This window comes from Microtus pennsylvanicus, chromosome 10 (assembly GCF_037038515.1).
Source record: "Microtus pennsylvanicus isolate mMicPen1 chromosome 10, mMicPen1.hap1, whole genome shotgun sequence".
NCBI lineage: Eukaryota > Metazoa > Chordata > Mammalia > Rodentia > Cricetidae > Microtus > Microtus pennsylvanicus.
In genome coordinates, this window is record NC_134588.1 from 31,538,984 (window position 1) to 31,596,069 (window position 57,086).

Below are 57,086 nucleotides of genomic sequence, written 5' to 3' on the forward strand. Positions count from 1 at the left end.
TCCTACCATAGTCAACTGTCTTCTGGAATCCAGGGCTACCATTTCTGAGTCTCAGGGTGATGTTGTTTACTAGTTTGAGACCATGCTAGCTTATCTTGCAAAATGGCTGTGTCCTTTTACATGGCACGCAGCAGTGTGTGACAATTCTAGTTCTCTGTAACTTATCAACACTTGTTATTACCTGCGGAGGGGAAGTGGAGAGAAAGTCTATCCCAGTGCAACTGAAGTAGCATCTCATTTTGGTTTTGATTTGCATTTCCCTACTGACTAGACATGTTGAGCGCTTTTTCCTGTGTTCGTTAGTCACCTGCAAGTCTCCTAGGGAGAAATGTTTACTCTCATTCTTTGCCCTTTTAAAATTTAGGTCATGGCTGGGCGGTGGTGGCGCACACCTTTAATCCCAGCACTCGGGAGGCAGAGGCAGGTGGATCTCTGTGAGTTCGAGACCAGCCTGGTCTACAGAGCTAGTTCCAGGACAGGCTCCAAAGCCACAGAGAAACTCGAAAACCAAATATATATATATATATATATATATATAAATAAATAAAATAAAATAAAATTTAGGTCATATTTTTTTGTTGTTGGGCTTTTTTATATTATGGGTACAATTTTTTTTTGCACAAATATGAATAGCAAATTATCTCCCTTATTCTGAGTCATCATTCTCTGTCTCGGTGGTGGAACTCACGGCACAAGTGTCTCGAGTCTGCTGCAGTCCATGCATCTGTTTTTACTGCTGCTCCATCCTTTCCATGAGGTCTTTGAGTAGGTGTTGCCTAACCCAAGGTAGTGGAGATTAATCTCCTCTTTCCTCCTAGGGGGGTTTGTCATCCATTCTGAATTTATTTTGTACATTAGGGATTGTGGTATTCTTTTTCAGGTGAGTACCCAGTCACTCTAGTATTTTGTGCTTTTTAAACACATTATTTACCCCACTGAACTATTTTGGCACCTTTGTAGGAAACCAACAGACTATAAATATGAGCTTATTTCTGGACTTCACATTTTATCCTTCTCATCTCCGTCTAGTCTTCTGTAACTACGGTTAACAAAATTCATCAATAAAAGAAATGAGTAGCTTTATTATGACATTTTCATATATGAACATAAAATACATTCACCTCCCATTACCCTCTCTTGTCTCATCTCTCACTGATGTCTTACCTCTTCTCAAATAGTCCCCTTTCCTTCTTTCTTGCAATTCTTCTTTCTTAAATCTAGGGTACAGTAAGAGAGAAAACAGGCAATACTTGTCTTCTTGATCTGACTTATTTTCGCTTAGCATGATGACCAATTGTCATGGCTTACATTGTATTCCTCTATGGAGATGTTTAACGACCACTTTAATCCCCTATTGTGGAATATTTAAGCTGTGTTAGAATACCATTACTTTCAAGTAATATAAAAGACAGCCCTCCATTACCTCTATTCGCAGCAATAGCCATCTCCAAGGCTGGTGAGATGGCTCAGCACCATCTGATGGCACCACCAAGCCTGATGACCTGAGTCCTATCCTTGGAGCCCACATGGTAGAAGGAAAGAGCTGACTCCCACAGATTGCCCTGGTCCTTCACACAATAGATTTTAATGATGCTAAGAATTAAGCCCAAACCCTTATCACATGATAGGCACAGCACGCTCCTGCTGAGCTATATTCCCAGCCCGTATCTTCATCCTTTGAGGGAGTTGGTACAGACTCCATCATACTTCTAGTCTAGCCAAGTTCAAAAGTTCTCACAGTCTTACTTAAACTGAGTATTTACCAGGTTCCTCATGATGTCGTGAGATATGATGATTAGAGAGTACCCGATGAAGGTCGGCCGGTATTATTGCTGTTTTGTCATCGTTGTTATTATTAGCATTGTGGAATTCAGTGATTATTAGTTGGTTCTTTTCTTTGTTGAGAAGGTAATCTTTTAAAGAATTTATTTGTTGGCGGGGGAGGGGGGAAGGGGAGTGCAGATGTGTGTGTGCCGACCACACTGTGGGTTCCAAACGTGGAACTCAGGTCCTCAGGCAGATGGCACTTGACCCACTGAGTCATCTTGGGTCCCATGATCTTACTTTTTTAAGTGACTCTGACTCTGGGGGTCAGAACCCCTAGCTGAGACTCTGATGTACTCTGTAGGCGCCCTTGGCAGGAGCAGGGTTTTCCATACGTATGGAGACTGTTGGAGGCCAAGAACTGCTCTTCTGCTCCTTGTGGACACCCAGTCTTCCACCTTCCAGAGAGAAAACGCTGACTTGCGTGCTCCTGGGTTAAGAGTAGAACGTGCTCAGAGTTCATGATCAAACTTTCATGCCAAGGACCGGCCTGGTGGAAACCCTCTTAGCTCTCCTTTCTCTTGCACGTTGTGGCCATCTTCTCTTTTGAAAATACTCTCCCCTCAGAAATTGGAATCTAAAACTCAGGCTTCTCCTAAGGGATGGTGCACATGGTCCCCGGGCCCTCTGACACGCGGCTTCCCTTCTCTTAGCTCACCCTTCCTCCCTCTTTCTTCCTTCCGTGTTCATGGAGCTAGTCTACCTGACATCCTGACCTCTCAGAACCTTGCTTCCCCATGGGAATCTAACTCTACATACTACCAAGGCCATGCTCATATTTTCAGCTTTGTCCTGAAAATCACTAAACACTTCTGAGGTTCCGACTTGACTTCCTAGATCTCACTCGGACCGCTGCCCCCCACCCTCCGGTGCCCCTTCTTCAGAATTCCTGGTCCATTAGTTCCCGACTTCTGAAGAATGTCTTTTGGGACCTGGGGAGACGCCTCAGCAGTTAAGAGCACATGCTGCTCTTCCACAAGATGGGAGTTCAGTTTCAAGTACCCAGTCTGAGACAGTCATAGCTAACTGCCTGTAACTTCAGTTCCGGGGGATGCAGTGCACTCTTCTAGCCACCAAGGGCACTTCACACACATGGCACACATACACACACACACACACACACACACACACACACACACACACACACAAATAAAATTTAAAATAAAATAATAAATTAAGTACTGGAGGAAGGGTTTAGCCGTTGAGAGTGTGTACTACTCTTACAGAGGACTTCGAGTTAGGTTCCCAGAAGCCCCTTAGAGAGGTTTACAACAGCCTGTGTCTGACACCTCTAGTCTCCTTGGGCACCGGCTCTCACTTGTACTGGCACAGATAGACATGTGTGCACACACACATGCAAATTTAAAATAAACTAAATTATTAAAACATTATTTTAGAGCAAAATAAAGAAAAAAGAATGCCTGTCCACAGACTAGACCTTGTTCCTAATTACAGTCCTTGACCCATGTCCTCATCCCCCAGTTTTCTCAGCTAGAAGTCCAGGGAAGTGTTTGAACTATTCCCTTGCAAACACCGGAACCTAGTTGTTCTCTCTCTCCCTGAGCGTCCCTGCAGCACGCGTGGCTGGCAGATAGGTGAGGCTCCAGCCGTGGCCGCTCTGCCCACTCAGGCCTGAGATAGAGTTGCTGAATCTTGCTCAGCCACTCTTACCCAATCTCAAGCGAGAGCCTAGCACATTTGGCAATCTTAGTAGATTTCTTTGAGTATTCTTGTTCCTGTGCCTAAATGAAAATTATTTCATGTCTTTTATCTCTCCAAACCATTTGGTTATACCACCCAACCCCAGTTTACAGTCCCACACTTGCCTACTGTTTTTTGACCCCATAAACTGAAAACTAAAAGCAAAGGCCACCCAAACTACAATCTACCTTTGTGTGCACCCTTTAGGAGCTGCCTAGCTCTGTAGATCAAATAAATACCCTGTCATTCGGAAGGCCAGTGTTGCTGCCTATGTCTGAGACAATGAGACACGAGGCAGATCTTACATCTTTAAGACTGTGCATCTTGATGGCTTTATAGTGGCGTATCGCCACTGGTAAACAATGTCTTAAGAGCGCTTATCTTAAGAGAGAGAGAAAAGGCACCTTGTTTGCTTCGGTCTCTGCAGCCTCAGTCAGCGTCTCTGCCCCCCTCACTAACAAAACTTCTTGAGTTGTCCACAATAGCTAACTTCACCTTTGACCTGTTTTCTCCTTGGTCTGTGTCCCCTGAGTCTCTTCAGGTCCAAGTTGCTGACAGCTTCCATGTTGCAGATTTCCGCCCGTCTGAGACAGTCTTTCATCTTCCAGTGCTTTCTTCCCTTGATTCACTGGGAAGAAGAATCTCTGGGTTTTCCATGTTCCATGAAAACTATTCTCAAACCCTTTGCCGACTCCTCTTCTTGTCTGTCTCTTATGCTAGAGTGCAGAGGTCCCCCAGATTCCCTCTTCTTTCTACATATGCCCTCTCAATCAGATTTGGAGCTCTTTTTAAGAGTTTTTAAATGTGCCTGTCTATGTGTCTAAGTGAGTGTCTGTCATCTTTGAGGGGAAAAAGGCCTGCATTCCTCTGTAGTTAGAGTTACAGGTAGTTGTGGGCCACCCAGTGTGGGTGCTGGGATCCAAACTCAGATTCTCTGGAAGAGCCGCAAGTGTTCTTACCTGCTGAGCCAACTCTCCAGCTTTATAGGTCCCTATTGTCTTTAATAGTTCCCATATTGTCCAAATGTGTAAGTAAAGAATCTTTCAAAGACTTTAAAAACCACTTCTGGACAGCCAGTGGCGGCACATGCCTTTAATCCCAGCACTTGGGTGGGAGGCAGAGGCAAGCGGATCTCTGTGAGTTCAAAGCCAGTCTGGTCTACAAAGCAAGATCCAGGACAGCCAGAACTGTTACATAGAGAAAGCCTGTGTCGGAAAACAATATATGTATACAACACACACACACGCACATGCCCACACACACAAACCCAGCAACAACAACAACAAAGCTGGTAAAAGTGCCTAGGGAAAGAGCAGCTGAGGTAAAGGCCAACGAGGGCAGTCTGTACCGTTTAATTTTGCTACAATGACAAAGTAAAATGTAAAGAGTTGTACAAGAGAAAAAGGCTACAGTGAATTGGGGTTCTTCTTATTGAGGCCAAGCTACCCTACCTGACAGAGAAGGGCAGAGCTGATCAGTGCTAGTGTGAGGGTTCTAGAACAGTAGGAAGAACTGAATCCCAAACCCCGTGGAGCAATCAGCCCTAGCAGGCAGACAGAAAGGACCTGTCTTTCCTTAGTGTGTTTGGTCAGGGTGGCAGGGGGAGGGGTAGTGCCACAGCAGAGGGAGATCTGTGTGTGGCCAGGTGTGTAAGCATGGTGGGGGTCACAGCAGAGGGGGATCTGTGTGTGACCAGGTGTGTAAGCATGGTGGGGGTCACAGCAGAGGGGGATCTGTGTGTGACCAGGTGTGTAAGCATGGTGGGGGCCACAGCAGAGGGGGATCTGTGTGTGACCAGGTGTGTAAGCATGGTGGGGGCCACAGCAGGGGGGATCTGTGTGTGGCCAGGTGTGTGAGCGTGGTGGGGAGCCACAGCAGGGGGGATCTGTGTGTGACCAGGTGTGTAAGCATGGTGGGGGTCACAGCAGAGGGGGATCTGTGTGTGACCAGGTGTGTAAGCATGGTGGGGGTCACAGCAGAGGGGGATCTGTGTGTGACCAGGTGTGTAAGCATGGTGGGGGCCACAGCAGAGGGGGATCTGTGTGTGACCAGGTGTGTAAGCATGGTGGGGGCCACAGCAGGGGGAGATCTGTGTGTGACCAGGTGTGTGAGTGTGGTGGGGGCCACAGCAGGGGGGGGGATCTGTGTGTGACCAGGTGTGTAAGCATGGTGGGGGCCACAGCAGGGGGGGATCTGTGTGTGGCCAGGTGTGTAAGCATGGTGGGGGTCACAGCAGAGGGGGATCTGTGTGTGGCCAGGTGTGTGAGTGTGGTGGGGAGCCACAGCAGGGGGGATCTGTGTGTGGCCAGGTGTGTGAGTGTGGTGGGAGCCAAAGCAGGGGGGGATCTGTGTGTGACCAGGTGTGTAAGCATGGTGGGGGCCACAGCAGGGGGGGATCTGTGTGTGGCCAGGTGTGTGAGTGTGGTGGGGAGCCACAGCAGGGGGGATCTGTGTGTGACCAGGTGTGTAAGCATGGTGGGGGCCACAGCAGGGGGGGATCTGTGTGTGACCAGGTGTGTAAGCATGGTGGGGGCCACAGCAGAGGGGGATCTGTGTGTGGCCAGGTGTGTGAGTGTGGTGGGGAGCCACAGCAGGGGGGATCTGTGTGTGGCCAGGTGTGTAAGCATGGTGGGGGCCACAGCAGAGGGGGATCTGTGTGTGGCCAGGTGTGTGAGTGTGGTGGGGGCCACAGCAGGGGGGATCTGTGTGTGGCCAGGTGTGTGAGTGTGGTGGGGGTCACAGCAGGGGGGGATCTGTGTGTGGCCAGGTGTGTGAGTGTGGTGGGGGCCACAGCAGAGGGGGATCTGTGTGTGGCCAGGTGTGTAAGCATGGTGGGGGCCACAGCAGGGGGGGGATCTGTGTGTGATCAGGTGTGTAAGCATGGTGGGGGCCACAGCAAAGGGGGATCTGTGTGTGGCCAGGTGTGTAAGCATGGTGGGGGCCACAGCAAAGGGGGATCTGTGTGGCTAAGCTGAGATGGTGCCTGTGAGGTGGCATCCTGCTGGAGTCGTGAGACTAGCTTCTCTGTGGAGTGAGGGAGTTGGGGAAGAGACCTGTGTTAGAATGCAGTAAGGGCAAGTGGGAATACAGTTGTCCTGAGAACAGCAATGGGCTTGTTGAGGGTGTTTTCAGCAAATGGTTCTGAATGTGTGGTGTGGAGGGTAGCAGCGATTTCCTGGTTCAAATCCAGGCTCTGCCAGTAATGATTGTCTACCCTCAGGCAAGTTTGTTAAACTTCAAACTTCAGAATTTATTTAACAAATATTTATTTAAGTGCCAGGGACTGAGGGTGGGACCAAAAGAAGAAAAAGTCCCCTCTTTCATGTTTTACCTTTCTCTTGGGCTTTTATGGTTTTAGAAGGGATTCTAATGTCTTCAATTTTAAAAGGTTAGCTTAAGCAGAAACGTTTTCAGTCTCTGACTTGGGATTTGTCTTACAATCAGCGTCAGCTCAGTTGACTGCCAGGGTGATTTTGTTTCTAAGTGTTACATAGAATGATGGCTCCTGTTAGGTAATGGATTTAGTAAAATTTGCTCGTGCTGTGAAAGCTTGCTGGATGTCTCCACACTGCAGCTCTGCAGTAGCCAAAAATCAGCTAATTCGGGAGAAAAGACCAGGGCTGTGTGGCAGACATCTAACAGATGCGGAAGAAGAATGGAAAATAATTCTATACCCTGCTGTGATAACCAGAATGTGCTGCTAACTGAAAAAAGGTGGAGGGAAAATGGCAGTCAAGTGCTCCCGTGTATATGCAAGATGGGGACATATATATTTATACATACACATAAATATTCTTATATATTTGAAATCAAAATGAGACAAAAAGGTTTAATTGTATTAAAAAGGTTGTCAACAATCTGTGGAAAGGGAAAGAATAAAGAAGAAGGAACAAGAATAAAAGTAAACTTTTCAGAACATACATTGTTTTTGTAGATTTTATTTCACATCTTGTTAAAATAAAATAGAAAAGAGTAATCCTAAAATATAAAAAAACTATAGGAAACAAATGAGGAGATTGTAAAGAAAATAGAGGAAGCCGTGACTCGTCCTCCATGTGCTGCAAAGAACACGATGCTCCAGTTAGACAAGGAAGGCCAGATGAAGAATTTGTTTCCAGATAAAAGATTATTTGAGAGCCAGGACTGTGGCTCAGTGGTAGAATGGTTTCCTAGGATATGCAGGGCTATGGGATGATCCCGAGAACTTTACAGAGAATATGAATTGGTTCTCTCTATTCACTGCTGAAGAACTTAGAGCCACGATAGATCTAAGATCCTCTCTTTTCATTTTTAAATATAATAGTTCTTTGAGTTTTTAAAAATTTTTAAAAAGTTTAGTGCCCCAGCCATGTGCTTATATTGAGAATAAAAATCTGACATAGAGTCTTTATCTATGGAAAATCAACATATTTTAGCAGTAGGGTTCTAAGTGTGCAGATGGCAATGGTGCCTTCAGGGGTCAATGGCCTTGCTGTGTAAAATCTAGTAGACCCAGCCTGTGGCCTCCCTTTTGCTAAAGTTTACAAAAGTAGACTTTATAGCTCATTACCAGTCCATTTCTCCTAACCATCAAATGACATCTTTGCAAAATCTATGATGCTGGCTGGAAGTGGAGCTATAAAATAGACCTAAGCTTAATTGGGCATTTCCTGATTTGTCATCTCAGAAATCTCTGCTGTCAAAGGGGGCATGAATAGACCTGCAACCTGGAGGATGCTGGGGAGTTAACTCCTCAGACCTGTTGGAGTAAAGTCGAGGTTGTAAAGAATAATATTGACCAGTGAGACCAGTGAGATTCATATGAAGACAAATCTGTTATTATATTTAATATCAGTCATGCCATTGTAAGTATTAAGTTTATCTGTGTAAGTTTTTTTAATCAAGTTGGGCATAGTGATGCATACTTTTAATTCTAGTACTCATGAGGCAAAGCCTGGGGGGACTCTGGGTTGGAGGCCAGCCTGGTTTACATAGTGAGTTCCAGTTACACAGAGCGATCCTTTGTCAAAAACAACAACGAAAAAGAGAGAGCTTTAATCACCATGTTATGCTTTGCGGTTTTCATAAATATGAGTATAGGCAGAGAGAGATTCTGTTTTCTTTCTATCTCTTGATTCTGCCCCCTTCTCTGGGATTTGACTGGGGTCTGAACTACTTTGGTTCAGTCCATCTTCTCTAGACTGCCTTGACTTCCGGCCTAGATTCCCTACCTCTGATTTACTCCTCAATAACTTCTTATGTTTAACATCCCTCATACTCCTTTCTTCGTATTGTGGCGTGAACAGCAAATAAATGTTTCCTGTTACCTGTCACTGACATTTCCAATCATTTGTTAATGAAACATACCTTGAACTAGACGACTGAAACCTGCTTCTATTCGATCCTTGGATATGCCATCTGCCACTCTCTCTTTTCTGTTTTGTTTACATCTACATCCAGTCTTTCGATGCCATTTTCTCTGAAAGCTTTCCATGATCTCTCATGTCCATCATATGTACCATCCTATGTGTCCATGGCATCCTGTATCCCCTCTAGCATCCCCCTTGCTGTGTGATTGTATCTCCTCTCCTCTGCTCCAAGGTTGATGAGGTCAGAGATTGTTATGACTTGCTTTTTCATTATTATATATATATAATAACTTCATTATTATTATATATAATAACTTCATTATTATATATATAATAATTTCATTATTATATGTACCAGGTCTGGTTCATGGTAGATGCCATGAATCTACTGAATGAGTCTATAATTCAACTTATAACATCTGAAATCTATGTATCAGAAACAAGTCTTAAAGACTATAACTCATACAGACCGCCAATTCCTGGTCTGATTCATCATGAAGAAACAAGTGGGAGAAATTCAGACAGGTCCAAGGCCATCAATCACGCTTTCCTGCCTGGCTTGTTGTAACTTCATATGGGCGTTCCAAGCTTGCATAGGGAAGGAGTACGGAGTAGCTCTCAGCGAATAGGTATGAGACGGAAGATCCCTGACATGAAAGAATGCTAATCATTGTTATTTCTGCACATGTCTTTGCAGAACACGAGAGTAACACACAGGTCAGCTCGGATTAGTGTAGCATTTCCTGTTCTAAGATTCAGCTTAAGGCAAACTCTGAGGCTGGGTGCAGAGGCGGTCCATAACTCCTGTCTGATTGAGTCATTCCTGAGTATTTTCCTGTCCCTCCTTGCCATAAAGCATAATGCATACGAAGACAGCATTAGTAATACTATCTGTGATTTCCACGTGGTCTATTACAAGTAACGTCTCGCACAACCCGACAATTAAATGACCACCATTAACCATTTCAGTAAAGACTTTCTGTGAAGAAAACAAAAATTGACACTTAGCTGAATCAGACTGCTCTCTGGTGAGATCTGTGAGGAAATTCCAACAGGAGCCTCCTATTAAAGAGAATTAAAGGAGTAGACACAGAGTCTCAGACTGGAGTGGTCCCGAGGTTTGACGTAGTAGTCCTGAAAAGTGGGTTGTATATTAAATATTAACCTGGCTTTGCCCAGCTTACATGCAGAAATGAGTTGCTGCTCACCAGACAGCACATTATAATAAATCACCCCACCCTTGCCTCTGAGATCACATTACAAATATGAACACTCGGGGCACAGGCTAAAAGCTTCCGTGGGAAAACCAAGGGAAGGGGAGGGCGGGGGAACACGTAGGCATGAGTGTTTCTGAGGTTGGGTTTGGATGTTTGCAAGGTTTCAAAGGGGTTGGGATATGCTAGGAACCCTAAGAATGGTGGTTAGAACCATGTCCTTTGATTGACAGTCATGGGATGTGCTTGTGGAGCCATAACAGGAGGAACTCGCAGGGGGGTTCCTAGCTTGCCCTCTGTCGCTGTCATAAAACCATGACCAAACCAGGCTGGGGAGGAAAGGGTTTGCTTGACTTATACTTCTATGCTCCGTCCATCACTGATAGCCAGAGAAAAACTGAAGCAGGAACCTGGAGAAGGGACGGAAGCACAGACCATTGTTCTCTCGCTTGCTTCCAGGCGAGGACCACCCACAGTAGACTAGGCCCCCCACCCACATCAATCACTAACAAGGACAGTGCCTCCACAGACAGCCTACAAGCCAATCTGGCGTGGGCAGTTTCTCAGTTGAGGCTCGCTTTTCCCTAATGACTCTAGTTTGTGTCAAGGTAACAAAAGCTAATATGTGTAACATTGTAGTCTGAAGAATTTAGGATGCAAATCTGGGATTAAAATCTTGAGATGTCACCACCTGCGTGACCATGGAAAAGTTGTGTAAGTACCTTCACCTGTTTCTTTATTGGTACCATGGGGATAAAATTTCTACTTTATGGTATTATTCTAAAAATGAAACATGACAATGTATGTAAAATTTCCCGATTCCTGGGTAGGAAGAGTGCTTCAGTGAGGAACTGAACTGCCCTGGAAGGTGAGCTTCTGCTTTATAAAGTCAGCCAGGCATGCAGCAGAGTGATAAAAATCCTTTCTCCTGCTTGGGTATGGAACATGGCAGGAGGTATGATGAATGGACTCTGGTGAATGAATGCATTCAAATCTAAAGTCCTAAAATATATGAAAGTTTACAAATATTGATCTAAAACAAATGGCCTTCAAGTTTATAGAACTAAAAGGCTAGGACAAATCTACCATTTTTATGATGCGTGACTGGTCTATTTTTGACTACTGATGGACTTGAGGCAAACCAATGAACCAATCTGAAGCTGGATACTCAAAAAGATGTAAGAGATTTGTCCAATTAAGGTCTGCTTCTCCCTCCTCCTCCACAGATTGGCCTCAAATTCTCCACTCTACCCTCCCGAGTGCTAGGATTATAGGAGTGGGCCATCGTGTCCAGCTATGAATTCTTCTACATTCATCATTATGTAGAAATGATGTTTCCAAACATCATCGTATCAAGACATTGAAAAAAGACAAGCTGGTTCTAACGTCTTTACTGAAGAACAATTATGGATAATTAAGACACTTTTAGAGAGTGCCGAAGTGGGGTAACGTGTTCCACCAGCCAGCAAAACCTGTAATGCTATAATAATAAGGCAGGGTAGCACTGGCGATAGGAGAGATGGCTTGGAGGAGAATAATGAGCCCTGAAACATACCCGTGCATTTTGAAGCATTGATTGATACATCCCAGATGCAATGACAATCATTTGAGAAAGGATACTAGTCAGTTAATTCTATCCAGACAACTAGTTGGCCATTTGGAAAACCAAGAATATATTCTTACTTCATAGCAAACACAAACTAATTCCAACGTGGACCCACAATTTAAATATAAGAGAGAAAACTAAAACTTTCCCAAAATTACTATGAAAAAAACCTCTCTAGCTTTAGGTTCCTCAAGGCATTTTGGACATCAAAGTTGCTAGCTGTAGAAGAGATTGGCCAACATAATTATATTAAACTTGATAGCTTGTATTCATCAAAAGACCCCATAAAGAGAGTAAGAAGAGAGCCTGGTGTGGGGGCACAGGCTGGAATCCCAGAGCTTGGAGTTTCAGGCCAGTCTGAGCGAGGAAATGAGATCCTGCCTTGAACTTCAAGTGGAAATTTTAAAGTAAAGACTGGATAATAGTCATAGGGTTATTTTAATGTTAGATTATCTAACTCATGAAAGAATGGCTCTGCCCTCATTTGTGCATGCTATAATTCACTCTCTAATTGTTCAACAGAAAAGTCCTTGCTCCAAATACACAAGCTGTGAAGAGCACATACTGAGTGCACACGAATGCTGTAGTAGCCAAAGCTTTTCATGAGTCCGATTCTTTTTGAAGTCAACTTTAAAAGTTGAAAACATAGGGGCGGGAGAGATGGCTCAGTAATTAAGAGCACAGGCTGCTCTTCCAGAGGACCCAGGTTCTATTCCCAGCACCCACATGGCAGCTCACAGCCATCTCTAACTCCAGTTCTATGGGGATCCAAAATCTCCTTCAGACCTCTGTGGACACTGCACACATGTGGTATACAGACACATATGTAAGTAAAACACCTATAAACAAATGTAAAATAAGCCTTTTATTTTATTTTTGTTGAAAATATTTTTTCATACAACATATTGTGATCATGGTTTCTTCTCTCTCAATTCTTCCAGGTCCTCCTCACCTCACCACCCATTCAACTCCATGCCTTCTCTCTCTCTCTCTCTCTCTCTAGAAAACAAACTGGCAAACAAGAAACCAGAATTAAAAAAAGAAAGGAAGAAAGAAAAAGAAAAAAACACAAGAAACACACACAAACAAACAAAACCCATAACACAAAATCAGAAACTGTAATATACAAGCAAAAGACCAGTAAGAAAAAAAAGCAGAAACAAAGAAATATGAGAAAACATGTCTCCAAAAATATCATTGAGTTTGCTTTTTGAGTTGGCCATCTGCTGCCAGACATGAGACATACCCATAAGTATGGTTTATATACCCTGTTAGACTCCATTGGAGAAAATTATTTTTTCTTTGCAAGCAGATGTCAGTTGGAGATAACGCCTTAGTGAGGGGTGGGAGCTCATACCTATATGTGCTTCTCTCAGTGCTGGGGCCCACCTAGCTTCCTCTGCAGGCCCTGAGCACGCTGCCACAGTCTCTAAGAGTTTGTCTGTCTGTGTGTGTGTGTGTGTGTGTGTGTGTGTGTGTATCCGTGTGCATGTATGCATGCAAGAGAGAGACAGAGAGAGTGAGTGAGAGAGAGAGAGAGAGAGAGAGAGAGAGAGAGAGAGAGAGAGAGAGAGAGAGATGTAGTAATAAAGAGCGGCGGTGGGGCTGCGTCCCTAACACCCCAGCCGCCTGCCCGGCTAGCTTATGCCCCGAAATAATTACACAGACACTGTATTCTTTTAATCACTGCTTGGCCCTTAGCTCTAGCCCTTACTGGCTAATTCTGATATCCCAATCAACCCATCTCTAACAATCTGTGAGCACCGGTCTTACCGGGAAGATTCTAGTTCAGAGCTTCATCGCGTGTGTCTGCCCAGGAGCCGGGCATGGCGTCTCTCTCTGAGGCGTCAGCTCCCGAGAGGAGAGCTGTCGAGTCTGACCTCACTTCCTCTTCCTCCCAGCTTTTTGTTCTGTTTACTCCTCCCACCTATCTCCTAACCAATGAGAGCCAAGCAGCTTCTTTTTATTTAACCAATGACCTTCCTCCATCAGAGAGAGAGAGAGAGAGAGAGAGAGAGAGAGAGAGAGAGAGAGAGAGAGAGAAGAGAATGAGTCATGCTGCTTTCTTGTTGTCATCTCTGGCTCTTACAATCTTTTTGCCTCCTTTTCCCCCAGCTCCCTGAGCCCCCAAGAGAAGAGCTTTTATGAAGATACCCTATTATGTAGGACTGAGTGTTCCAAAATCTCTCTCTCTTCACATGGTCCAGTTGGGAGTCTGTGTGTTAGTTCCCCTCTACTGCAAGAGCAAGCGTCTCTGATGCTGGCTGAGTGGAGCACTGCTCTATGGCTATAGCAGAGTGTCATTAGGAGTCATTTCGTTGCTATGCTCCTCTAGCAGGATAGCATTTGGTTTCCACTAGACCCATGGCCTAGCTAGCCTCAGCTTCTCGGCCACCTGAGCAGTGTCAGCTAGGAGTTCCATCTCATGGAGTGGGTCTTAAATCCAACCAGTGGTTGGTCACTCCCACGTTTGTGTCACTATTGCACCAGCATGCCATGCAGACAGGTCACCATGGTAAAAGCGCAGGGTTTGTAGCTGGGTTGATGGCTACCTTTCTCCCCTGACAGTGGCAGAGTACCTTCCAGAACCAGGAACACTAGTCGGTAGGAGTGAAAGCTCTGGTTAGGCACCAAGTTGACTTCTCTGTGTTCAGTGAGGAATGTTAACACTGTCTTCAGCAATAGGGCCTTTCCATCAGTTTGTGGGGAACAACTAACAGCCTCAGCAACAGCCTGAGATGTTTGGGGGTTCCCATGGGGCTTCTTTGGCCAATGACTCAACTAGATGTAGCCCATCCCTGGCACTTGAGGTTTCACTTGGTGGCAAAAGACATTGAGTTGAGGCATTGTCAACCCAGTTTCTGGTGACTTCATTTAGATTTCTTTTATATATGTATATTTTTTTAAAAAAATGAAAACAGTATCCCATATATATGTAGAATTTTTTAAAGATTTATTTACTTATTTATTATGTATACAGTGTTCTGCCTGCACACAGAAAAGGGGCACCAGATCTCATTCATCATAGATAGTTGTGAGCCACTATGTGGTTGCTGGGAATTGAACTCAGGACCCCTGGAAGAGCAGCCAGTGTTCTTAACTTCTGAGCCCTAAATTTCTGTTTTTATATACCTGTTGAAATAAACTTAAATTTTAAAAGGCACATGTAAAACTCCGTCAGCATGCATATTTCAAAATGCACACAACAAAACAGACAACTGCAAAACGAAAACAAAATGATTCATTTCTAATGAAAACCACGGTTGCTTTTTTTGATGGGTGATCTTACAGAAATCTATATAGACACATGTAGATGTATTTTTATATAGTTAAATGTTCATATAAGCCAGATTTAACATAAAGTGAAATGCTAGTATAAAACAGAAAACACATGATACAAACAGAACAAACATATTTGCGATGTATATAATTGACGAAAGATTGGTATAAATAATATATGTGTCAAGTTGTAAATGCTGAGATGAAGAACTATGAATGAAAAAACAGTATTTATAAAAGTTCAACCTTATCGATAATTACGGAGTGCATATTAAAATGATGTGGTAGTTATTTATTTTTGGTAGGCTATCAAAAGGAATGTAAGAGTAATAGAGACTGGTGCAACCACTTTGGAAATATTGCAGAACCGTCTTGTGAAACTGAGCACCTCCCAGCCCAGGCGATAGTTCAGAGGGCGAAAATCACTTGCTCCATAAATCTGACCCCTGAGTGCAGAATGCACTTAAAAAACTGGGTGTAGCATTCGTCTGTAATCCTAGGATTCCTACAGCGGGATGGAGACATGGAGACGCAGGAGACCTGCCTAGCTCACTGGTCGGCTAGCCTGGACTACCCAGTGTGGCAGAAACAAGAGATACCACCTCCCCAAGGTGGAGAGAGAATGGGCTTCCTAAAGCTGTCCTCTGACCTCCATCTACAAGTAACAAATACACTTTTAAAAATTAAAAATTGAAAGCCGAACACCTCTAAATCCTCCCACCCTGCAATGCACCTCTAAGAGCAAATGGACTTCTCTCTTGGAGGTAAACAACAGTATTTTGGGGCATCTTGTTTATGATTTCCAGGGCAAAGCCTGGCTTTGTGGGGCAAGGGTTTATATGATTGGAGAAGGAGGAAGCTTTTTTTAAAAGTTTTTTTAATTGTTTTTTTTTTTTTGGTTTTTCGAGACAGGGTTTCTCTGTGGTTTTGGAGCCTGTCCTGGAACTAGCTCTTGTAGACCAGGCTGGTCTCGAACTCACAGAGATCCGCCTGCCTCTGAAGGAGGAAGCTTTTAAGGACAAAGACGCAAGCTGGCAACAGTGGCACAAGCCAGTAAGCCCAGCACTTGGAAGGTGGAGGCAGGAAGATCATGTCTGACGTCAGACATGAGACCCTGTCTTAAGAGACCAAAGTAAGAAAAAAATGAAATTATGAACAAACATTAAGTTCAAAAGTGAGTATTTATAATGGGGAAAGGCAAATTACAAGTCACGTAACTCAAGTAAGAGTTACTGTAAGTTTGTAACCCTCAAACACAGAAAAACACACACGTTTAGTGTGTTCTTATAGACAAAGGATGTAAAGTGTTTTCATATTCACATCTGCTATGGAACCGAATACATTCCTGACAGGAATGATAGCCCATTTGTCTGGTCAGTAAAGTAAACTGTTACTAGCACACTTAGCAACTTCAGCAAATCATAGAAAAAAAGTTAATAAAAGCAAATATTGGAAGGCTATATACATATATATGGCATATGTTATTTTTAGAAATCTCTAAATGGAAATGAAACATTGTCAGCCAAAATATATCTAAAGAAAAAACAAGCTGCACACATACACACACACACACAAAATCAGGCCAAAGCAAGCAGCAGACTCCCAGAGAGACAGAAACAAACGTTTTAGCATTTAATTTACTAACGGCAACGTAAAGTAGGATTTTTGTTTTGTTAGTATGTTCACACTTAACTGCTAAATTTAGTTTTTGTATGCATCAAATATTAGATCAAAATATATTTTAAAAAACGAACAAAACCTAACTTGACACCCATTACCTCAATTTCCCTCCCCACCCCAAGAGAAGCGCAAGCGTCCTGGGACTTGTCCGGCTGTTTCAGAAGTTGGCAGCGTTGGCAGCGCAAAGGCCACCACCCGCTGGAACTAGGAACAGACTTTGAGGGTTTTACTTTTTTCTTCCTTTTTGGTTTAGTTTTGCACAGGGCGGGGCGGAGTGCTGTGGCGGTGAATATTTGGCATATCAACTACGCCATATCACGTTGCTCGGATTCTGGAGTTATTTTCAGCCGCTAACGGGAGAAGAGGGTTTTCTGGCCCACTCAAACTTCCCACTTTCTGAGCGTGGCGGCCCACGCCCTTCCTGGCAGTTCTGCTTTCCCACCAGCCTACTCCCTGGCGTTCACTCTTCCAAAAGGATTCCCCCGCCCTCCCCTCCGCCCGCCCGCAGTCGCGTCACGGCGAGGGCGTGGCCCGCCGGAGCCCCGCCTCCCGCCGCGCGCACGCGTCGGGCCCTCAGATCACCCCCCCCCCCTCTCCGGCCGGGGACGCGGAGCTGCGCGGGCCAGTCGGCCGGAAGTTCGGTTCAGCGCCTGGAAAGGAGCGGCCTGAGCGAGAACGGACGCGGCCGGGTCCGCGCGGGTGAGCGTGCGCCGACCTGGCAACTCGGGCCTCCGGCTCCCGCTCCTGTGCTCTGTAACCCCGGCGCGAGGCGGCAGCCGGCTCAACCGCGCCGCTCCCCGGGGTCCTCCTACGTGCGCGCGCCCAGAGCGCGGGCCCGCGGGCGGATGGGGAGGGCGGGAACGCGCCGGGTGCAGGCGTTGCCGAGAGCGGGAGGAGGGGGCTCCCGGCTCTCGGCGGCCCCACCCCTTCCTGGTGGCCCGGCCAGAGTCTCTAGTCTAGGCGGTTTGGGGGCCATGTTTTTTGTTTTTTAATAGAAAATGGGATCTAGCTATTTCTTAAGTTTGTTTTTTTTCTTTTGAGAAAATTATCAGCATATTTCTTCCCAAAATAAGGCTAAACATTCTTTCCCCACTGAATAATTTGTAAAAACATTTTTAATGTTCTTCAGAGTAGGAATACTTGGTTTCTAACACTTAGAAATAGTTTTTTTTTTTTAATAAATATACTTAATCCTTAGGTGCCTGAGAGTCTTCATCTGTGTGTGTGTGTGTGTGTGTGTGTGTGTGTGTGTGTGTGTGAATATTAGTGTTTTCTTTGGAATGTGAAACTCAGGCCCTCATGTGCTAACAGAGCGCTCTACTACTAAAGTACATCTCCAATCATATACATGTATGTGTGTATACATGTATTTATTCTGCTTATATATGTAATATAAACTACATGTATGTATATATGTGTGTGTGAAGTTAAGGTTGCATTGGCTTACTTTCCTTGGTTGGGAAGATTAGAAAAAGCAGCAATACACAGAATGAGCACTCTGTTACTTAGATAAACATAATAGCCTTTTTTCCCTCTTTGGTCCGTAGTTTTGATTTTTAAGATTCTAATCTAATTTAAGATTCTAATTTTCCATTGTGAAAATGCTGTAGAATGGCTATGATGTCCGATTCTTGAAAGCACAATTGATCAGTAAACAGAAATAGGTGTTATGCACAGCAGGGTCGTGTGTGTGTGTGTGTGCGTGTAGAAGGACCGTATCCCCGATCCCAGAGGAAATTGCTAAGTGGGAAAAAAGTTGGCATAAGTAGTGACATGATGTCTTCACTATTGCTTGTAGTAAAACTCGCCGGCACATCGTGAAGTACTAACGTGAACTTAACTGAGGGTAAAATATATCTCTTGCTGTAATTTCCTCAGCAGACTATTAAAGAATGTTTGTTCCAAGATCACTGAAAATCAAGAGGAATTCTAATGATGACCTCAAAGGCTGTGTAGGTAAGAAAAGTAAGCCAGAAGCGGAAGACGTTCAGCTGGACAGCGCCGGAGCCATTCCAGTTCACGCTTCAGTTACCAAAGAAGCTGTTGCTGCCGACAGGCCCGGCAGTGCCTCAAGCCCCTCACCCAGGCCCTCTGGCCAGTTGGCTGAGGCTTGTTTGGTAGGACCTGAACAAGGTGCGAAGGACAGCGTTCCTTCCGAAGAGCCTGTGAAGTCATTTTCCAAAAGCCAGCGCTGGCCGGAGCCTGGGGAGCCCGTGTGCGTTGTCTGTGGTCGCTACGGGGAGTACATCTGTGATAAGACTGACGAGGATGTGTGCAGCTTGGAGTGCAAAGCGAAACATCTGCTGCAGGTTAAGGGAGAGGAGCAGTCGCCGAAGGCCAGCAGCCCGCAGAGAGCTGCCTCCGAGCCCGAGACCCCACTGGGTGCCTTTTATGTCTATAGAGAGCACCCATTTATTGGGACCCTGAGAGAGGACCAGATTGAAACACTCAAACAGCAGCTGGGAATCTCGGTTCAAGGACAAGAAGTTGCCAGACCCATTATTGACTTTGAGCACTGTGGCTTTCCTGAGACCTTAAATCAGAACTTGAAGCAGTCCGGCTACGAGGTGCCAACTCCCATCCAGATGCAGATGATCCCTATGGGGCTTCTGGGAAGAGACATTCTGGCCAGCGCAGACACCGGCTCAGGAAAAACAGCTGCTTTCCTCCTTCCCGTTATCATGCGAGCTTTATTCGAGGTAATGTACAGACCTGACATGTATTCTCACAAACAGACACGGTATTTACCAAGTTTCATCATAATTAATAAATTTGCAAGCTGCATCTCAGCGCCTATATAAGTCATTGATGCGCTGAGATGGTGGTTTTGCTTCTGTTTCATATGTGAGGCATAATTTCAAAAAATATTCTTTTTATTGTGTTGAACCAAAGCTCTCTTCCTGGAAGGCCTAAAAATTAATTTCCTTACAAAACATTTTTATTTTTAGCAGGTTTTCTATAAAAGAACAAAGTTTTGATCTGGAGGGAAAACCCTGCTTACCAGATGGATGAGCTGCGGTTTATGTCAGCTAAGCCGCTTGGGTTTCAGAGGAACTGGCATTGTATGTTATAGTTAAAGTGCTGGTACACTCTTAGTTGTGACCATGGCTCATCTTTAACTAGTACTGCTGGGCCTGGTGGCACAAGCCTGTATCCCAGCGCTGAGGCAGGAGAACTGGGTTCCTGACAGCCTAGGCTTTGGAGTAAGACCATGTCTCAAGCAAAATAGACCAAGAAATACTAGCTTCTTTGTTAGTTTGTAGTGCATAAAGCATTCTCACGCAATTTCACAAGCTCCGCAGATTTGTTTTCCTAGTCCTTGCCAAGTGTCATCTGAAATGGTTTGGAACCAGAGATACTTAAGATTTGGGAGTTCTTCCAGCTTTAGAATATTTGCATAGACTTTACTGGTTGAGCATCTCTAGTTCAGAAATCCAAAATACAAAGTGCTCCAGAATCTGAAACATTTGTTTTTAAATTATAATTTTGTTTAAGTGTCTGGGTGCTTTCCTCTCTATGTGACAGAGGATCACGTCTGTGTCCTTGCCAGAAGAGGATGTTGGCGCTCCCATAACTGGAGTTGCAGTGGTAGTGAGCTGCCCTGGGAGTGCTGGGCACCAAACCTGGGTCCTTTGCAGGGTCAGCCAGTGCTCTTAACCACTGAGCCATCCCCACTGCTCCCAGGATCTGAAACTTTGAACCGTGCCGTGTCAATGCTCCAAAGTCTTGGTATTTAAAATGCATTTTGGTTTCAGACTTCTGGGCTGAGGATGCTTAGCCTGTCCTGGGGGCTTGTGGGCTGTGCATGGGGCAAAAAGAGTGAGGAGGGTAGACGGAGAGGAAAGAGAAGAAAGCAGTAGAGGATGGCGCAAGGGGAGGTACCAGAGGCCTAACGTGCACCTCAAACATGGGTGATGAAGAGAGCTAAGGGAGAGGATAGGGCGTGGATGCCCCTCACGCGTCCATACATAGACTCAAGTTCTTTGGCAAAGAAAAAAAGAAAAAAGATGTAAAGATGTAAATGCACGAGAGTGGAGAATCAAAATACGGTGCCAAGTGTGGGTGGGTCTTCATGTGACTGTGGGATTCCTCCTTGAAAGAGGAGACCTTTCCTGCCTTGCCCACTTTTGAGTTTCGATTATTTATCTCAGTAAGAAATGGGTTCAATTTCTGATCAATTTTGGAGGCAAACTGTGCATGGGGTGAGCAAAAGGCTCATATCCGGGGCTGGTGGTGTCACTGAAGGGCGTAGTTCACAGCAGCAGGGATTCGTCACCTGGCTTTCCAAGTTGTTGTTCTCTTTCAGGACAAAACTCCATCGGCACTCATTCTTACACCAACGAGAGAACTGGCCATCCAGATAGAGAAGCAAGCCAAGGAACTCATGAGTGGTCTGCCACGCATGAAGACGGTACTTCTCGTGGGAGGCCTGCCTTTACCCCCACAGCTCCATCGCTTACGCCAGCAGGTGAAGGTAAGCACCTGTTGGGAGAAGGCCTCTGACAGTTTTGTAAGCAATCGAGGAACGTGTGTGTGTGTGTGTGTGTGTGTGTGTGTGTGTGTGCATGATTCTCCTTGAGGATGGGATTTTGGGTAGCTTTTAGGTTTTTGCCAACTAGGTCTTTTTTTCCTCAAGTTAATTTTATAGCCAGCTGTAGTGATTCATCTGTAATACCAGCCCTGGAGGTTGAAGCAGGAGTATTGCTGAGAGTTTGTAGTCAGCCTGAGCAACATAGTGAGTTCTAGGCCAGCACATAGCTGCAGAGTGAGGCTTTGTCTCAAAAAAATTTAAATAAAAGGTTCATTTCATGTGGGAAGAGAGTGGACTGCAGCTTCCTGAGTGCTCGAATACTAAGCTCTTTTGTGTAGACTCATATACTTCATCTTGTAACCATGTTTGCTCAGAAGGTAGGTCTGTTTATCCCATCTTACATGATTGGGAAGGCAGATCTCAGAAGGTGGGATTTAATTAAATATTCCTAGCTAATAAATAATAATTTCCCAAACTGGGACCTTAGTTTATCTGACTCTGCTACCCTCTTCACCGTGCTGCTGTGTGGGAGCTGTTTTCTGATAGGGGAAGTAATGTGATCTAGCAGCTGGGAGCTTGCTGACAGTGTCACAGAGGCGGGCTTGGTGAGCTCTGGTCTTCTTGAGTTAGAATGGCTGTACATCCTTGTCGATTCAGCTTAAGGCAAAGTTGGCAAAGAGTGGACTATAGCCTAGGTGCAGACATTGTCCCAGGGTCCCCTACTGTTCTGAACATCCCAAGGGAGAAACTGTAGTGAGGAGGCGAGCAGGCCTGCTTTTCGTCCTGCTTGGCTCCTGCACGGCTAGCTTTACACCCAAAATAACAACACACAAATTGTATTCTTTTAAACACTGCTTTGCCCATTAGCTCTAGCCTCTTACTGGCTAACTCTCACATTTGATTAAACCATTTCTATTAATGTGAGTAGCACCACGAGGTGGTGGCTTACCGGGAAGATTCTAGCCTACATCCATCTTGGGCTGGAGCTTCATCTCATCTGACCTGGCAACTTGCTTCATGTCATCTACCTCATTGTCTTCTTCCTCCCAGCATTCTGTTCTGTTTACTTCGCCTACTTAATTTTCTGTCCTATCAAAGGGCCAAGGCAGTTTCTTTATTAACAATGAAAGTAACACATAGACAGATGACCCTCCTCCATCATTAAACAGTTGTCAGAGAGCCCTGTGTGGAGAAGGGACAAGGGGTACTTACCAACAGGTTTGAAAATGCTGCAATATTAAAAAACCTCTGTATTAATACCTGTTATGCTTTTCAGACATCTCATCAGATATGTCTGAGAGATTTAAAGCATGTCAAATACACTTGTAAGACATTTTTGATTGGCAGTTAGTGGAGAATGATGGAGGAAGGTCATTGGTTAAAAAATAAAGAAACTGCTTGGCTGGCCCTCACAGGTTAAAACATAGGTGGGAGGAGTAAACAGAACTGAATGCTGGGGGGAAGAGGAAGTGAGCTGAGAGGCCATGCTCCCCTCTCCCGGGCAGACGCAATCGATTCAGCTCTGACCCAGGATGGACGTAGGCTAGAATCTTCCCGGGAAGTGCACCTTGGGTGCTATACACATTATTAGAAATGGGCTAGTACAGGTGCGAGAGTTAGCCAAGAAGAGGCTAGATATAATGGGCCAAGCAGTGTTTAAAAGAATACAGTGTCCGTGTAATTATATTGGGGCATAAGCTAGCAGGTGGCCGGAGCTGGGTGGCGGAATGCAGCCCCGCAGCTCCTACTACAGGACAATTGGGTCATTGATTTTCTTCATAAACCTCCACTATATATACAGAGAAAGGTGATATTTTGCTAGTGAAAAATTGTAAGTTCAGCAGCAGTATTTGTTTATAAGGCAAACCATTAACATAAGAACACTTTATGAACACCACATTGGGTTAGTAGAACTTGCTAGAGTCTCATATAAGCATCCAACCTATTTTTATTGCACAGCTTTGAAACATTATGATGCATGTAAACATGTGTGCAATTTGAGACAGGGTTTCTCTATAGCTTTGGAGCCTGTCCTGGAACTCTCTCTGTAGACCAGGTTAGCCTCGAACTTGCTGAGATCTACCTGTCTCTGCCTCTCGAGTGCTGGGACTAAAGGCATGCACCATCACCGCCTGGCCTTCTTTTGGCTTTCCAAGACAAGTTGTTGTATGCTTGCTGGCCTCCAGCTTAAGCTCATCCACCCCAGCCTTCTGAGTTTGAGCTTGCTCCATCATGCTGCCTGCAGTTCATTCTCAGAAAGAAAAATAGTTATACATTGGGGGTAAACTACATTTCGCAATATTCAGTCATTTAGACGGCTGGATGCAGTGTTTTCACACATTTTTAAAAAACCAACTTGAACAAAAGAAACCAGTACAATATAAGAAAGTTCTTTCTCCCAGGATTCTTGGAAGTGCACTTCTGACTTGGTGTTTTGTCAGTTTTATATATTTCAGAATGTCATTCCTCTAACCAAGGACATTACTCTGCATGTCCATAGTGCAATTACAGATTCAGGAAGTTAACACTGACATATTAGAATAGATCAGAAATTAACATGTCATCTACACTGTGGAGCCCACTCACGTTTTTATAATTCTGTCACTTACACACACACACACACACACACACGTGCACACACATACACACATGCACACATGCGTGCACACACACACACCATATCCTATACCTGGTCCCCTAGCATAAGAATCCACTCAAGCTGACGTAATGACAGCACCTCTAATTCTAGCACTATGGCTTTGGAGTCAAGAAGATTGAACGTTCACGGCTAGCCTGGGCTACAGAGTAAAAGCCTGTCCCAAAAAATAAGCATTAAAAAATAAATAGAGCCGGGAGGTGGTGGTGCACACCTTTAATCCCAGCACTCAGGAGGCAGAGGCAGGTGGGTCTCTATGAGTTCGAGGCCAGCCTGGTCTACAAGAGCTAGTTCCAGGACAGGAACCAAAAGCTACGGAGAAACCCTGTCTCGAAAAATCCATAAATAAATAAATAAATAAATAGGTACAGGATTGTATGATATATTTGGATGGTGTGTGTCATGGTAGGTGTTGTCAACTTGACAGGATCTTGGGCCACCTGAAAGATGGCCTTTGGACATGCCCCTGGGGGACTATGTCAATTACAGTGACCAGTGTGGGAAGACCCATCTCAATTGTAGTTCAGCGTTCCCTGGTAGGGGCTCCTGGACTGTAGAAAACTGAAAATGAAGCTTTGCACGAGCACGCAGTTATTGTTCCCTGCTCTCTGATTGTGAGTGTCCTTGCCACAAGTGGATTGCACCTTTGCACTGTGACCCAGAACAAACCTTTACCCTTAAGCTGCTCTGTTAGGGTATTTATTACAGCAATGGGGGAAGACACTAAGACAGCATATATCTGTCCTCTTCAGTTTGCTGCGGTCTTTACATTTGGTTTTTCTTTTCATGATTTTGACACTTCTAAGATTTACAAGTCACTTGTTTTTGTTGTTGTTGCTCTGATTTTTCTTACTGTACTTTAGTTTTTTATGTATATGCATGTTTTACCTCCTTGTATGTATTTGCACCGTGTGAGTACCTAGTGTAGAGGAGCTGGAGTCACAGATGGTTGTGAGCCACCAGGTGGGTGCTGGGAACAGCTAGTGCTTCTAGCCATTGAGCCATCCTTTCAGTTTGTTCTTTTTACATTTTTCTATGTGTATGGTGTGTATTGTGATGTATGTGCACGCGTGTGTGCAGGTATGTACTCCTGTGCACTTGTACAGGCCAGAGGACGACACTGGTTCTCATGCTCTTTCACTTCCTGAGTCATTCCCTTGAGACAGGCTCTCTTACTGAAGCTGAGATTCCGGAGTGCTGGGCGCACAGGCACACGCGCAGCTGTGTCCTACTTGTGTGGGTGCTGAGGCCTTTCACTCACGTCCTTGTGCTTGTCCAGCAAGTGCTCTTGCCTGCTGAGCCAGCCCCGCCCCGCATCTGTCTCCCAGTCTCAGACTTACAGCAGTCCTCCTGCATCTGAAGGGCTGAGGTTACAGGTGTGCTCCACCGTGCCCAGCTGACAAACCACTTCAGAGAGAAATATACGTTGTTCTTTTCATTGCACCCTTTTTTTCCTTTTTTTTACCCAATGTTGTTTTATTTATTTATTTTTTTTAATTTATTTATTAAGGATTTCTGCCTCCTCCCCGCCACTGCCTCCCATTTCCCTCCCCCTCCCCCGATCAAGTCACCCTCCCTCATCAGCCCAAAGAGCAATCAGGGTTCCCTGACCTGTGGGAAGCCCACCTCTATCCAGGTTTCATAAAGTGAGCATCCAAACTGCCTAGGCTCCCCCAAAGCCAGTAGGATCAAAAACCCACTGCCATTGTTCTTGAGTTCCCATTCTTCCTCATTGTCCGCTATGTTCAGCTAGTCCAAATTTATCCCATGCTTTTTCAGACCCAGGCCAGCTGGCCTTGGTGAGTTCCCGATAGAACATCCCCATTGTCTCAGTGTGTGGGTGCACCCCTCGCGGTCCTGAGTTCCTTGCTCGTGCTTCGTCTCCTTCTGCTCCTGATTTGGACCTTGAGATTTCTGTCCGGTGCTCCAATGTGGGTCTCTGTCTCCTTTCATCGCCTGATGAAGGTTAATATTCAGGAGGATGCCTATGTGTTTGTCTTTGGATTCACCTTCTTATTTAGCTTCTCTAGGAACATGAATTAAAAGCTCAATGTCCTTTATTTATGGCTAGAAACCAAATATGAGTGAGTACATCCCATGTTCCTCTTTTTGGGTCTGGCTTACCTCACTCAGGATAGTGTTTTCTATTTCCATCCATTTGTATGCAAAATTCAAGAAGTCCTTGTTTTTTACTGCTGAGTAATACTCTAATATGTATATATTCCATACTTTCTTCATCCATTCTTCCATTGAAGGGCATCTAGGTTGTTTCCAGGTTTTGGCTATTACAAACAATGCTGCTATGAACATAGTTGAACATATACTTTTGTTGTATGATAGGGCCTCTCTTGGGTATATTCCCAAGAGTGGTATTGCTGGATCCAGGGGTAGGTTGATCCCGAATTTCCTGAGAAACCGAAACACTGCTTTCCAGAGTGGTTCATTGCACCCTTTTTGACAGCTTTTACTTCTTTTTCTTCCTTGAGGAACTGGGGTGGAACTTCAGGTCTCATGCATGCTAGGTGTCTTAGTTAGGGTTTTTATTGCTGTGAAGAGACACCATGACCATGGCAGCTCTTATGTAAGGAAAGCCTTTAATGGGGGGTGGCTTGCTTTTTCAGACATTCAATCCATTATCATCAAGGTGGGACATGGCGGTGTGCAGGCAGACATGGTGCTGGAGAAGGAGCTGAGAGTCCCACAACTTGCAGGCAACAGGAAGTAAACGGAGACACTGGACGATATCTCGAGTACATATGAGACCTCAAACCCTGCCTCCACAGTAACACACTTTCACCAATGAGACCATACCTGAGCCAACAAGGCCTTGCCATTTTCTTTCAGATCACCTCACTAGGGAAACACTTCACGTGCCACTACCTTGCAGAAGATTAACTTGTCTTTAAACTGTAAAGTTTATTTTTTCCTTTTGTATTTAGTAAATATTTTGGGAGAAGTGCTTTGAGATACATGATGTCTAGTATTCATTGATATGGTATCAGGATTCCTGTTTTGTCTAAAGGTGTAGTCTCTTATTGTGATTTGGTTTGGCCCTAATTTGAATGGTAGAAGTACCTGGAGCTGGTTTTTGTGGCTTTAGGTCATTTTTCCATTATCTCTGAGTACTTACTGTCTACTTAAGGAGGTCCCTGGCTGCCTTATTTTTTCCCTGGCCAGTGCTGGAATCTTGCCTTTCTCCAAGGAGCCCTTTGTAGACACCCACTTCAGGAACTATGTAGGTGTACTTTGGTTGTTGTTTTTGAAGTACTCACCTTCCTCCCATTGGTCCTTTAGACTCATCTTTATGTTTTATGACCTGGACAGACTTCTCCATTTATTGTCTATGTATCACAATAGCATTTTTATTTGTTTCTTCCTGTAGATGACTATTTTCTGAGAGCAGAAACAGTGTATGACTTATTCATTGTGGTACTTTACGCAGTGTCTTGAATAAAGTAGCTACCCAGTAAAAAATAGAATGAAAGGCCAGGTGTGGTAGTGTGTGCCTGTAACCCCACTACTCAGAAGGTGGAGGCAAGCCGGGAGTACATAGTGAGACCCTGTTTCAAAAGAAAGCAACAAAGATTGAGGGAATGAATGAATATTATCTAATTTTAAATTTGCCTCTGCTCTTTTATTCAGGTTATCATAGCAACCCCCGGACGACTTCTGGATATAATAAAACAGAACTCCGTATCACTTGGTGCCATAAAAATTGTGGTAGTAGACGAAGTAAGTAGTAATGTTTAAAACCTATTGATGAGGTTGGAGCATTGGCTCTGTGGTTAGGGTGTGCTGTGTCAGCGTGAGGACCTGAGTTCAAGTCCTCAGCACTCACGTGAAGTCTGGGCATGGAGGTGCGTGTGTGAAACAGCAGCGTGAGGAGGGCAGACAGGGGTCCTGACCTTTGGGCTCACTGAGGGACTCTGTCTCCAAGACTAAGGTGAGGGTCTGGGAAGATGGCCCAGGGGATAAGGGCATTTGCCAGTCAAGCCTGATGACGAGTTCAGATCTCTAGAAGCCCTGGAAGAGCCGTGTGCACTATCAGTAACAAATAGCAAGAGAGACCTCGGCTCAAGCAAGGTGGAAGTGAGGACCTGGCACAAGGCTGTTCTCTAACCTCCAGACGTGCACTCTGTCACACAATCATGCCAATACACATACATAGAAAAGTAACTCTGTGTGTGTGTGTGTGTGTGTGTAAGATGAGGTGGGAAGTGATTGAGAAAGACATGACTATTGATCTCTAAACCTTCACATGCATATATGGTCATGTTTGTGTGTGCGCCTGCAAGCATACATACACTACACATACATGTTTAAAACAATCATTTGGTTTTATATAATTTATTTTAAAAGTATATTGTAGCTATGTAATGTCATTGTATATTCAGAGCATTCTCTGAGTGAAAAAAAAATTAGGAACTTGTAAAAATTTATTCTACTGGGTCTTATGCTGACTCTTATGTACATTGCAACTAAACTAAGGCATGACTCAGTTAAACCAAAGCTACCTTTTCCTAGTGCTGGACACTCAAACTCAGTGGGTACTATGATCTCCATGATAAGGTTTTGGGCTTTTTGTATTTTGTTTTATTTTGCTGTACTGGACATTGACCCTAGAACCTTCTGCATGCTATGCAACCACTCAACCACTGAATTACCACTCCAGTCTCACAGTGACAGGTTTTAAAAATAATTTTATGCTTCCCGACATTTAAAAAAATCATGGACAATAATTATTTACAGGAACTGTAGAAGTAGCTGATAGTGGCTATTTGATGGTATTTGAATAGTGGTTCTTTTTCTATATGGGCATTGGTATAGTCATTGGGAAATGTTTGTTGTTGTTAGCAAACCATTTTATACTTATGAAGTATAAAATGAAGTAGGGGCATTATTTTATTATATATGTGTGTGTGTGTGTGTGTAGTGTGTGTGTATGTACTTATGTGTATGTATATATGTTGTATATATATATACTCATGTTTGTGTATATATTGTGTACATGTACTTGTGTGTATATATATTGTGTATATGTACTCGTGTGTGTGTATATATTGTGTATATGTACTCGTGTGTGTGTATATATTGTGTATATGTACTCGTGTGTGTGTATATATAGTGTATATGTACTCGTGTGTGTGTATATATATTGTGTATATGTACTCGTGTGTGTGTATATATATTGTGTACATGTTCTCGTGTGTGTGTGTATATATATTGTGTATATGTACTCGTGTGTGTATATATATTGTGTATATGTACTCGTGTGTGTGTATATATTGTGTATATGTACTCGTGTGTGTGTATATATAGTGTATATGTACTCGTGTGTGTGTATATATAGTGTATATGTACTCGTGTGTGTGTATATATATTGTGTATATGTACTCGTGTGTGTGTATATATATTGTGTACATGTTCTCGTGTGTGTGTGTATATATATTGTGTATATGTACTCGTGTGTGTATATATATTGTGTATATGTACTCGTGTGTGTGTATATATATTGTGTATATGTACTCGTGTGTGTATATATAGTGTATATGTACTCATGTGTGTGTATATATATTGTGTATATGTACTCGTGTATGTATATATTGTGTATATGTACTCGTGTGTGTGTGTATATATATTGTTTATATGTACTCGTGTGTCTATATATATAGTGTATATGTACTCGTGTGTGTATATATATTGTGTACATGTACTCGTGTGTGTGTGTGTATATATATTGTGTATATATACGTGTGTGTATATATTGTGTATATGTACTCGTGTGTGTGTATATATTGTGATTATGTACTCGTGTGTGTGTATATATGTGTGTATATGTACTCGTGTGTGTATATATTGTGTATATGTACTTGTGTGTGTATATATTGTGTATATGTACTCGTGTGTGTGTATATATTGTGTATATGTACTCGTGTGTGTATATATTGTGTATATGTACTTGTGTGTGTATATTGTGTATATGTACTTGTGTGTGTGTATATATTGTGTATATGTACTTGTGTGTGTATATATTGTGTATATGTACTCGTGTGTGTGTATATATCTTGTGTATATATATGTGTGTGTATATATAGTGTATATGTACTCGTGTATGTGTATATATATTGTGTATATGTACTCGTGTGTGTGTATATGTACTTGTGTGTGTATATATAGTGTATATGTATGTGTGTGTATATATTGTGTATATGTACTCGTGTGTGTGTATATATATTGTGTATATGTACTCGTCTGTGTATATATATAGTGTATATGTACTCGTGTGTGTGTATATATTGTGTATATGTACTTGTGTGTATATATTGTGTATATGTACTCGTGTGTGTGTATATATCTTGTGTATATATATGTGTGTGTATATATAGTGTATATGTACTCGTGTATGTGTATATATATTGTGTATATGTACTCGTGTGTGTGTATATATTGTGTATATGTACTCGTGTGTGTGTATATATTGTGTATATGTACTTGTGTGTGTATATATTGTGTATATGTACTCGTGTGTGTGTATATATTGTGTATATGTACTCGTGTGTGTATATATTGTGTATATGTACTTGTGTGTGTATATTGTGTATATGTACTTGTGTGTGTGTATATATTGTGTATATGTACTTGTGTGTGTATATATTGTGTATATGTACTCGTGTGTGTGTATATATCTTGTGTATATATATGTGTGTGTATATATAGTGTATATGTACTCGTGTATGTGTATATATATTGTGTATATGTACTCGTGTGTGTGTATATGTACTTGTGTGTGTATATATAGTGTATATGTATGTGTGTGTATATATTGTGTATATGTACTCGTGTGTGTGTATATATATTGTGTATATGTACTCGTCTGTGTATATATATAGTGTATATGTACTCGTGTGTGTGTATATATTGTGTATATGTACTCATGTGTGTGTATATAGTGTATATGTACTTGTGTATGTGTATATATTGTGTACATGTACTTGTGTGTGTATATATATTGTGTATATATACTTGTGTGTGTATATATGTGTGTATATGTACTCGTGTGTGTATATATTGTGTATATGTACTCGTGTGTGTATATATATTGTGTATATGTACTCGTGTGTGTGTATATATTGTGTATATGTACTTGTGTATGTGTATATATATTGTGTATATGTACTCGTGTATGTATATATTGTGTATATGTACTCGTGTGTGTGTATATATTGTGTATATGTACTTGTGTATGTGTATATATTGTGTACATGTACTCGTGTGTGTGTATATATTGTGTATATGTACTCGTGTATGTGTATATATATTGTGTACATGTACTCGTGTGTGTGTATATATATTGTGTATATGTACTTGTGTGTGTATATATAGTGTATATGTGTATAGTGTTTATGTACTCGTGTGTGTGTATATATATTGTGTACATGTACTCATGTGTGTGTATATATATTGTGTACATATACTCATGTGTGTGTATATATAGTGTATATGTACTCGTGTGTGTGTGTATATATTGTGATTATGTACTCGTGTGTGTGTGTGTATATATAGTGTATATGTACTCGTGTGTGTGTGTGTGTATATATAGTGTATATGTACTCGTGTGTGTGTATATATTGTGATTATGTACTCGTGTGTGTGTGTATATATGTGTGTATATGTACTCGTGTGTGTATATATTGTGTATATGTACTCGTGTGTGTATATATTGTGTATATGTACTCGTGTGTGTGTATATATTGTGTATATGTACTCTTGTGTGTGTGTATATATGTGTGTATATGTACTCGTGTGTGTATATATTGTGTATATGTACTCGTGTGTGTATATATTGTGTATATGTACTCGTGTATGTGTATATATATTGTGTATATGTACTCTTGTGTGTGTGTATATATTGTGTATATGTACTCGTGTGTGTGTATATATTGTGTATATGTACTTGTGTGTGTGTGTATATATTGTGTATATGTACTCGTGCACTTGCCATAATGTGAATGTAAAGATTAGAGACAACCTTTTGAAGTTGTTCTCTCTCACCTATGGGTGCCAGAGATCTAATCAGGTTTAGAGGGTTGACAGCAAGCACTTTTGCCACTGAATCATCTTTTCAGCTCTATATTTTTGTATTTAATTGTATTTATTATTATTATTGTGTGTGTGCATGACTATGCTCATGGGAGCATGCATGCCTGACACCTGTGTGGAAGTCAGGGGACAGCTTTTGGAAGTTGGTTCCTTCCTTCCCTTTTGAGTTTCTAGGGGTTGAACTCAGGTCATCACTGTTGGTGCAAGTTTGCCTTTGCCCATTGAATCATCCTGCCATACCTGTATTATTATTATTTCCATTATTATTCCATCGATTAAATCACATAACATGCAGACAAGCATGAGAAATGGAACCCTCCATTTTTTTCATGGTCTCCCTCCGCAGTGACAGCAGAGGGTGGGTGTTCTGCAGCAGTGATAAAGTGCAGTGCCAGCCTCTGACCATGAGCACATCTTGCTGCGCCCTTGTCCCTCAGGTGTGTAAAGATGATGTAGCCAAGACCCTCAAGACCAGAGTTTGAACTTTTTTTTTTTTTACCACTTGGGTAGTCTTATAGAGTAGCAGTGAAGATGAGCAATGCTGGTAATGTCTCATAGACTAAGATGTCTAGAAGAAATGAAAAACAATGTAGTTGGATCCTTTGAAAGGTCTGCTAAGTCAGCGTTTTCCTGGGCGGCCTTTGGGTGGAGTTAGGGGGTGCTTGTTCTTTTATTTTTCCACAGCATTTTAATTTTCTGAAGTAAACAAGGATTGCTGGGGCAATCATGGCACATCACGGTGCAGAAAAAGTGTCCACTTAGCAATATGTATAGCGTGGCTGTCATGTGAGGCTCCTGCCCACGCGCCCCAGCATTGAAGAGGTGTGGTTGCTTTGTAGCTCAGAAGGAAAATGAGCTGATAAACCATACAGGTTGTTTTGGCAGAAGTCAGTACAGAAGTGCTGTATAGGTACAGATATGTACGTGGGATTGCAGAAACATTTTCACTGTTTCAAACCTATGTGATACTGAAATTTTGAGGAAAAAAGACATTCACTTGAAATAAAGGTCAAAACATTATCCTGCCTATTGAGATAAAGAAATACTCAAATAGGGGCTGGCAAGATGGCTCAGCAGGTGGAGGTGCTTGCTTCCAAGCCAGGCAATCTGAATTCAGTCTCCAGAACCTACATTACAGAAGGAGAGAACAAACTCCAGCAAGTTGTTCTGTAACCTACAGACACAGCATACCCACACTCATGCATGCACGCACACACACACACACACACACTCACACACACAAATAACATTTTTACTTTTAAAAAAGTGCATAAACAGTGTAGGCCAATGATTAGCAAATGCTTTTTTAAAATAGTAGATGGAGAGATGGTTCAGTGGTTAAGAGCATTGACCATTCTCCTAGAGGACCCAAGTTCAATTCCCAGTACCCACGTGGCTGTTCACAACAGTCTGTAATTCCAGTTCCAAGGGAACTCTTCTGGCCTCTGTGGGTATCAGACATTCACATGATACACAGACATACTTGCAGGCAAAACATTCATACACATAAAGTAAAAAGTTTTAAGTTTAAATAAAAGAATAGACGGTCACTATTGTAGGCTTTGGGGTCCAATCTGATCTTTTGAAACTAACCTGTACAACCATAGCAACATGAAAATAACCAGCATGGTATGCTGGTACACACCTGCAATCCACTACTGTAGTGCCAAAGGCAGGAGGATCATAAATTCAAGGCCAATCTAGGCTACATAGCTAGACTGTGCTTCAAGAAAACCAAAATAATCAAGCAGAAATAAACAGAAACCCAGATGTGGAGCCAAGGAGATTTTCAGTCAGTGAGGACCTGAGTTTGATACTCTAGAACCCACATAAATGAAAGCTGAGTGTGGTGGTATACTCTTGTGTAGGCGCCAGTTTGTAGGAGGAGGGCCCGTTTGTTTGTCCTGGCTTCCCAGAACCAAAATAACCACTCAGAAATTGTATTAATTAAATACCTGCTTGCCCCCCCCCATTAGCTCTAATTTCTTATTAGCTAACTCTTACATCTTAATTTAACCCATTTCTATTAATCTGTGTATCACCACGAGGTTGTGGCCTACCAGCAAAGTTCCAGCATGTCTTTCTCTAGTGGCAGAACCATGGTGTCTCTCTCTGCTTCTTCTTCCAGCATTCCATTTAGTTTTCCCCGCCTAGCTCTATTCCCCTCTAACTCTGCTACAGGCCCAAAGTAGTTCCTTTATTAACCGATGAAAGCAACGCATAGACAGAAGGACCTCCTACACCACTCACGTAATCCTAGAACTGGGGAGGTGGAGACAGGCAGAGCCCTGTCTCAGGGGCCAGCCACTCTACCCTGCTTGACAAGCTTCAGGCCACTGGGAGACCCTGGCTCAAAAAACAAGGTGAAGGGTACCTAAAGAATGGCACCAAGGTTAACCCCTGGCCTTCATGCAGACATAAATGTCTGTAAATATACAGGTATACCTACACGAACACCACACACACACACACACACACACACACACACACACACACACACACACAAATGAAAAAAGAAAAAAGGAAAGAAAGAAAAGGGAAAAAATCCACACAGTTAACACAGCACTCACCTAGAGAAGGAGAGACAGGAGGATCTCAATTATAAGACTAGCCTGAGTTATCTAGAGATACTCCGATCCAAAGCACCAAGGACTGTCATAAGAGCAGTAGGTCCTCTAAATCATGCTCTTATGAAGATTTGGATTTGATTCCCAGCACCTACACCATAGCTGTCAGCTGTCTAACTCTGTTCCATGGGACCTGACACTTTCTAGTTTCTGTGGGCACCAGGCCCAAGCATGTATGTACATGTTCATACATACACAAAACACATAAACTAAACATCTTTAAAAAAGGATTGTAAGTATAATTGAATTGTAAAGTACTTGCCTAGCATTTGCAAGGTATTGGATTGTATCTGTTCCACCACTGAAAAAAATGTATTAAAAGAAGAGAAAAATGATTGGGTTTCCACAGGACAGGTAAAGGTTAGAATTTGTCTTGAATACCATGAACTAGTGGGGGAAACTACAATAAAATAAATACTGTATTATGTAAATGATGTGCTAATTGTCTAGGGCAATTAAGGTCAGGAGTAGAATTAAGAAAGTAGATGCTTTGGCACTATTAATAGTAATGGAGCCAGGTGGTGGGTGTGCACACCTTTAATCCCAGCACTCAGAAGGCAGAGGCAGGCGGATCTCTGTGAGTTCGAGGCCAGCCTGGTCTACAAAGTGAGTTCCAGGACAGGCTCTAAAGCTACAGAGAAATCCTGTCTCGAAAATCCAATATATACGTGTGTGTGTGTGTGTGTACATGTGCATATATATAGTAATGGTCTGCCTTCTCTGAGGAGTGGAAAGGGGGGGTGGGGAGAAGTAAAGGGAATGGGAGGATTAGGAGGATGGAAGGGAGGAGGAACTGGGATTTGTATGTAAAATTTTTTTAAAAAAGGTTGTTTTTAAAAAATTAAAAAATAGTTATGGGATTTGGACTGCTCCTGAGAAGATTTAAAAACCAGAGGACAGATGAGATATCGCCATGAAGAGATAAGCAGCACTCAAAAAGCCCAAGTGTCTTGTGGAGGGAGGAAGGAGACCAACCAGCTTGAAGAACCTTCCTGAGGAGTAATAGGAAGTAGGGTGGGGCAGCTCGGGTGGGGTCAAATTATAGAGGCCCTGAAAGGGAGGCAGAAGCTTCTGGATTTGATGTGGGAGACAATGAGGCTCTCTAAATTACGAGTTGGGTGTAGTTTGGTAAAACTGGTGGTTTAGGGAAGCCATTCCCCTGCTCAGTACAAGAGAAGTTAAAGAAGAAGGACTCAGAGACCGAGCCATCCACAAACCAGCCAAGGAGTGAAGGGGTCAAGGGGCAGGGTGGAGGCCCCGAGACTGAAGGGTTAAGTCTGAGAGCCGCATAAAGTCATCATTTATGAGCCTGCTGAAGACTGCATGTGGGAAGGAAGGAGGCAGCTGGAGAGTGACTCCATAAATTATAGTGTGCTTTTAATTTTAGCAAAGGGTAAGTGAGTAAATGCCGGGTCCTGCTCACGCTGTCTGAGTTCGCCCTTCTCTGAACAGTAGACAAAGGGAAACGTTTCTCTCCATGCAGGAAGCGTGCATTGGAGTCTGTGTGCTGTCTGGTTTCTCCAAGAGAAGGCTGGAGGGAAGTAGTGAGCAGAGAGGATGGAGGGCCTGGCGTTGGCGTTGGCAGCTGAGTCAGCACAGTAGCCTGGGACAGGAGCTGAGAGCAAGCAATGGCTCTCAAGGAGGGAGGGCCAGGACTCAGGCCATTTCCTGCAATGACCTCTGCTCAGTGTCACCATCCCGTCTCTTGTCAGATCTTCCCTTTGGCCTAGAATTCTCCGCCACCCCCATCCTGCTCCTTCCTCACTGCTTCAGAATGAGAGACTCTGAAACTTCCCTGCCCCTCAGGAGGAGGGTTGAGGCCTTCTTCCTCCGCTCTGTCGGACTATGCACAGACTGTACTGTCTCACTTACACCGTGTTGCAGTGGATAAGCATTGATCTGTTCAACTTGGCCTAATGATAAAAATCACCTGGGGTCCAGATAGTATGTGCTGGCCTGTAACCCCACACTTAGTAGGCAGATGCTAGAGGGTGGGTTCACAGCCAGTCTGAGGACACTATAGAGATGGCTCAGTAATTAAGAGCACTTGCTACTCTTACAGAGGACCGGAGCTCAGTTCCCAGCACTCACCTGGTGGCTCTAGTCCTAGTTCCAGGGATCCAACATCGTTTTCTGACCTCTGCAAGTCCAGGCACATGTGTGGAGCACAGACTTGCCTGCCAGAAAAATGCTCAAACACATAAAATTAGTGAATCCAAAGCCAGCCTGGGATACCAGGAAACCATATCTCCAAATAAAAGGAAGTGGCAAACATTCAAAAACAACTGCGTGGTGTGCCCATGACTACAATCTAGACTGGCTTTCTCACTGGGACTGATTCAGCAGGGGGGATCTTGAAAAACTCACCCCAGGTAATTCCTGGATTTTAAGAGGTTTGGGACACTGGCATGTAGCCTTTTACAAAATTAAGTCTTATTTAGTACTTAGAATTAAGGATGTCCCTATATCTACAAAAGGGGCTTTCATCATGCTGGATACTGTTGGTTAGTGGATGTATGGAAAGGAATGCTGATGAGCTCTGCCCCGGGGAGCTGTGGCGAGTGTACCTGTCCATGGCAATATGGCAGGGACGTATTTTCTTAGATTGGTAACCAGAGGTTCTCTGGGAAGGTGATGTATAATATTTACTGAGATTTGATGGAGACACTTCTGGAGGGAAGACAGAAGACAGCCAGTGCACATCAGCGCACAGCCAGTGCACTTCAGCGGACAGCCAGTGCACTTCAGCGGACAGCCAGTGCACATCAGCGCACAGCCAGTGCACATCAGCAGACAGCCAGTGCACGTCAGTGGACAGCCAGTGCACATCAGCGCACAGCCAGTGCACATCAGCGGACAGCCCAGTGCACATCAGCGCACAGCCCAGTGCACATCAGCACACAGCCAGTGCACTTCAGCGGACAGCCAGTGCACTTCAGCGGACAGCCATGCACATCAGCGCACAGCCAGTGCACATCAGCGCACAGCCAGTGCACATCAGCGCACAGCCAGTGCACTTCAGCGGACAGCCATGCACTTCAGCGGACAGCCATGCACATCAGCGCACAGCCAGTGCACTTCAGCGGACAGCCATGCACATCAGCGCACAGCCAGTGCACATCAGCGCACAGCCAGTGCACTTCAGCGGACAGCCATGCACATCAGCGCACAGCCAGTGCACATCAGCGCACAGCCAGTGCACATCAGCGCACAGCCAGTGCACATCAGCGCACAGCCATGCACTTCAGCGGACAGCCATGCACATCAGCGCACAGCCAGTGCACTTCAGCGGACAGCCAGTGCACATCAGCGCACAGCCAGTGCACTTCAGCGGACAGCCAGTGCACATCAGCGCACAGCCAGTGCACTTCAGCGGACAGCCATGCACATCAGCGCACAGCCAGTGCACTTCAGCGGACAGCCAGTGCACTTCAGCGGACAGCCATGCACATCAGCGCACAGCCAGTGCACTTCAGCGGACAGCCATGCACATCAGCGCACAGCCAGTGCACATCAGCGCACAGCCAGTGCACATCAGCGGACAGCCCAGTGCACTTCAGCGGACAGCCAGTGCACATCAGCGGACAGCCCAGTGCACTTCAGCGGACAGCCAGTGCACATCAGCGGACAGCCAGTGCACTTCAGCGGACAGCCATGCACATCAGCGCACAGCCAGTGCACATCAGCGCACAGCCAGTGCACATCAGCGGACAGCCAGTGCACTTCAGCGGACAGCCATGCACATCAGCGCACAGCCAGTGCACATCAGCGGACAGCCAGTGCACTTCAGCGGACAGCCATGCACATCAGCGCACAGCCAGTGCACATCAGCGCACAGCCAGTGCACTTCAGCGGACAGCCATGCACATCAGCGCACAGCCAGTGCACTTCAGAGGACAGCCAGTGCACTTCAGCGGACAGCATGCACATCAGCGCACAGCCAGTGCACATCAGCGCACAGCCAGTGCACATCAGCGCACAGCCAGTGCACATCAGCGCACAGCCAGTGCACATCAGCGCACAGCCAGTGCACTTCAGCGGACAGCCATGCACATCAGCGCACAGCCAGTGCACATCAGCGCACAGCCAGTGCACATCAGCGGACAGCCAGTGCACATCAGCGCACAGCCAGTGCACTTCAGTGGACAGCCAGTGCACATCAGCGCACAGCCAGTGCACATCAGCGCACAGCCAGTGCACATCATGGGCAACCAGTGCACATCATGGGCAACCAGTGGTAGGGAAGGCTTCAGTGTGAATTGGGGAGAAATACCAACATTTAAGCCATAGCTATCTCAACATGAATTTTCTTAATAAAATAATTTTATTATATAGGACATATCCGTGGCTAGAAGGAAATAAAATTTTGAAAAGCAAAAAGTGAGCCCTGATAGGCATGGTGGCTCATGCCTATAAACCCAACACTTGGGAAGCTATCTCAGAAAGATCCTGAATTCAAAGCCAGCCCAGCCTACCTACCAAGACTCCATTTCCAAAGTCCAAGGCTGACAGATGCATTTCAGTAGTGGGACACTAGCACGCTCACAGACCTGGGTTAGATTCTCACCGCCGGAAGACAAAGTGCAGTGAGCAGACCTTCCCCTTACACACAGCAGCTCTCTAGGCTTCTCCACGGTAGCAGTTTAGATTTCAGGGTTTCACTCCATAGTTCAGTCTGTTCTTGAACTCAGTCCTCTTGCCTTGGCCTCCTGAGTGGTTGGATTACAGTGTAAACCATTCCCCCAGCCTAATTAATTTCTTGACTATATTTACTTCCATTCTGTTGTGTCATATAAGCAGTATCGTATTACACAGTGTTCACGTCTTTTCTCCATGCAATCGTTCATTGCCCAGCAAAGAGCTTTCTCTTTGTTTTTCAGGATGACACAGTGTTCTATGTTGCCATAATTTAACAGGTGCCTTATGGATAAGTATACAGAATGTCTCTTTTGTAGCTATTAATAATCCATATCATTAAGTTATATAATTTATAATTTTGCATAAACATTTTCCTGTTGGTCTTTTGGCACTGTACTTCTGTATTTTTCTGTTTTGTTTTTTTTTCTGTTCTTAATTATTCAGTCTTATCCTGAGTGGCTCTGGGTTGTAGCGCTGACTACGCCTGAGCTTAGAATGCCTTCCTTTTAGGCCGACACCATGTTGAAGATGGGCTTTCAACAGCAAGTGCTTGACGTTTTGGAAACCACTCCTGCTGATTGTCAGACCATCTTGGTTTCTGCCACGATCCCAGGCAGTATAGAGCAGCTTGCAGAGCAGCTTCTGCACAACCCTGTGAGGATTATCACTGGGGACAAGAATCTGCCCTGCCCCAGCGTGCGGCAGATCATCCTATGGGTAGAAGACCCAGGCAAAAAGAAGAAGTTATTTGAAATCTTAAATGTGAGTATTTAAGCAGGCAGCCATGTTTGTGGCCTGTGTTTGTATTTCCTCAGCTTCAGAGTGATATTTAAGGGTAGCTTTGGAGGAATTTTGGTGCCTATATTTAATAGTAAATCCTTTTATGTGCATCAGAATTCTGTAAGGATCAAATTGAATTTTGCTTCTGATGTTCATTTGAGACAGACTTTTTCTATGTATCCCTGACTTGCCTGATACCATGTAGCCCAGGCTCACAACACTCCCACCTCCCTCTCCTTAGTATTGGGGTTAAAGGCATTTGCTACCATGCCCAATTCAAAGTTTTTATTCTGGAAATATGTAGTGTAGATGCCTAGTTGCTGCTTTGTTAGGGTACACATTTTATTTTGTTTTTGAGGTCTCACTTTATAGGCCAAGCTGGCTTGGAATTTATAATCCTCCTTCAGCTCATGGAGTTTCTAGTTTGCAGTGTTTGTGTCATCCCTTTTGACTCAGAATCTGTTTTCTTTTCCTTATTATAAAAAGTATTTCATTTTGAAGATTATTCCTCATGAGTTGGGCATAGTGATTCATGCCTATAATCCCAGTATTTGGAAGGGCCGAGGCAGAATAGCCTTGTATTTGAAACTAGCTAGTGTAACAGGAGGAGTGGGGCTGCTTGTCATCTCAGCCGCCTGGCTAGCTTACACCCGAAATAATCACACAGAAACTGTATTCATTTAAACACTGCCTGGCCCATTAGCTCGAACTTCTTATTGGCTAACTCTTAGATCTTAATTTAGCCCACTTTTGTTAATCTGTGTATTGCCACATGACTGTGGTTTACCGGCATGATTCTATCCAGCGTCCATCTCAGGCAGGAGATACATGGCGTCTGCCCCTCTGCCCTTCTTCCCAGCATTCAGTTCTATCTACTCCACCTACCTAAGTTCTGTTCTATCAACTAGACCAAGGCAGTTTCTTTGTTCATTACCCAATGACAGCAACACACAAACAGAAGGAACTCCTATACCAGACTAGGGCTACAAATTGAGCTCCAGACTCAAATTGAGCCTAGACTACAGAATATGATCCTTTCTCAAACATACACATGCACACATACACATAAAATATCTTTAATATTTTAACTCTCAAAAATTATATATATTTTTCAAAGTGTTTCTTGTCTATTCTGTCCTTGAGAATCTTTGAACTAATTTAAGCAAACTTGTTAGAGTGGCTAATATATGAAAAAAATATTTACAAATATGGTATTAAGTTAAAAACAACTTGCATTGACTAATGAGCAGGGTTTAGAACTATGTAATGGGCCTTAAATTTTTTAAATATATTTGTAATATTAATGTTGAAAAAGTGAAAGATGAGTTTGTGCATCCTTAAATGAGAACATTTAGAAGATATGCTTTTATTTTATATTATAAAATATTATAATTTCTTTTTAGCAATATTTATAAACCTTTCAATAGTTAGCTCTTGCTAATGATTTCAGAGTTTTCCACATAAATTATGCTCTATGAAGAATTTAATTTCTTGTCTTGTTTCCTCAGGATAAGAAGCTCTTTAAACCTCCAGTGTTGGTATTTGTGGACTGCAAACTAGGTGCAGATCTGTTGAGTGAAGCAGTTCAGAAAATCACAGGTCTAAACAGCACGTCCATCCACTCAGAGAAGTCTCAGATGGAAAGGAGAGACATACTGAAGGTTGGCTCATAGCGCTCTGTATTCTCCGTCTTCAGAATCTATTTTGCTGCATTTTCAAGAGACGACCTACTGCCAACTGGTTCTAAGGCAGGCCTGCGCAGTGAGAGGAGCATGAGGAAGCAGTGACTGAAGTTCACTGTTCCTCTTGCTCAGGCCTCTCTGTGTGGGGAGCAGTAAGCCAGCTCTCTGGAGGGTGTGTGCTAAATGGATAGCTGATTCACAATTCACTATTTCAGAAATCAGGTCAGTTTGGTCTGGGACAGAGCAGAAGCTCACCTTAGGAAGAGATTCACTTGAGTAAATTAGTAAAATAAATTCCACAGAGGCTAGGGGGAGTTTAAAGTAAATCAGTTTTCAAGTGTAAGACTTCTGTTTATTGAAAAGCTGCTACAACAAAATACTGAGGTGAGCATTTAAAAATGTCAGAATTACACAAAGCCATATAAAATAAGTTCTAGATAATGATTTTTTTTTACTGTTTATTGTTTTTTGCACAGTATTTTATTATGTACTACTAGCTGGCCTAGAACTCTATCTAGACCATGATGGCCTTGAACTCAGAGATCTACTGGCCTCTGTCTCCTGGGGGCTGAAATTATAGATATGCCTTATCACTCCTGGCCTGAATAATGAACTTTTCTGATTTATTGGAAAGGGATTACTGGAAGGAGACTATGAGGTGGTGGTGAGCACAGGAGTCCTGGGTCGAGGACTGGACTTGGTCAACGTCAAGCTGGTTGTGAATTTTGATATGCCTTCAAGCATGGATGAGTATATTCATCAGGTAAGGCGCTTCCTGTCCTGCCAGTTTGTTGATGAGTTTGATTGGATAAGGCATTGTCAGGTCGAGCGAACACTTTTTAAAAAGCAGGACATAAAACTTTGCATAATTTTAGTCTTCAAAAATATATATACTTAGGACTGGAGAGTTAACTCAGCAGTTAAGAACACTGTCTACTCTAGAAGACCCTTGGCCAGTTCTCAGAGCCTACATGGTGGCCAACAACCATCTGTAACTGTGGTCCCAGGGGAGCTGACACCCTCTTCTGACCTCCTTGGGTACATGCACATAGTGTTCATACGTACATACAGACAAAACATTCGTTCATACACATAAAATTTTTTTAAATTTTTTTTAAATTAAAAAAAATGTGTGTGTGTCGTGCATGTACATGTGCACTTAGAAACAAAATTTTGGTTCTAAAAACTTTATACCTAAACTATGTTAAAAACTAAAAGTGAGAAACCTAAAATTCTGTTTATTTGTTTTAATGTTAAGGGTAGGAGAGATAGCTCAGTGGCTAAGGGTACTTGTTGCTCTTGCAGGGGACCTGGCTCACTGCCCAGCACCCCCAGAGCAGCTCACAAGCATCTGTAGCTCCTCTTCTGGCTCTGCTGGCACTGGGCCTGCACATGATACAAAGCCATAAGAGGCAAAACACACACGTGCATAAATTAAATCTTTAGAAAATATTTTAGGCACCAAATTATTGCTTCATTTTTGATGCTTTCTTTTTTTTCCCTTCATCAAGTCCACTGGTAGCTTTCTTAGAAAAGAAACTTGTTTAAAAGATTGCTTTAAGTTGCTGTGCTGGCCAGAGTAAACGTGATCCTCTAAAATGCTTGTTTTAGGAATCTTGTCTTCTCTTCATATCCTTACTTGTCCTAGTCTTTCGCCTGTTAAAGTTTCATTGGTTTTCTTTGCTGCCAGAAGTAACAATGGCCCCTCTTTCTGGCAGAAACAGAGCCTTTAGTGCTGTTATCTCTCTGACTGCCCCGTCTTCCTTCTGCGGCATCACTTACAGTCCCTCAAGCGCAGCCTTCCTCTGATGCTCTGGGGCTCACCTCCCAATGGCCGCATTGACTTTGCAGTGTCTACACTGCAGTGCAGCTTGAGTTTTACTTTGGCTTCATCGGGAATCAAATATCCTCAGGAGGTAGTGTTAGAACAAATGAAATGTTTCCTTCCAAGTATTTCATAATTTTAGATAGAAATCTCTCTAAAATGTTACAATATTGAGATGCTTCTTTGCCTCTTAGAATATGCTAATTCGTCATTTAACCTTTCAGGACATCCCAAGGCTGACTCTGGCTTTCCGTATCCCCACTACAACATAGTGGTGGCCTCTGGGCTTGGAGAATGTGTGAGGTTTCTTAACTCTGTTTAGATAACTCTAGAGCTGGCTGCTTTTCCAGCTCTGTCTGTGTCTTAGATTATTTCAGTTCTTAAAGCACATATTCATGGTAACAAGCATCACACATAACAAAAGGCATAGAATGAGAAGTAAGCCTTCTTTTTTGTTTTGAGACAGGCTCTCTACATAGCCCTGCCTGCCGCAGACCTCACAGAGATCTGCCTACTGCTGCCTCCTGAACGCTGGTATTAAAAGAGTGTACCATCACACCTGGCAACAGGTCTTCTTTACCATTTCCTTCTATCTTTGAGTTTTGGCAGGTAATAGTTTAAAAATTATAAACATACATACATATAAGGTACACAAATTTATTACATACATGTAAATGGGACCACATCATAACTATTGTTCCATGCCTTGCTTTATTAAATATATCTCAGATGTCTTTTCTCATCATAATAAGTACCATTTAGATGTTAATAGGTATATCCAGGCTCTTTAAATGTTTTCACTAACTTACTTGGCTTGTCCCATTTTGACTGCTACAAGATGATACACTGTGTGCATGTACTATGAGTTCACAAACCCTCTATTGATTGTTATGCTTTAAAGAATGCTGCAGTGGCACTCCTGTACTTGTCTTTTTATGAGAGCTAGTATACACTGAGTTCCTCTGGCCCTGGGCACGGTAGTCAAACCAGTATTTGCAGCTATGGGAGAGGCTGGATCAGAAGGTTTGTTTGAGCCCAGAAGTTTGTGGATGACCTGAGCAGTATAGCAAGACCCTATCTAGATTAAAAAAAAAAATTTTTTTTTTTTAGTAGAACTGCTAAGCCAAAGATAAGTATAATAGGAATTCCCATGTGGCCGGTTTTTATTTTTAATGGTAGAAAGTTTCTGGGAAAAGTAATTTGATATTAGATAGCATCAGCTACCTTAGAGTTTAGAAAGTATTGGAGGTGTTTTTGTTTTATGCGGAGTTTTAGACCCAGGGCTACGTGCATGCTGGGCAAACACTCAACTACTAAGCCACATTCCCCATCCCTGCCCCCCCCTTTAATTTTGAGATTGTGTCTTTTCAAGTTGATCAAGCTAACTTCAAACTTAGGGTTCTCTTGCCTCAGCCTCCCAAGTAGCTGGGATTACAGGGGTATGCTCCCACTCCCTGCTACACTCTGTCTCTCATAGCAATCATCAGTAGATACAGTTCCGAAACTGTACAACCCACTCATTTAGAGAGAATCCAAACAGTTAAGTATGTATCTGTACAGTTGTACAAACATAACTGCAGTCAAGTCTAGAAAATGTTTACTACCCTAGAACAGACACCCCATATCACCAGCAGGCACCCCCACACCTGAGCAACCACTCACCCTCCGCTTCTGCCTCTGTAGATTTGACTCTTGTGGTCATTTCGTGTAAAAAGAATCATGTCACGTGTGGTCTTCTATAATTTTTTTCTTTTTTTCTTACTGTCTTCAACATTTACGCATTTTATAGCATGCATATTTAAATTTTGTTTTATCTTTTATCGCCAAAAATATTCCAATTATGATACACCACCTTTCTGAGCCCATTCGCTAATTGTACTTTTTATTTTTGGCTACTGTTAATATCAGCTGCCCTGCTGTGAATACTCATATACAGGTTTTTCTGGCCACACATTTTTATTCCTCTTGGCTAGAACCTAGGATCAGAGTTGTCCAATTCAGTGGTGACTTTGGGTTTAACATTTTCAGGATCTACCAGACTGTTTTTCAAAGTAACTTTTACATATTCTTCAACAATATGTAAGTTCCAGTTTCTCTACATCTGCCAAGTTTGTTATTCCTTGATTGATGATTGATTGAGTGAGTAAGTGAGTGATTTTAAAGTCAAGGTTTCTTGAATTCTCATATTCCATGCTGACCTTGAATCTCAAAGTAACTGAGGATAACCTTGAACTTCCTATTGCTAGAATTACATACACACATTACTGCGCCCTGTTTATGCCCTGCTGGGGATCTAACCCAGGGCTCCTCCTTGCCAGGCAAGCACTCTATCAACTGAGCTACATTCTAACCCGCCTTCTTGATTATAGCCCCCCTTAGCAAGGATGAAATGGTGTTCTGTTATGGCTTTGGGTTGCGTTTTCTCAATGGTGAATGTAGCTGTAGGAATATCTTTTCAATACTTGTATTTTCAATACAAATATATTTGTATATCTTCTTTGGTAAGGTTCACATCCTTTGTTCAGTCTTTAAATTAGGTTATCATTATTATTAAGCCTTAAATATTTTTTGCATATTCTAGAAAACTTGCATCAAATACATGATTGTTAATACTTTCTCATCTTTTGTGGGTTGTAGTTATTTCTATGTCAGTTTGTATTTTATTTGAACAATCCATATTAAAAAAAAATCCAGCAATATAATTCATCAGATCAGCTAAAGCAGGGAGCTGACACACACCTCGGCGTCTGCTTCCTCGCTTTGCCAGTCTCCTTCCCTAGAGGCCTTCAGCCCTTTTCACTTTTTCAGAGCTTTTTGTCTTTAGTAACCTTAAAGCTACATTTTATAGGAACCATCAGTTCTCTTCAATATTTCTTTGTTTTTTAGTTTTTTATGACAGGGTCTCTCTATCCCTGGCTGTCCTAGAGCTGCTGTATAGACCAGGCTAGCCACAAGCTCACAAAGATCTGCCTGCCTCTGCCTCCTGAGTGCTGGGATCCAAAGCATGTGCCACCACACCTGGCTCACTTAAATATTTCTAAGTATAGACTTTAGATTTTACATTTCAGTTGATGAACAGAAGTTGACAATGACTCTGTTTCCCCTCTTCTGAAAACTTTCTCAGAATATTTTCATTTTGTATTTAGAAACAAGATTTTGTGCCAGCTATAGATTTCAGTATTTGAATCACAAATTTGTGTCCATTCTGTCAAACTGAGAACTCTGTAAAAATGAAATAGCTTAAATCTAACATTTCACGGCACAAAAACTAAACCAAATAGTCTTGTTGTGCTGCTTCATTAAAATTAACATAGCAAAAAAATACATATGCTGCCATCAACCCTCTATCTTGATTTCATAAATACATTAAGACATACAGTCCAGAGAGCACCATTAGGATTGTAGCCCAGGGGTACTGCTCAATGCTTGGCACACCTGAGGCTGGGTACAATACCCAGCATACACTTGTGCACACATATGTGCACACACACACATGCATGCACGCACACACGTATGCATGCACTCCCACAGAAGAAAACATGCACCTGAATGAATGGTAAGCTGTGTAAACACCTTTAATGATAGTCTTCATTTCTCTGGAAATAAAAGCGACACCTGAAAGCGTCTTTTTGCTTTGTTTCAGGTCGGCAGGGTAGGGAGACTCGGTCAAGATGGAACCGCAATTACTTTTATCAATAACAACTCTAAACGGCTCTTCTGGGATGTTGCCAAAAGAGTGAAGCCCACGGGATCCATTCTCCCCCCACAACTGCTAAATTCCCCTTACCTTCATGAGCAGAAGAGAAAGGAGCAACAGAAAGACACACGGACACAGAGCAACCTGGTCACGGGGGCTAACCTCATGGACATTATCAGGAAACATGAAAGGAGCAATTCACAAAAATGACCTGGTATGCCACTTCCAGCAGGCTTTATTATGTATTATCAGTAAAATTTCTAATAACTGCTGTATGACTGAGTAAATAAAAATGTGCAAGAACAAGCCGGGCAGTAGCGCACGCCTCTAATCACAGCACTCGGGAGGCAGAGGCAGGTGGATCTCTGAGTTTGAGGCCAGCCTGGTCTACAAGAGCTAGTTCCAGGACAGGCTTCAAAGCTACAGTGAAACCCTGTCTCAAAAAACAACAACAACAACAAAAAATGTACAAGGAACTGGACAGTGGTCGCACACGACTTTAATTCTAATACTCAGAGGTGGAGGCAGGCAGATTTCTATGATCTCAAGGCCAGTCTGGTTTATTGCGTGAGTTCCAGGACAGCCAGGATTGTTAGTTTTTCTTAGGGGGATAAAAGGTTAAAAAAAAAAAAACTGCAAGGAACAGAAGAATCTTTAAGATCTTTTTAAATTTAATAAAATTTGTACAGCAGCTTCCCACAATCCCTCACGCCTGTCCTTTCCAGCTTGGGCCCGGCAGAATGGCTCCCGCAAAGAAGGGTGGCGAGAAGAAGAAGGGCCATTCTGCCATCAACGAGGTGGTAACCCAAGAATACACCATCAACATTCACATGCGCATCTATGGCGTGGGCTTTAAGAAGCGTGCTCCTAGGGCACTCAAAGAAATCCGGAAATTTGCCATGAAGGAGATGGGGACTCCAGATGTGCGGATTGATACCAGGCTCAATATAGCCATCTGGGCCAAAGGAATAAGGAATGTTCCATATCGTATCCGGGTACGTTTGTCCAGAGAATGTAATGAGGATGAGGACTCACCAAACAAACTCTACACATTGGTAACTTACGTGCCTGTTACCACATTCAAAAATCTACAGACAGTCAATGTGGATGAGAACTAACCTACTGAATCTCAAATAAAGTTGGAGAACAGCCAAAAAAAAAAATTGTACAGCAATAGTGTATTTATTTCAATTCACAACTTTGTTATTAAAAATAAAATCAGAAGATAAATTGCTTAAAAAAATGCAGTTTGTGTCCTCTGACCAGCGTTCTCTGTTGTTGAACAGGTCGTTCCCAGAGCTATTGCTGTCAGGGCAGGACCCTCCCTCCCCAGCACCGGTTCCTGCCCTGCCCCAGCAGCACCGGAAGCACACCGAGGCTTGAGTCCTTGTTGGATGGTTAGGAAGAAAGTGAATGATTACAACTTGAAACTCCGAAGTGTTTTGAAAAGAAGTACAAATGTCTAGTTTTGTTCCCAGTTGCTTTCCCTTTGGCTTGGTTAGCAACTTTTAAAACTTCCTCCCCAAATGGTTCTACCAACAGGAGATCAAGCAGTCGAATGTATGAACCTCTGGGGCCATTGGCTTTCTTTTCATTAAAAACCAGTAGCTTTTGTTGGGGAAATTTAGGAGTAGTCATACAGGCGTTGAGGTGGAACTTTGAGCTAAAGCATTTTCCCTGAGCTGTCACAAACGAGTGCCTGACCCAATGTGCGTCCCTTGGACTCTGTGTCTGTATGCATATGTATGTACGCATAACCTCAAGGGAGCCTGGGAAGCCAAGGATTCAGAGTCCCAAGTGCTGCCTACAGCAAGGATGCTGCAAGAGTGAGCTAAGTGCCGATAATTTCTGGGCAGTGGGACAGCTGAGTCGTGTTTGCTTGTTTGTTTGTTTTAAACTAGATTCAAAGTTGTTTTTAAGGAAAATTGGGGTAGCCAAAAAAGTAAGATGGCTTTCTGAATCAACCCTTCTCTGCAAGTCAGGTGTAGTAAGTAGCTCATTTATGCCTGTCATCCCAGGAATTAGCATTCTGAGGCAGGAGGATCACTGCCAGTTTAAGGCCAGCTTGGCCTACAAAGTGAGACCCTTTTTTAAAAATCAAACAAAGCAACAGCAAATGATGAAAATATATTTGAACAAACAATACCACAAGTAGTAAGGTGACTTCACTGGTAATTTAAACTCAGTTGCTTCTGTCCCACTGCTGTGTTCCAGCGGCCTTTCAGCTGGCTGTTGATCTCCTTAGGACCCGCTGTAAGCTTAATACTTTGTTGTGTGGAGGTAACTAAGAGGTGCAGTGGAGGAGGAAAAGAGCTCACATCCCAGATGAGAACTGAATTCAGGGCCTGAGTCCCTGGAGGGGGAGCCCACTGTTGGTGCAGTTCCCCTGTCCTGAGTCCCTGGAGGGGGAGCCCACTCTGGTGCATCCCCTGTCCTGAGTCCCTGGAGGGGGAGCCCACTCTGGTGCATCCCCTGTCCTGAGTCCCTGGAGGGGGAGCCCACTGTTGGTGCATCCCTGTCCTGAGTCCCTGGAGGGGGAGCCCACTCTGGTGCATCCCCTGTCCTGAGTTCCTGGAGGGGGAGCCCATGTTAGTGCATCCCCTGTCCTGAGTCCCTGGAGGGGGAGCCCACTGTTGGTGCATCCCTGTCCTGAGTCCCTGGAGGGGGAGCCCATGTTAGTGCATCCCTGTCCTGAGTTCCTGGAGGGGGAGCCCATGTTAGTGCATCCCTGTCCTGAGTTCCTGGAGGGGGAGCCCATGTTGGTGCATCCCCTGTCCTGAGTTCCTGGAGGGGGAGCCCATGTTAGTGCATCCCTGTCCTGAGTTCCTGGAGGGGGAGCCCATGTTAGTGCATCCCCTGTCCTGAGTCCCTGGAGGGGGAGCCCATGTTAGTGCATCCCCTGTCCTGAGTCCCTGGAGGGGGAGCCCATGTTAGTGCATCCCCTGTCCTGAGTCCCTGGAGGGGGAGCCCATGTTAGTGCATCCCCTGTCCTGAGTCCCTGGAGGGGGAGCCCGCTGTTGGTGCATCCCTGTCCTGAGTCCCTGGAGGGGGAGCCCACTGTTGGTGCATCCCCTGTCCTGAGTCCCTGGGGGAGCCCACTGTTGGTGCATCCCTGTCCTGAGTCCCTGGAGGGGGAGCCCACTGTTGGTGCATCCCCTGTCCTGAGTCCCTGGAGGGGGAGCCCACTGTTGGTGCATCCCCTGCTGGTCCTCCTCACAGTGAGACCTGGAAGCTCTTCCTGTTCCAAATCTCAAATCTTGGCCTCTGCTTCCCATTTTTCCATAGCTTCTACTCCTTTTTTACTTCATTGTCTTTAGGCGCGGCAGTGCTATGGTTCTTCTTATATAGACCAGAACATTAAACTTTACAAAGGAAGCTGGTCAGAGCATTGCTGGTATTTATTTTAGTTACATTGTTCTGTTACAGCTTTACACATACACACATACAGTGCTTTCTGGTTACTCTTAGCCTCACCCCCCTCCCTACCAGTCTCCTTCCCACAGTCTCAACTTTAGGTCTGTTTTGTGTCCCACTGAGTTTACCCAGGCCATCTGTGGGGTTGTGGGTTTGCAACTACCCATCGGAGCTTGGTGAGCTCCGCATTGGGACACAGCTCAAGACGATGAACCCCCCCTCTTTCAGAATCCATCAGTAGCCAGGGCAGGGTAGGGCAGGTATTTTTAGTTACCATCTACTGTCATTATTCCATGCAAGAAAGAACACGCCAAGCAAAACAGAAGGAAGAGTGAGTGTACAGGGACAGATCTTGCTCAGAAATGGCAAGAAGGAACAACATTATAAATATTTCAATAGTTTTGTAAAAATTATTGTACTGTTCAAAATATGAATTAGCTCAAATAACTAACATATATGAAGCCATTTCTTTTTTAATAATTATCCGACAAAGGTGCAGAACCGATTCCTTGGTTGTTTTATTGCAGAGTTGAAGCAAACAGCTTTTCCGTTGTAAACAGCGTAGCTGTAAGTGACTTTTAGACTGTGAGTTACTCAGGAGCCTCTTTATAAGATGCTGTAGATCATTCGACTAGTGTTCCTGAAGCCAAGCGCACTCCCCAAATCAGAAAGATGAAGGGCCTTTCTAATGTGTGGCTTCAGAACACCTTATAGAAAACATCGCTATATCTTTCACCTACAACCCACACTATCCACGGAATGCAATAAGTTAAGCTAAACTTACTAACTTCCAAAGTGTTCCAAAGAGGCCTCATTGTTTCTGGTGGGGGACAAACACTGTGCGGGGAGGGTGGGAGGCTCTGCTCTGGGTTCCTATTAGCATATTTTATCCCCCCCCCCTTCTGTTTTCCACAGACTACACGAAATTTCCTCCGTTAGCATAGGTATGGTGCCAGGGGTAACAAGTCACACGAGGTGACTTTCCTGGCAACCTGAAGGAAACCGACTCCACACAGATAGCCCTCTTTTGTTGTCTCCCAGCCTCACTTACAGTGACCCCAGAGGCCCAAGGTCACAGTGTGAAAACCAGCCAATGATAATTAAGTAAACACACTTCTCCAATTCAGTTGTTGGTGCCAAGAGTTATTTTATAAAATGCAGTATTTGTGGTATTTTTGGACCAGATCACAAATAAGAAGTGAGACAAAAAGCAGCCTTTAAAGTGAATTTGAGTTTATGACGATTTCACCTGTCTTTATTTTTCTCTTTCCACCTTAGAAGAAGAAACTTAGTAAAACTGCTTGTGAATAATTAGCTTCCAATTATAGAACTTCACCAAGTTTTTCAACTAGTATAAATTAATTACTTTCCCAATTCTTAGCTTTCCTCGCCTGTAAAATGAGGTTTGCTTTATGATTCTCAGAAGTCTTTTCAAATCTCCTTTTTCTGTGGTTCATGTTTCCCTTCCTATATCCACATCTCAAACTTGCTTCAGAATTCTTAGAGTATAAAATATAGACGAAGCAGACTGGCCAAGAAGGGCTCCTCACTAGTACTAGGTGATGGGCATAGAAAAGGCCGTTGGATTTGGGGTGCATTCACCGTGTTTGGGTGTCCCTTACCTGCCGGGGTTCAGACTGTTTGATTTTGGATATTTACACATATACATGCTCTCTTGAGGATGGAGCCCAGGTTGAGACACCAATTCATTTATGTTTCATGCATGTCTTACCCGACTTGATCTTGTATATCTTTAGAGTACTTATGTTTTGACTGAGATTCATCACAGGAGGTCAAGTATAGAATTTTCCATTTGTGGCGTCATGTCAGCTTAAAGTTCCAAAGTGTTTCAGACGAGGATTCTCATGTTGTACACACTGTTTCCAACCCCATCCTTCTACTTGTGCCCTGACTAAATCTTCAACTTACCACCTTAGCCTTGGGGCTCACCTCCAGCATGTCTGAAGCCACATTCACCCTCTTCCTTCCATGGAGTCTGATTCTCTTCCTGACTTCCCTGTTACTGGGGGTGCTACCACTCCCTGGGACATGCTCAAACCATGACGTCATCAGGGACTCACCTTCCCTCTGATCTCCACATCAGTTTAGTCACCAAGTCCTTTCTGGTTTGCTTTCAGAACGGCCACACTGTCACATTGTCACTGAAGCCCTGGACCCCACTGCCCCCAACTAAATGATTCTAGTAGTGTTCGAACTGACCGCTCTGCTTCTCCATGTCTGTCCAACCAGAGCAGCACAGTGTGTTCACAGGGTGACTCCAACGCCTTCTCTGGTGTCTCCTTGCTCAGAAGGCTTCAGCTGCTCCCTGCTGACAGGAGTCTGAGCTCCTCTGGCTGCTGTCCGAGTCCACCCTCCAGCTTTCTGCTCACTGTTCCCCAGCTCCAACCATCTGTCATGGCTGACGGCATGCTCCAACAGTCCCGAGCACCACCGCTCGGGGTCCGGGCAGTTCATCAGAACTTCCGAGAACACAATAGGAATAATTGACTGCTGGCAGGGAGAACTGATGTGTCATTGACGAGCCCTGGCCCAGCTAAGGGAAGTGGAGAATCTGCTCACGGAAGGCCTGTTATAGTTACAGAGGAAACGCTGCACACCCTTCTCCCGTTCTAGATCTGGGGATATTTACCTTGGGGTTAGAGATGCTCCTGAGTGCTGATGGGAATCAGGAACTGGTAGCAGAGCAAGTTCTGAAGCTGGAGAAGCGTGGTACAGCTGACGGCGCCACTGTGATGGATGAGTTAGGCCATAGGGAGCACTTACAGTGTGTTTGCTTAAAGCACTCTGGGGAAAGGAAGCTAGGTGGTGGATAAAGGCTACAATTTTTAAGACATTTTACATAATTGGAGTCATTTATCACTTTAATGCACAAGTATATTGTATGCAGAAAATTTCTAAGTGGAAATAATGTCTTACATAAAGTGTGCTTGACTAGGCTCTGACCTGTGAGGCCAGCACTCAGAAGGCTGAGGCAGCACAGTCAGTCAAGTTCAAGGTCTTATAGGCCTGTCAGGTCAGGACTACATAGCCACACCCTGTCTCAACATCCCTTTTCTTCCCCCAAAGAAAGTATTCTTAGGAGGATAGTAAGAAAGGTGAGGTTAAGGGAGGAGGGAGCTGAGAGGCTTTCAGGACGCCGTCTTAAAACACTGGACAGATTTCTTACTGGCTAACCAATAAATGGTTACTCAGTCTTCTTTAAGTCCTTTTTGAGTAGAAGCTGTTTCACTTTGGTGTGCAGATGCCCAGTGGGCGATTTAAAGCAGCAGAGAGCTTGGTTTCTCTGCCTTCATCTTCTGCCTCCTGTCCTACCTTAAAACTGGGTCAGACTGTTCCTCAGCTCCAAAGGTAAGCACGCCAATCATGCCAATCATTTTAGGAGTGTTCTTCTGAAGCTGGTAATCTTCACTTTCAGGGATGAAGACACCAAGATAAGAAGAACCGAGGCACTTTCAAGACTTGCAGGGACATCATAATTATGGTACTGGCTTTTACAACATCCTATTCTAGGCCACCAAATGGCACCATTCCTGCAGTCAATTTGGGTTCCAGGAATAGTGGAGCCTTGCAGGCAGATTAACCCATGATAAGACTGGTCCCTTAAGCTCATGAAAGAGACAAGGTACGTGCCCAAAGACAGGAGAAATCATCTCATCTCATGCTGGAGACCAAACAGGCTGTTTAAGTGATAAGGGTTCCCAGGAGCCTTGCAGAGGCAGCTAGAGATAGGACTCAGGCACCACACTGGCCAAGACTTTTGCTCCCGGCTCCAGATCTTCCCTACCTCACCTGAAGGCCATGGTCAGTACTTCCCAGAGACAGAGCTCCACATGTTGACCCCTTGGCTTCCAAATAGGACCATAATGAATCAATTTCCCTGTCTCTTCATTGTCTCTCTTGCCATTTTCTTTTGGAGTCCGGTGGCCAGGCTTGGTTTGATGGATGTCCCTGAAGTCAGACCTCCCTCACCTGAGACTCCCTGTAAGCATATGTGAATGACTGTTTCTGAACAATGCTGACAAAGTAACATTCCAACCATGGTGGGGAAATTCTATTTCATCATAATTTCATCTCAAATCATCAAGTGTAAAATGGAAATTATGAAAACAGAACTGTGGGTTTAATAAATTTTTTTGGAAAAAAACAAATTTTATTGTATAGAAATACATACACATATATGGATATACCCAAAGATGCTATTCTCACTTTCCCCGTCTTCCTCTTCTTCAACACCTCTGATATAAAGGACATTACTGCACCTTATTAGAACTTCACCCAGATGTCCAGGCAATGCACCATCTATGTATTCTGTGTTTGCAAGCTGCATGTTCATGTGGCCATCTACAGAGACCAGGTAGCCCTTATCTTCCATTCCCCACTTGAGTTTCACCACCACTGACCTTCCTGTTAGCCCATTGAGAAGAGGCTTGGGATTGAGGGGTAAATTCATCACGTACACCCACAAGCGCTACACCCCACTTGCCACCGACCCGCTGCTGCAAGCCACTTGTGACTGAAATAGTCGCCGCTGACCCAAACCCAATAAAATTCTTAATAGTAGCAAATAACCCCCAGTTGTGTTAGATGGTCACTCTCTATGCTTTTAATGAAATGAAAGCAGTGACATCATCATTTGAAAGTGTGACAGTCGGTGAGAGCAGTGACGAGATGGTCACGGAGGATGTGAGCGTGAGGATCCTTTGAGTTGACTGTTCCTAATGCCAGCAGGGAGCGGAGAACAAGCATGCAACCTGAGCAGGGCGGCAGGGGCCCGAAGAGACTGGGCTAATTGCCTTTTCTTAAATAGACTGGTTATTAGCTGCACAATTTAAAGACTTCTGCAAAGCTAATGATTAAATTACTTCTAAGATAATAGATTTGGGGTTCCTTTCTGACTAGATAACAGGCACTAGTTCTTCAATAAGTGAAAAGAGCTATAGAAATTAAAGTTTATTTAGCAAGTTAATACAAGTTTATTTTTATCTTCTATGCAGGAGGGTTTTTTTAAATTTATTTATTATGTATACAACTTTCTGCCTCCACACGCCAGAGGAGGACGCCAGATCTCTTTACAGATGGTTTGGAGCCACCATGTGGTTGCTGGGAATTGAACTCAGGACCTCCGGAAGAGCAGATAGTGCTCTTAACCTCTGAGCCATCTCTCCAGCCCTGCATGAGGGTTTTGACTGCATGCATGAATGTCTGTACATATGTGCACATGGTACAGTACCCATGTAATTCAGAAGAGGATATTGGCTCTCTGGAACTGGGGTTACAGGCAGTCGTGAGCCATCATGTGGGTCCTTGGAACTGAACCCAGATCCTCTGCAAGAGCAGCAAGTGCTCTTAACTGCTGAGCCATCTCTCCAGCACCTTTATTGATTTTTTTTTAAAGAAACAAAAGCAATAAACCAGACTTCTGCACTTTAGCAGAAGCAGTGAAAAACCCACTGCTAACTTTCCCTGCCTATCCGAAGCATCCTAATTGCTTCTCATACCGGACTCATTTCGTCCTTGCAGGAGCTCTTTGAGCAGGTATTCTTCATGACCCAGACTTCAGAGGGGCTCCCTCAGTGCCCAAGGTCAAAGACAGTTCCAGGTGCCTACAACATTCTTCTTTCTTCTCCAAGACAGGAGCATTTACATTTGAGAGGCCAGACCTGTAGACTTGTGTTTCTTCCTCCACTTTCACCTCCCCCAAAGAAAGCTGGAAGAGTCCAGGGCCTGTGGAGGACCAGGACCAGAGCCCAAACTCTTGGACTCTGTGGCGCGTTGTGCCTGCTTCATTTCTGTGCTGGCTCCCAGTGAATACTTCAGGAATATTTACAAAAATAAGAGCACAAAATTATGCATTAGAAAGACAGATGAAGCCAGGCGGTGGTGGTTCACACCTTTAATCCCAGCACTCGAGAAACAGAGGTAGGTGTATCTAAGTGAGTTCGAGGCCAGCCTGGTCTACAGAGCAAGTTCCAGAACAGGCTCCAAAGCTATGCTGATGTTTCCTACCGCCTACTATGCGCTGATGTTTCCTACCACCTACTATGCACTGGTGTTTCCTAACACCTACTATGCGCTGATGTTTCCTAACACCTACTATGCACTGGTGTTTCCTAACACCTACTATGCGCTGATGTTTCCTAACACCTACTATGCGCTCCTTCCAACAACCCCATAGTGGGAACTACTATCCTGTTTACAAATGAGGAAATGGGAGCAGAGTGGAGGTCAGTGTCTTCCCCAAGATCAAAAGCATGAGTTGAAACCCAAGTCTGGCAGGTAAATGGCTGGAGAGATGGCTCAATGGCTAGGAGAAAGACTGGAGTCCGGCTCCTAGCAATCTTGTCACGGGGCTCACAACCTCCTGTGGGCCTCTTCTGACCTCTGTGGGCCCCCACATGCACCCGGGCACACAAACACATCAAGTTTTTTAAATGCTGTTAAAGAAAAGAAACCTTCAGCCACG

General features: G+C 43.8%; 2 protein-coding genes across 4 annotated transcripts; both read left to right on the top strand.

Moving 5' to 3' along the window:
* Positions 1–17,211: 17,211 nt before the first annotated feature.
* On the top strand, positions 17,212–48,418 carry Ddx59 (DEAD-box helicase 59). Of its 3 annotated transcripts, XM_075988107.1 has the most exons (9): positions 17,212–17,351; positions 18,531–19,351; positions 20,959–21,126; positions 27,482–27,571; positions 39,715–39,966; positions 41,493–41,645; positions 42,301–42,429; positions 47,135–47,402; positions 47,914–48,418. In XM_075988107.1, exons 2-8 carry the CDS (start codon positions 18,545–18,547, stop codon positions 47,396–47,398), a joined length of 1,863 nt encoding a protein of 620 aa, XP_075844222.1. In that variant the 5' UTR covers positions 17,212–17,351; positions 18,531–18,544; the 3' UTR covers positions 47,399–47,402; positions 47,914–48,418. The 3 variants fall into 3 exon arrangements, with proteins under 3 accessions (XP_075844222.1, XP_075844220.1, XP_075844221.1); XM_075988105.1 differs by lacking the exon at positions 47,914–48,418 and having other exon boundaries at positions 17,222–17,351; positions 18,451–19,351; positions 47,135–47,398; XM_075988106.1 differs by lacking the exon at positions 47,914–48,418 and having other exon boundaries at positions 17,222–17,351; positions 18,534–19,351; positions 47,135–47,398.
* On the top strand, positions 47,929–48,418 carry LOC142858617 (large ribosomal subunit protein eL31-like). The gene has a single exon (XM_075988108.1). The coding sequence runs from the start codon at positions 47,929–47,931 to the stop codon at positions 48,304–48,306; it is 378 nt and encodes a 125-aa protein (XP_075844223.1). The 3' UTR covers positions 48,307–48,418.
* Positions 48,419–57,086: the final 8,668 nt, after the last annotated feature.

Bases quoted from the DNA above. Each gene is read 5' to 3' on its own strand.
- Ddx59 (XM_075988107.1), top strand. From the start codon at position 18,545: ATGTTTGTTCCAAGATCACTGAAAATCAAGAGGAATTCTAATGATGAC. The intron at 39,967-41,492 runs GTGAGTATTTAA...TTGTTTCCTCAG, and splicing joins AGTTATTTGAAATCTTAAAT to GATAAGAAGCTCTTTAAACC. The intron at 42,430-47,134 runs GTAAGGCGCTTC...GCTTTGTTTCAG, and splicing joins TGGATGAGTATATTCATCAG to GTCGGCAGGGTAGGGAGACT.
- LOC142858617 (XM_075988108.1), top strand. From the start codon at position 47,929: ATGGCTCCCGCAAAGAAGGGTGGCGAGAAGAAGAAGGGCCATTCTGCC.